We start from the raw sequence: 72089 nt of genomic DNA, 5'->3' as shown, positions 1-72089 counted from the left end.
GATTATCGATTATTATTGGGATGCTTTTAGTGCGCTTCAAAGTGCGTCTTAAAGGAGGAAAGAGAGTTAGAGAGGCAAAATGGTTTAGGGAGGGAATTCCAGCGCTTGGGGCCTAGGCAGCTGAAGGCACAGCCACCGATGGTTGAGCGATTATAATCAGGAATGCTCAAGAGGGCAGAATTAGAGGAGCACAGACATCTCGGGGGTGGGGTGGGGGGCAGGGGCTGGAGGAGATTACAGAGATATGGAGGAGACGAGGCCATGGACGGATTTGAAAACAAGGATGAGAATTTTAAAATCGAGGCGTTGCTTAACCGGGAGCCAATGTAGGTCAGCGAGCACGGGGGTGATGGGTGAGTGGGACTTGGCACGAGTTAGGACATGATATTGCTTCCATCCTCTCTCCAGAAGGTGATAACTTAACGTTATGTTACACAGGCAACAGCTATTCACCAGCTCATATCTGAGCCCAGAAGGCTCATTACATCCGCAAATGAAGGGGCAATTTTTACTCAACTTGCCCATTGGGAAACTGACAACAATGCTGGTTTTACACTCTGCCCAATTTTACTCTCCATTGAAGTCAGTGAGTAATATTGGGCAGGGTGTACTTCACAACTGAGCCATCAGGGAAAATTGCAGCAAGCCTATTCTGATCCTGCCAGTAACAATCAAGAAAGATGGTACCATAATATTAATTCTGTGAGTAATCAATGGCTGCTGAAGGGATGGGAGGTGAGCTAATTTATTGTATTTTCCTATTTATTTCCATCAAAAACAGTACCAATTAGCGTTTGTTTGATTTGATATCTTTCTGGAAAGCCTTCCTCCCCAAGCTGGAATCCAATCCTCAATGTGGGAATGGCCTGAGATGAACCAGTCGGGTGGTCCCATAATGCAGCCCTCGCAATAATAATTAACTGAGTGAAGGATGGAAATGCCCATTATTTAACTCAAAGTAATAAATATTTAGCAATCCCCAGCACAACTAACATTTGGACCCTCAAAGGAACGTAGGAACAGGAATAGGCCATTCAGCCCTTCGAACCTGTTCCGCCATTCAATTAAAGCAGTAAGATTCGATGAAGGACAGCGGGAAAACTGATTTTAAGAAATCTACTCGAGGTAGAAGAATAAACCCAGAATTTAAATGTTATGATTAAATCAGGTTGAGGGTTTGAAGTGTTGATTTATGCATAGCTTTGGGGGCAGAAATGTAAAATTTTACAAATGCACGCACCCAGTACAGAAGAACATAAGAACATAAGAACATAAGAAATAGGAGCAGGAGTAGGCCATATGGCCTCTCGAGCCTGCTCCGCCATTTAATACGATCATGGCTGATCTGATCATGGATTCAGCTCCACTTCCCCGCCCGCTCCCCATAACCCCTTATTCCCTTATCGTTTAAGAAACTGCCTATTTCTGTCTTAAATTTATTCAATGTCCCAGCTTCCACAGCTCTCTGAGGCAGCGAATTCCACAGATTTACAACCCCCTGAGAGAAGAAATTTCTCCTCATCTCAGTTTTAAATGGGCGGCCCCTTATTCTAAGATCATGCCCCCTAGTTCTAGTCTCCCCCATCAGTGGAAACATCCTCTCTGCGTTCACCTTGTCAAGCCCCCTCATAATCTTATACGTTTCAATACGATCACCTCTCATTCTTCTGAATTCCAATGAGTAGAGGCCCAAACTACTCAACCTTTCCTCATAAGTCAATCCCCTCATCCCCGGAATCAACCTAATGAACCTTCTCTGAACTGCCTTCAAAGCAAGTATATCCTTTCGTAAATATGGAAACCAAAACTACACGCAGTATTCCAGGTGTGGCCTCACCAATATCCTGTATAGCTGCTTTTATACTCCATCCTCTTTGCAACAAAGACCAAGATTCCGTTGGCCTTTCTGATCATTTGCTGTACCTGCATACTATCTTTTTGTGTTTCATGCATAAGTACCCCCAAGTCCCGCTGTACTGCAGCACTTTGCAATCTTTCTCCATTTAAATAATAACTTGCTGTTTGATTTTTTTCTGCCAAAGTGCATAACCTCACACTTTCCAACATTTATAATCCATCTGCCAAATTTTTGCCCACTCACTTAGCCTGTCTATGCCCAGAAGCTGGCAGCAGAATATCTTGGGCATTTATGATTTATTATTGGATTGGATTGTCTAATTCTAATGTTTGTTTATATTCTTGATTTGTTTTTTAAAAAGTTGTTATTCTAGAACTATGCTTTGGTATTCCACCAGGTGAGTGAAAACATAATACGTCGAAATAACTGACAATGTGCAGATTATTAAAAGTGGGATGGCCGTTAGCCCGAGGACATGCAAACCCTGCAAGGGACAGATCTTGAACAGGTATAGCTTCCAGATCACAGGAAGCAGAACGCCATTGATATGAAGCCATTGATAGAAAAGATGGTGTTGGGGAAACCACCAATCTTAAGACTGGTTTTGCAATCATCACCTGAGAAGCTTGTAGAAAATTAACACTTAATAAGTAAAAGCAACCTAAATTACAGCCTATTGACGTGCAGAGTTAAAATGTCATCACCATTCCATCATGTTGAGGTTGATTCCGGAGCCTGACTATAGATTATGCATTCAATGAGTTAAGAACATAAGAACATAACAAATTGGAGCAGGAGTAGGCCATTCGGTCCCTCGAGCCTGCTCCTCCATTCAATAAGATGATGGCTGATCTTCTACCTGAACTGCACTTTCCTGCACTGTCCCCATATCTCTTGATTCCATTAATATCCAAAAATCTATGGATCTCTGCCTTGAGTATACTCAACGACTAAGCTTCCACAGCCCTCTGGGGTAGAGAATTCCAAAGATTCACCACCCTCTGAGTGAAGAAACTTTTCCTCATCTCAGTCCTAAATGGCCGACCCCTTATTCTGAGACTGTGACCCCTGGTTCTAGACTCCCCAGCCAGAGGAAACCAGCATCTACCCTGTCAAGCCCTGTAAAAATTTTGCATGTTTCAATAAGATCACCTCTCGTTCTTCTAAACTCTAGAGAATATAGGCCTAGTCTACTCAGTCTCTCCTCATAGAACAATCCCCGCATCCCAGGAATCAAGCTAGTGAACCTTTATTGCACTCCCTCTATGGCAAGTATATCCTTCCTTAGGTAAGGAGAACAATACTGTACACAATACAATCTATCGAGCATCTGTTCCAAATAAACGGAATGACAGGAGATAAAAGAAATTGGGGGTTTTCGCCACCCTACTTGGCAGGAAATGTCCCACATTGAAAGTAGCAGAAGGTGGATGCGTCCCATGAGTGTGACTTCAATGCTGCACCATGTCTGGTGTGCAACGGCCACCACACGTTAAAAAAATCCACAGACATCTTCCACCCTTCGGGATGTAGTTCAGGACCTGGAATATTAGGTCCTTCATTGAAATATCTGCAAACTCATCCTTTTTTGGCGTGGAAGCCAGTCATCCTCGTTTCGAGGGACTGCCTATGATGATGATGACCACCTCAAAAACACATAACCAGCTCGCCACAGAAGAGTTCCGCACAGAGAACGGCAATCGACTACTGTAACATTAAAGTATCATTACACATCATCCCATTCTCTTTAAGGAACAGGTTAACTACACAAATTGAGGCACTTTTGTGTGATTTGGGGTCACTGGTGTCGCTTGATGGCACAGCCCATAAGTACAACCAATTAGATCAATGGGTGGATACAGAAGAAGATAATGGTGGGGCTTAAAATCCTATCCTGCAATTGACACAATTTAGGGCATAATTAGGAAGATTTTTTTTGTATCTCCCACAGGTATATAACTCAACTCCAAACAGCAGCTCCAACACAGAACAACTCAGTCTCAAGTGACTTGGTTGGTCGTGCAAGCAAGATCTTCACAAGGTGAGTTCGATGTTGTTTTTCTTCATTGGAACCAAGCAGAAGCCTGTTGTGTGGTCTGATATTAACATAGAAATAATCATCTAAAATTACTTCTCTCAAATGCGAGCACATCAGTAACAACTTTTAATGGCAATGTTAACCCATATATGGGAATGCTTCCATTTAAGTAACGGACAAAGAAACTTGAAATGAACTCAGTAAGGGCTTGTATCACACTGTGGTATGGTAAAGTCGGACTGAAAACAACAATATTGACAGTGTTGTCAGTGCAAATTCAGTGGGAGTCGTAGTTTGCTTCTGATTTCTGTGGGCAGTATAGTACTGATTTGGGAACTGAGCTCTGAATAACTCAGATCTGAAGTTACAGACAGGTCTACAGCATTCTGAGACCGCCCTCAGGTTTCACACGGCCAGCGAACTCTGCAGTCCCTGAAAATGTAACAGCAAAACAATCGTTCCAGATTTCGAATACTCTTTAAAACAATGAAAGGATTAGAGTCAGTCGATGTGGCTACGTTATTGGAGTTAGATGGGCTAGGGAGGATCAGGGGACATGGGTATGAGTTAGGTAAGCACAGTACAGCTTGAACCTCTCTTATCCGGCACCTTCGGGACCTGCCCTGTGCTGGTTAAGGGATTTTGCCGGACGAGGGGAGGTCACGGTACTGAGCAAGGGGATATTGGTGGTGGCTGGCTTGGGGCTAGGAGTGTGGCAGAGAGATCGGGGGGGTTAGATCGCGGGGTTAGGCCAGCAGATTGCAGGAGGCGACAGCGAGGAAGGACTTCAATTTGTTCATGTCGGAGTTCTGTGCATGCGCCACCCAGTGGCCGGGAATGGTGCCGGACGAGGGGTGGTGCCAGATAAGGGGGGAGTTCTGGATAAGGGAGGTTCAACCTGTACTAGGTTAGATGTCAGGGAGGTAATTTTATTCACAGAGAGTTGTTGATCTATGGAACAAATTGCATGTGGTGAATGCGGATTCCTCACTGTAAGCAGTCAAAAGGCAGCTGGTCGAGGTCCTGCGTTTGGCCAACATAACTACGCACAGAAGATAGGTGGGTGTTGGAGGATGTGCAACCCAGTCACCATGTTCTCCTGGAACCTCAGTGGTTAGAGAGGAATTTCTCAGAATCTTTCCTAATTATTTTTTTCCTTTGTTCTTCTGCCTCTCCTCGGAGACTGCGTGGCTGGTGGTGGGGCCATGGTGTGCTTGAGTTACACCACGACAGTATGGGACAGACTCAATGGACCAACTGGCCTCTCCCTGCCCTTTGCTTTCATTTGTTGGGAAGCCTTTCGGAGTTATTACAACGATTGCATATTAAGGAAAAGCCCATTTTACATCACTTTTGATTTTTATTTTAATTTATGTCTTAATTATCTTTTCCTTTGCAATTATTTGCAGCCCAACTATGATCAGCTAGCTCAGCATAGGTTGAAAATTCAACCTCGGGCCTACTAGTTTTTATTGTCGCTGCTATTTCAGGCCCATAATTTGTTTTACGGTAATTTCCTTGTTCTTTTCCCTGTTATTATATTATTTCCCTGCTGAGCGGCAGGTCGTCTTTTTACTCTGTGACTGCCATTAGGAGATGTACAAGGACGGCTGTGTCCACTCACACTGCCATTCTCCCCTGTCCCTAAGCAGAGAAGCAGCCCACTGCTGTACAGCTCCTCCTCGATGGGACAGCAGGGATTGGGATCCTGCCCAGTGGGAACTGTCATGTAACAATGTGTAGAGCCTGCAGAATGGCTGCAATCACGTACTGGAAAAGAATCTGAAAGACAGAGGAAGCAGTGACATGGTGACACCATCTGTTGGAGTTTAGGTTTTTAAAGAATATGGGTTTGTTAACAGAGTATCTGAATAACGAGGGTAGGAAAATGTGAGATTATGGACTTGTATCATCTCTCCATAGTCATCTTATTTTACTGCCCACAGCTTTTCAAGTTTGATCCGTTAGACACTTCACCATGGAGCTTTCTCTCTTTGTGACGTGCATCATGACAGTTGTCTCCCTGGCCTCGGCTGACCCGACAAGACAGGGTGATCAGGAAACCTGGCAGAAAACTTATGGGAAGGGCCACTCTCGTATGGTAAGAAATCCAGCTCCAGAAAAGAAACGTACAGAAGGAAATTTCTCATTCTGCTCCACATGACAGCGGTTCCAGAGCTTGATACCTAAGTGTGTTTTAGATCTGCTCCAGTCATGGAGTAATGTTGAGCAGAGCCTGTACCTATGCTGCGTCATGGTGCGTCTCTAAATTTAGAATGTTCTCTGAAACAGAATCAGTGGTAACTTAGGAGAATTTCTTTTGCACAGCGACTTCTTGTAATCTGGAATACACAACCTGAAAAGGTGGTGGAAGCAGAATTAATTGTAAATTTCAAAATGGAATTGGATATATACTTGAAAAGGAAAATTTGCAGGACCATGGGGCAAGAGTAGGGGGTTGGGACTAATTGGATAGCTCTTTCAAAGAGCTGGCACAGGCACGATGGGCTGAATGGCCTCCTTCTGTGCTGTAAGATTCTAAGGGCCCGATATTGGTGGCCTTACCGCCCACTGCCACCTGCTGCCGCCAACTGCCGCCGAGTTTTGCCTCCGGTTTCCTCTCTCTCCCAGTTTCCACTTGGGCTGGAGCGGGCGGGAGGGGAGTACTGCAGGGAACCGCCCGCTGACATCCTCTGGCTGCCAAGTAGTGCAAGTGGCCTCCCGCCCGCTGAGATGCCAGATTGGTGTGGGCGGGGGAGTCGGTGGGAGTCGGTGGGAGTCGGTGGGAGTCGGCGCCAGCAGGGGGAAGGACCGTTGTGTGGAGGCTGTTCTAACCCCGACGATAGGTACAAATAAGGGAAAAAGAGGTTAGTGAAAATATTTAAAATGTTTTTTTTACAGAGACTTACCTGAAGGTGTTCCAGTGTTTTTTTTTTGTTTCCTATGATTTTTATTTGCAGGTCTTCCACCCTCCCTGGGCCCGACTCCATCCTCGGTGACACTTGGGCGGCAAGAGCCTTTGCCGCCGAGATTGAGAGCTCCCGCCCACTGCCGCCCAGATTGATGGAGTAAGCCGTTGTTTGGCTGCCGGGCGGAATCTTCCTGGCAAAGTATCGCCTGGTTTCTCGGCGGCCATCAGCAGTCCCTTGGGCAGCACTTGGGCGGGCCTCGGCCTTCATCAATTTCGGCCTCTATATCAGCAACATTTTAAAATGTCCTTTCCAATTTTAAGGGGCAAAAGAGCCCATGTGCATCTCCACCTCCCCAAAATGTGCAAATTGGTCTCAATTTTAATCTGTAGAATACATTCTATTTATATAAATATGAGTGGAAAACAAGAGATTAATTGCTGCCCAGGACAAAGAATGAAAATGTACATTTAAACTGGCCGGCGATGAATTTGCAGAGCAGGTGAGAGAGAGAATTGGATGTTTATGACTGGACATAATAGATATTAATTCTTGACTGGCTAAGTACCCAGTGTGTGGCTCCTGGGACAGTGCAGGTCATTGGTGTGTTCATGGGCTCAAATTGTGAACCTCAACTAGTTTAATCTGAGCAACTAATTCCTCTGAATAATGAGACCAGTTTAATAGAATGGATGTTGGTTCTCTGAAGAGGTTTGTTTTAACTTTATAGAAATATACATTGTTGATTGTGCATCACTTTCCCCTCAGATATTCCAGGAGCTCGGGCAATTGTTGAGTAAGGAGATTTCAAATGAAATGCCCAAATATGTGGACCAGATTCTGTCAGATGCTGGTCTGGAGGAGCTGACTTCTATTCCAGATGAGAAGGATTGGCGTGTCAATGGTTATGTTAGCGACGTAAAGAACCAGGTGACCATCACTTTTCTCAATTTCATTCACAACTTCAATATGTCAGTTTAACGTCTTACACCTATAACTGATTGAAAAACCCATCAAAAATAGTCAGTGTTAGGCTGCTGGCACAATCCCGTTGGATGTGATTTCCATTGTTAAGAGAAACAAGAAGTACACACTATGTGCAAGACTGTTAATATAGTATAGATATCTAGGTAAGGGGAGTAGGCCAGAATTAAGTATTTTGAGGAACAGACTGTGTGCAATGAATGTGTCTACTGGATTGGTTCTTGTCATTCAGATATATGAATAATTAAATTCACATATAGGTAATCAATATTCTATATTTTCAAACTATTTGTTTTCAGTTAAAGAGATAAAGGTTCTGACTTTCAGATGAGATGTTAAACCGAGGCCCCATCTGCCTTCTCAGGTGGATGTAAAAGATCCCATGACACTACTTCAAAGAAGAGCAGGGGAGTTATATCCGGTACCCTGGCCAATATTTATCTCTCAGTCAACATCACGAAAAACAGATTGTCTAGTCATTATCATATTGCTGTTTGTGGGAGCTTGCTGTGTGCAAAATGGCTGCCACCTTTCCTACATTACAACAGTGACTACACTTTAAAAGTACTTAATTGGCTGCAAAGCCCTTTGGGGCGCCCTGTGGTTATGAAAGGCACTATATAAATGCAAGTCTTTCTTTCTTAAGATTCCAGAGAAAGAGTTTTGATATGTTGGTATTTTCAATGTATCTGCTTTGTTATCAGGGTCACTGCGCCTCCTGCTGGGCGTTTACTGCAGCTGCGACATTGGAAGGACAACTGTTCAATAACACGAATAATCTCATCACACTCAGCGAGCAAAACCTTGTGGACTGTGCTCACAGCTATAAAAATAAAGGGTGCAATGCAGGGTGGGTGCACCACGCATATAAATATATACGGGACAATGGCATTGAAGCTAGCAGCATGTACCCCTACACGGCAAAGGTATACTTACTGTCTGACTGTTCCCATTTCACATGGTGGGTCGTGACTATCCGTTGTCAGTTCTGAAAGATATTCTGGTTTAAGACACAGCCTTCATTTAACTATAACAAACCGTGTTTACAGGAGCTGAATATCCTCATGTATAGTGCCAAATAAATTACATTCTGAAATAAGCAGTAGGGATATATCTTAGTTAATATAGTGTATCGGTACAGTGAATTTCCCATGTCCTTCCCCAACAGAACCGCTCCCTCAGTGATCAATTCTGAATTATAATCATATTTCATTAATACCCACTCAGTGATTGTGGCAGTTTCTATTTCTTGGTACTCTTCCCTTGGCGAATAGTGGAACGATTCACAGGCTGGTTAACAGTCTGATAGTCCTCGACATGATCAATCCTTCTATGACCGTAACCATCTTTATACCAGCCGATAGGGTGGTTAGTGCTATATGGCGAGAGGGTTTTACAGGCTCCCACAACCCATGCAATAACCGGGGTGGGGTGGAGGGGAAGGCGGTGTGCCACCCACACTCACCAGATGCAAACATCCCACTGGATATCATCCCAGAATCCAGAGCCGGAGCTCTGATCTCCACACACTGGGATTGTCTCACCAAGTGGGGTTCAAATCCTGCACCTTCTCACTCAGAGGCAGGAATACTACCTCAGTAAGCCTCAATGGAAAGTCCTTACTTGCTCAAGTGACCATTCACCATGTTTAAAGCCTTGACTCTGAGTGTGGGTAGGCCCTTTGATTTTGGAGATCTTCATAGCCACGCTCAATAGTGATCAGGAGTGGGAACCTGGACTTATTGCTCCCCGCCCTAAACCAGAGGTGCTGAGGCCAACTGTAGTGTTCCTACTGCTGCTCCTACCTTGATGGCAGATCAAGGAGCGTGTTTGGGGCATCCCTGGGCTGCATGGCTCAGCTCCTCATTGAATAAATGGTCTTGAAATGATGTCTTCACACTGAGGTCCTTTACAGGTAAGATTATTATCCTGCTAATTTGATTTTTTTTAAACGCTTCTCTTCCCCTCCAATCTGCAGAAGGGCGATTGCTCATTCACTTTGGCAGACTCTGTTGGCTCGCTCATTGGTTACGGAGAACTTAAACGGACGACCGAGGCAGAAATAATGAAGATAGTGGCAAAACATGGACCAATTTCCGTCTCTGTTTTCATGTCAGAAGCGTTCTTGCAGTTTACAGGCACAGGTAAAGTCATTTCTACTCTGCTCTTTATTCTCTGCAGTTCAGATCGTATCTTGCAATCTACTGCACTGAGATCCGTTTATCAGTCTCCACTCGGACGGAGCAAATCATTTGATATAAATTGTGATAAAGGTAACCACACTGTTAGCACATTAGTCAATGCATTTGCAAGAAGCAGAGTAAAACTCCCCCTACACTGTCCCATCAGACACAACCAGGTATGGAAAAAGATTAAATATTGTTACTATGTAAATGTGATTTTTTTTTTTAAATGGAAAGTTAAGTTCTAAATTTGAAAAAATAATTTTACAATTGGATGAATTTAAAATTGAATGAACGCACCTTTTAGAAGCACTTCAGCGTAAAATGTATGTTAGTTAACAATGTTACTTGTCTGATTTTTCTTAATCATCCCTTTAAACTCTGAAATTTGGGCTTGAAATGATGCCCTCACACTGAGATCCTTTACAGATATCTTTGATGATCCTTATTGCAACCAGAAACCTAACCATGTTGCGACATTAGTGGGATATGTGAATAAGGCTACAGAAAAATATTGGATCATTAAAAACAGGTAAGTGATACAGACTGCAGCAGAATAGTCAAACAAGTGGGAACACCTAAGATTTTAGCAATTGAACTGGTGAAAGGCACCCATCTGGATTGGAAAACCGCAAATGTAACGCCCCTATTTAAAAAAGGAGGCAGACAAAAAGCAGGAAACTATAGACCGGTTAGCCTAACACCTGTCGTGGGGAAAATGCTGGAATGCGTTATTAAGGAAGCAGTAGCAGGACATTTGGAAAAGCATAATTCAATCAAGCAGAGCCAGCATGGTTTTATGAAAGGGAAATCATGTTTGACAAATTTGCTGGAGTCTTTGAGGATGTAACGAGCAGGGTGGAACCAGTGGATGTGGTGTATTTGGATTTTCAGAAGGCATTCGATAAGGTGCCACATAAAAGGTTACTGCACAAGATAAAAGGGGTTGGGGGTAATATATTAGCATGGCTAACTAACAGAAAACAGAGAGTCGGGAAAAATGGGTCATTGGTAAACAGTAACTAGTGGGGTGCCATAGGGATCAGTGCTGGGGCCTCAACTATTTACAATTTATATTAATGACTTGGATGAAGGGACCGAGTATAATGTTGCCAAGTTTTCTGATGATACAAAGATGGGTGGGAAAGCAAATTGTGAGGAGGACACAAAAAATCTACAAAAGGATATAGACAGGCTAAGTGAGTGGGAAAAAATTTGGCAGATGGAGTACAATGTGGCAAAATGTGAGGTTATCCACTTTGGCAGAAAAAATAGAAAAGCAAATTATAATTTAAATGGAGAAAAATTGCAAAGTGCTGCAGTACAGAGAGACCTGGGGGTCCTTGTGCATGAAATAATAAAAGTTATTATGCAGGTACAGCAAGTAATCAGGAAGGCAAATGGAATGTTGGCCTTTATTGCAAGGGGGATTAAAGTATAAAAGCAAAGAAGTCCTGCTACAACTGTACAGGGTATTGGTGAGGCCACACTAGAGTACTACGTACAGTTTTAGGCTCCGTATTTAAGGAAGGATATACTTGCATTGGAGGCTGTTCAGAGAAGGTTCACTAGGCTGATTCCGGAGATGAGGGGGTTGACTTATGAAGATAGGTTGAGTAGGTTGGTCCTATACACATTGGAATTCAGAAGAATGAGAGGTGATCTTATTGAAACATATAAGATAATGAGCGGTCTTGACAAGGTGGATGCAGAGAGGATGTTTCCACTCATAGGGGAAACTAAAACTAGAGGACATAATCTCAGAATAAGGGGCTGCCCATTTAAAGCTGAGATGAGGAAGAATTTCTTCTCTCAGAGGTTTGTAAATCTATGGAATTCTCTCCTCCAGAGAGCTGTGGAGGCTGGGTCATTGAATATATTTAAGGCGGAGATAGACAGATTTTTGAACGATAAGGGAGTAAAGGGTTATGGGGAGTGGGCAGGGAAGTGGAACTGAGTCCATGATCAGATCAGTCATGATCTTATTGAATGGCGGAGCAGGCTCGAGGGGCCAAATGGCCTACTCCTGCTCCTATTTCTTCTGTTCTTATGTTCTTCTGTCACCACGAAAAGTGAAGGAAGTTGGGCTTGTTTCCATTTGGAAAGAGGAAACTTGCACTTACATGGAGCCTTTAATATAGAAAATACTCCCAAATGCTTCAGGGAAATTGGATGCCAAGCTGGCGTGGAAGGGTTAGAGAAGGTGACTGAAAGTGTGGTTGAAGAAAGAAGTACTGAAAGTGGGAAAGGGAAAATCAAAACAGTGAGGTTATGGAACAGATTCCCAAAGGTCAGACAAGAGAGCTGATAGTGTCACTTAATAGATTGGAGGCTGTGATGCGAAGGAGGTGAGAGGCAGATGAGCCGAGAGTGTGAAGTAGGACATGGAGTGGAGACAGGTGTAGAGGTGGCTCAAGTCCATGGGGAGGGATTTGAATTCCACCACTTTTCGGATATGCAGGTCTCAATTTTATAACAAAGCAATCATGCATGACTCTTCACATCTTTACTTTCGATGTGACAGGACCTATTTTGGGTATTGACAAATATTCTTGGGTTTTTTTTCTGTAGCTGGGGAAAAAGCTGGGGTAATGATGGTTTCATGAAGATGATTATGGGCAAGAACATGTGTGGCATTACCCACCTTTGCCACTACCCAATAGTCGCGTGAATTCAAAAGACAAGACCAACACTCTGGAGAACCAGATTCTGGAGAACTCCAACATTTAACTGCCTAGAATGCATTGCTTGACTGGGGCTGTGGGCTAAATCTTTTCTGTAGCTGAGTGTGAACGCCTGGTGACTGCACCTCATGAATATTACATTTCATTCGGATTCTTGAGTGAAGTGATGACATGATGTATTTACTGTGTTGCCAGTCACCGTTGGGAAATGGCCTCTTGCACTTTGAATGTTTGCATGTCAAAATCTTTTACTTTTGATGTCTTTCCATTGTATTATATAACATGCATAAGAAAAAGCAATAAAAATGACTTAATGAAGCTTTACGACTTGCTATGTTAGGGTACAGTTGTTTCGTTTGCATGGAACACAATATAGGTACAATGGAACGCTTCTTAGAACCACAAGTCTATAGCCTTTTATTGAATTTTACAATTCACCTGTGCTGACTCTCTGAAAATGCTATCCTTTTAAAATTATTACGTACTTTGCTTCCACCACTGGTTCTGGCAGAGCATTTCATGTCCTAACAATTCACTGCGTAGAAATAATAATTAAATAAATAAACAAACAAATAAATATTAATTATCCTTGCCTCTGCCTTTGTTCTATTGGAGACGATCTTAAATTTATGCCCTCTAGTCACTGACTCACTAGAAAGTTTTCTAGAATCACCTGGTCAAAACCACTCACATTTTCACCAAAAAGCAATGTGCTAATGACCAAATAATCTGATTTTGTGATGTTGGTTGAGCAATAAATATTGGCCAGGACATTGGGGAGAACTCCCCTGCATTTTCATCCAATAGTGCCATGGGATCTATTACCACTACTGGAGAGAGCAGACGATGCCTCGGTTTAACATCTCATCCATAAGGCGGCATTCCTTCAGTACTGCACTGGAGAGTCAGTCTAGACTCTGTGTTCAAGTTGCTGGGGTAGGATTGAACTCATGACCTTTGGACTCAGAGGCGAGAATACAGTGCTCATACCAACTCTCACCTGGTGCAAGACCCAAGTGGGAGTAAAGGGAGGAATTTCGCAGGGTTCTTGGGATCTCCCACTGACATGCCGCTTGACGTAGGCAGGAGATGGCGGAGATTGATCTGCGACCAATCCCCTCCCCCACCCACCAGAAAATGACTTCAAGCCAATAACCAGGCACCTGGGTTCTGTCCCAAATTCTGGCCGCTGTTGAACAATCCGCTCTCTGGATCCAAACTGGAATTTCAGTGCCTTTAACTGCAAGCTACAGAGTCCTGTCACTGTTGGCAAGTCAACTGCTGTCGGCTACAAAGATAACTGAGTCTGACTGCATCTTAGATACAGCATTGTCCAGTGAGGATCAAGGTCAGCACTGCCCTCAGCTGTCAAACAGAAGACTGATGCAGTGGTCAGCATTGCCAGCATTTGTAATACATATTGCACAGAATAGCCACAAGAGAATGATATCATTGCCCAATTTCATCACACTGTTTCATTTAACATCACTAGTTAAGAGGGTTATGGATTTGAGCTGCTTCTAGGCCATGAGTTGCAAGAAGGATGCTATGAGGCTGCAGAGTGATTTGGATAGGTTAGGTGAGTGGGCAAATGCATAGCAGATGAAGTATAATGTGGATAAGTGTGAGGTTATCCACTTTGGTGGTAAAAACGGAGAGACAGACTATTATCTGAATGGTGACAGATTAGGAAAAGGGGAGGGGCAATGAGACCTGGGTGTCATGGTACATCAGTCATTGAAGGTTGGCATGCAGGTGCAGCAGGCAGTTAGGAAAGCAAATGGCATGTTGGCCTTCATTGCGAGGGGATTTGAGTACAGGGACAGGGAGGTGTTACTACAGTTGTACAGGGCCTTGGTGAGGCCACACCTGGAGTATTGTGTACAGTTTTGGTCTCCTAACTTGAGGAAGGAAATTCTTGCTATTGAGGGAGTGCAGCAAAGGTTCACCAGACTGATTCCCGGGATGGCAGGACTGACATATCAAGAATGACTGGATCAACTGGGCTGGTATTCACTGGAGTTCAGAAGAATGAGAGGGGATTTCATAGAAACATTTAAAATTCTGACGGGTTTAGACAGGTTAGATGCAGGAAGAATATTCCCAATGTTGGGGAAGTCCAGAACCAAGGGTCATAGTCTAAGGATAAGGGGTAAGCCATTTAGGACTGAGATGAGGAGAAACCTCTTCACCCAGAGAGTGGCGAACCTGTGGAATTCTCTACCACAGAAAGTTGTTGAGGCCAATTCACTAAATATATTCAAAAATGAGTTAGATGTAGTCCTTACTACTAGGGGGATCAAGGGATATGGCAAGAAAGCAGGAATGGGGTACTGAAGTTGCCTATTTAGCCATGAACTCATTGAATGGCGGTGCAGGCTTGAAGGGCCGAATGGCCTACTCCTGCACCTATTTTCTATGTTTCTATGCGTGTACAATCCATGCTGATACTCCAGTGCAGCATACCTCTCTTTCCTCCTTTAAGATGCTCCTTTAAACCTACCACTTTGACCAAGCTTTTGGTCATCTGTTCAATTATCTCCTTATGTGGCTCGTTGTCAAATTTTGTTTTAGAACGCTCCTGTGAAGCGCCTTAGGATGTTTTACTACGTTAAAAGTGCTTTTTAACTATGTTGTTGTTGTTTTCGGAGGTGCCACCCTTTAGAGAAAATGTTAAACCCAATCGATATCTCGCTGTTCAAGTGGACGATAGAGATCCCACAGCTTTAGAGGAATACGATGTTTTCCCACTATCCCAAACAACATTCATCCCTAAACTAACATCACCAAAAAGAGATTATCCAATCATTCATCGCATTGCTGTCAGTGCGGGATTTTGCTGTGTGCAAAATGGCTGAAGTGCTTGCCTACATAACAATAGTGTCATGTATCTTACATTATTATATATAACTGTATCCTAACATGCTATACAAGACTGTAATAAGTAAGATATGACCTGTAACCACCAGCATACCTTACCACCAGGGGTGCACTTGCAAGAGACAGGTATATAAGGGCAGGTCTCAGGCAAGTGCAGCATTCCAGAGCTGTGAAATAAAGGTGCAGGTCCAGAGTGACCTTGACTTCACTACATGCCTCGTGTGAATCTGTACTGAGGGGACAGGACTTTACAAATAGTAACTACGATTCAAAGTATATGAAGAGAATTGAGATGTTATAAGGCATGATGAAGTTGTAAGTCATTTCTTCTTTGTCGGAAACATAAATCTGTCTTTTGTCATATGCTAAACATATGTTCTTGCAACATTTTATGTTTTAAGTAAATGATTAGTTAAATCGTTGTTGCGCTGAAACGTATTCTTTTCAATGAATGTGTATGTAGTTAAAGTAGGAAGCCTGGTTCAAATGGCTCCCCTCTTGATCCTTTAAACTCTCTCCACAATCTGCAAGGCTCAAGTCATGAGTGTGATGGAACACTCATCATTCATTTTGATGCGTGCTGCCATAACAGCACTCAAGAAACATAATATAATTCACAACAGACCAGTCACTTGTTCGGCACTCCTACTACACAACATCCCGCAGTGCACTATGGCAATAATTAACTTCCAGATGCACGGCAGCAACTCACCAAGCTGTCTTCAATAGCACGTTGCAGCCCCACAACTGCTACCACTAAGGAGGACACGAGCAGCAGTATAATGGAAAGACCATCACCTCCGAGCCACACACCATCCTGACATGAAAATATACCGTGCCTTCACCATTGCTGCATTGGTTCAAAATACTGCAGCTTACCACCAAACACCAGCATGGGAGCATCATCACCATAAAGACTATAGTGTTTCACAAAGAACCACCAGTACCATCTCACAGGCAATTAGAGATAGGCAATTATTGTGGCCTTTCCAGCACTGTCCTCATCCTGGGAACAGATGTATAAAGGTAAGCTGGAGCAAAGTGTCTCCTGAGATTTTGCAAGCTGTTTTAAAATCATCAAATTGCAGCCATAAAGTGGGCCATTTGTCCCATCGAGATATGTGCCAGTGGTTTATTCCACTTGAACCGCCTAGTGTCCTACCACTCACATGGTCACATCCTATATTCTTTATAGTTCTCTTATTCAAACAACTTTCGCAATCCCTCACTAGAAGCATTTGGAAAGCGGTGACAGGATCGGATCAAGTCAGCATGGATTTATGAAAGGGAAATCATGCTTGATGAATCTTCTGGAATTTTTGAGGATGTAACTAGCAGAGTGGACAAGGGAGAACCAGTGGATGTGGTGTATTTGGACTTTCAGAAGGCTTTTGACAAGGTACCGCACAAGAGATTGTTGTGCAAAGTCAAAGCACATGGTATTGGGGGTAATATACTGACGTGGATAGGGAACTGGTTGGCAGACAGGAAGCAGAGAGTCGGGATAAACGGGTCCTTTTCAGAATGGCAGTCAGTGACTAGTGGAGTGCCGCAGGGCTCAGTGCTGGGAACCCAGCTCTTTACAATATACATTAACGATTTACATGAAGGAATTGAGTGTAATATCTCCAAGTTTGCAGATGACACTAAACTGGGTGGCGGTGTGAGCTGTGAGGAGGATGCTAAGAGGCTGCAGGGTCATTTGGACAGGTTAGGTGAGTGGGCAAATGCATGGTAGATGCAGTATAATGTGGATAAATGTGAAGTTAGCCATTTTGGGGGCAAAAACACGAAGGCAGAATATTATCTGAATGGCGGCAGATTAGGAAAAGGGGAGGTGCAACGAGACCTGGGTGTCATGGTTCATCAGTCACTGAAAGTGGGCACGCAGGTACAGCAGATGGTGAAGAAGGCAAATGGTATGTTGGCTTTCATAGCTAGGGGATTTAAATATAGAAGCAGGGAGGTCTTACTGCAGTTGTACAGGGCCTTAGTGAGGCCTCACCTGGAATATTGTGTTCAGTTTTGGTCTCCTAGTCTGAGGAAGGACATTCTTGCTATTGAGGGAGTACAGCGAAGGTTCACCAGACTAATTTCAGGGATGGCTGGGCTCTCACATGAGGAGAGACTGGATCAACTGGGCCTTTATTCACTGGAGTTTAGAAAGATGAAAGGGGATCTCATAGAAACATATAAGATTCTGACGGGACTAGACAGGTTAGATGCGGGAAGAATGTTCCCGATGTTGGGGAAGTCCAGAACCAGGGGATATAGTCTTAGGATAAGGGGTAGGCCATTTAGGACTGAGATGAGGAGAAACTTCTTCATTCAGAGAGTTGTTAACCTGGGGAATTCCCTGCCGCAGAGAGTGTTGATGCCAGTTCATTGGATATATTCAAGAGGGATTTAGATACGGCTCTTACGGTTAAGGGGATCAAGGGGTATGGAGAGAAAGCAGGAAAGGGGTACTGAAGTAATGATCGGCCATGATCTTATTGAATGGCGGTGCAGGCTCGAAGGGCCGAATGGCCTACTCCTGCACCTATTTTTCTATGTTTCTAAGTAGACAATGACAGTCAGATTCTTTGAAATTTTCTTTTATTCTTTACGAGAAGCACTATTCAAACAACCCAGCAACACACTTACCAAATACTCTTCACAATGTGAACAAGGTTTTGAACACAGGAGGTTGAAAGCAGTGGGTTCGGTTCCATGCTGGTTCTGGAGACAAATGAGTCTTTATTACAGATTTGGCCAGGAAGCTGGCATCTTAGTTACAATATAATTCACACAAAACTTTTAAGTCATCTAAAATAATTTCATCTGAGTGATTGCTTTTGTTATTGAAGTGGAGAGTATTCAGATTACAGGATACGAAGCACTGTAGTTAATCCCACACATGTTCTTGCCCTTGATCAGCCGCATGTAGCCGTCCTCTCCCCAGTTTGGTCCCCAGCTGGAAAAGCAAGAATATTTGTGAATATCTAAGCCCAGTCTAGTCACATCCCAAGTGAACATGTTAAGGATCCTTGCAAATTTACTTTGTAACATTTGATATTTTTTGAAGTGGCTTGAATGGATTTTGGTTTAATTTAGATGATGTTACCGACAGAATGCTGGGTCAGTTTACAAAGGGTTTACTTCTGTAGAAGTACAAATCCATGTCGAGAGGTGATTAGGATAATTAGGTGGAACAACAGATGAAAGAGCCAATTTAATTGTGTACTCTTGCATACCACATTAGCTGTGAGACAATGAGGATCCTTTGAGCACATCCCGTAGCAGTTTGTATGTACCCTTAATGCAAGGATGGTTATCATTCAATGTACGCAGCAGAGGACTTAGCTAATCAGACAATATAGTGAGCTCCCACATTATGTGAAGGGGGCTGGGTGGGGTTTCACTCAATGTGGAACCATCGATTGGCAGCTGGGCAATATTCAATGCATAGAGTTGAGGAAGGATCAAAGATTAGCTTTTGCCTCTCTCCTCTCTACCTGGGAAGTCAATCTGAGGCAGCCAGAGAGACAAAGAGCTCACACTTTCTACTCAGCCAAAGTGAGGCTGACATACTCCAGGTGAAGGAGCAAACATATACAGCTTGTGAGGGTAAAGATAAGCACCAGTTAGTTAAGGGACTGCTAAGTTGCCAGTGAGTATATACCACACTGCAGCAGGGTTATGTATTCTCATTATATTTACCATACGAGGTGCGACGGGAAATAAAAAATCGTGCTGCCAAAATAGTATTTTGTCCAATCATATATTTTACTGCATTGGTTCACAATTTGTCTCATTTTCATACCCCTGAAAACTTCAGCTAGGTCAACTGAAGTCTCTGTTCCTTAATCCTCCCTCATCAATATATAGCTGATGCCCAGGCATTCTTTGGCATCACCCTCTCTGTATAATCTCTGCGATTCTGAAGCTTTTCAGCAAGGCTGACTGTCCTTTACCTGTAGATATTATTTACCTGTTTTTAATGATCCAGTAGCCTTTTGGATGCAGATCCACATACCCTACCAAGAGCACTACATGGTCAATATGTTTGATGTTGCATTCGTCATTGTCATAGATACCTATAAAATGGAGGATGGAGCTGTAGACATAAACAATTCCAAACTCACATCGGAAATAACATTATGTCAGATTGTGAAGGACAGAGCAACAAGATTTTGCATTCATATAGCATCTCCCACAAAGCAAATTGCCCAGGGACACCAAACAGGAAGTTGTTAGGGAAGGTAACCGAAGGCATGGTCAACGAGGCCAAACTCAATGAAGAATTCCAAAGAAGAGAAGAGAGATAGTAAAGTGCAGATGCTTCGGATGATAATTCCAGAGAGCAGGGGTATAGTGGCTGCAGAGCCTGCCTCTGGAGATGAAGTGGAACTCCATTGTTGCTCTTACATTGATGTCTTGTACAGTGAGTTTGCGAGGTAGGATCTGAACCATGGTGAAAGAATAAAAGATTAGAATATTCTTTACCTGACTTGTAAAACATCCAGGAAGGATGTGATGAATGAATGATTACAGCAATTGGTCCAACACTTGCCACCATTTCAGCTAAATTTTTGTCCTCGTAGTGCTTAATCCTTCTGAATCCTTTAATTGTGGTGACACTCTTAGAGCTACTGAATAAGCACTCTGTGTTTTTCTGTTATTAAAAAAAATAAAATCTGTTTAGCAAATCAACAGATAATCATTTCCATAAACTGTCAAACCCACATCCCGTCACACACAAAATCCCACTCACACATCCCCCCAGCCCTTGCCGTCCTCCACTATCATCGATGTCAAAACCCTCGCCCTCTTCTTGAAGTCTCAGCACAGTCTTGCTCATCCCAAACTCTGCAAACTCCTCTAGGCCTAACATTCCTAATCACACCCTCCAACTCTTGTCTCCTGTGCATTCCCCTGTCCTCTCCACTCTACTATCAGTGGCAGACCCATCTGGACACAATGCCCCCACACGCCTATCCACCCACTCGGGCTCTCTCGATATAAATCCTTCGCCTTGCTACATTCCTCTCCACTTCAAAAGCCTCCTTAACCCCTATATCTTCAACAGTCCATCTGGCCACTTCCTCTAATCTCCAACCTGCTCCTGCTATGATCTAACTCTCAACTGCTCAATGGTTCAGCTGCTTATTCACTGAGCAACTTCGCTGTACACAGCTAAGTGGTCTCTGTTTAATTTCTGCTCTGTGCTGAGTTAATGAACCTCTGCTGGGGTAGTTACTAGGAGCTACTACAATTTGACTTAAGTGCCCCTGGCATAAGGAGAAAAATTTGGTCAGGGTTTCAACTCCTGATCTCTATCCATGACCCCACTGGAAGACGTTGTCCATAGGCATTAAGTAGGGAAGTTTCAAACACAACTGTGATTCCAGCCATGGTTTCGAGGCCAATCGCAATCAAGGTTTCATATTTGAAGAACGGTTCAATTAACAAGTTAATCTTTACAGCCATTTCTACCAGAAGTGGAGAAATGGAGATTATAAATGCAGCAGGAGTGTGTTTTCTGATGACTTTTCCCACCTATGATCAAAGAGTGAGCATTATTGAAAGGTGTTACCATTCAGAAATGACCACTTAGGGAGAGAGTGGGGCTTTTGGGAAAGGACAATGGAAAATTCATTCCACTGATGCACTTTAGGGATAAAAGACCTTCCTACTGCAGAGTTGAAGAATGTAATGTGATTGCCAATATACATGAGGACATTCAGAAACCAGCAGCATCTGTAAACACAGTTCCTTAAAGTCCAATGAGGGCTGTGCCTTAAATCAGAATATCTTTCAGAACTGATAATGGACAGCCACGTTCAACTGTGTGAAATGGGAACAGTCAGGCAGTAAGTGTACCTTTGCTTTGTAGGGGTACGATTTACTAGATTCAATGCCATTGTCACGTATGTATTGGAAGGCACGATATGGAATGCCTCCCTGGCACCCATAATTTTTATATTTATCTGAACAGTCAATAACGTTTTGTACACTCAGTTCCTTGTATTGTTGCGTTCTCTTGGCCAATTGTCCTTCCAGAGCTCCAATTGCACCAAACGCATAGCAGGACAGACATGGGCCCTGTCGGGAAAGCAGATCAGTTGGCAATGGTCAAAAAGTTCAAACATTTTCTTCACAATCATCACCACTTTGATTGAAAGCGAATAGTGCTCAAAGGCAAGATATTGATTTCCCTTTTGTCTCAACCATGAATGCCAAGAACCTCTCCCGTAGGGACAGAAAGTACATGAACTCTGTTCTGCACAATATTGAATTCCAGACAACTGCCCTTACCTGTGTATCCATTCACTTTGAGGAGTCCAAGCTACAGCACATGCTGAGGTGGCACCACACAGCTCCCCAGTCCCTCTCACCATTTGTGGGCAGCAGCATAGCTACACACATCTCCGAGGCTTCAATGAGCTTGAGAAGCAAGAACCGAGTGAGTTACAGTGTGCAGGTGAGGAGGGACACGTGGTGGTGGCCGAGGAGGGTAAATGGCTGCATGGCTTCCATCCATGCCGCCTCTGTGCTTTCTCAAGTGCAGCAGCGTGGTGACATTGGGCAAACCACACCATGCTTCTGTTAAAGGGGAGTCCAGGCTCCCATTGTTGTCCCAAACCCCAAGGCCCAACTTCAGCTGGTCTCCTGGATCCTAGTTTCAATTCACATCAATATCTGGGTACCTTTGCCCCCTGGAACAATTCTCACAAGTAACCAATAGGACAGATGATGTTTGGATCGCATGGACACAATGGGCCTAAATGGCCTCCTTCCATGCTGTAAACTTCTAAGATTCTATGATTCTATAATCTGGACACAGACGGGCGAGATTGTACACTTCACACAAGCTGCTCCTTTTCACTGTTTGTTTCAAGCATGTGATTCCATAATTTAAAAGCACTAAAAGCCCACGTAAATCAGCTATGATTATTCTATTTTGGACCCTTGAGCATTTGCCAGGCACCTAAAGTGTCAGATAAGAACGAACACTTATAACCCAATTGCCTGCTGCTGTCCTCATTATCTACCTACTGTCTCTTGGGGGAACTGCACCCTTGAATCTTTCCTCCTGCTGTCTCGTTCCCACAGCTCAAACTTCTGTCAAACAAAGTGGGGGCCAAACCTGGTGAAGGCCAAGTCCCACCCAAAAGGCCGTCAATGGTTGCTGAGAGACCAGACAGCATTTTGTGCGGGAAATGGCTGAAAAATAATTTAAAAGTTGGGCTGGCAGCAAACGAGCGACATACACCGTCAAACTGGGCGGGAGCGGGCGGGAACTCCCAATCCTGGCGACAAAGTTTCTTGCCGCCGTAGTGCCGCCGAGGATGAAGTTGAAGACGTTCAAATAAACATGATTGGGAAAATAAATTACCCGGAATACCTTCAGGGTCAAGGAAGACCCATTAAGGTAAGTCGCTTGAAAACATTTTTATTAAAAAGTTCACTGACCTTTTTTTCCAGTGTTTTAAACTTACCTTGGGGGTTAGACCAGCCTCCTCGCGGAGGTCCTTCCCCTTGCTGGCGCCGACTCCCGCCGACTCCCACCCGCACCAATCTGGCATCTCGGTGGGCAGGAGGTCAATTGCGCCACTTGGCCATCCGCTGACATCAGCGGGGGTTCCCGGCATTTCTCCCCTCCTGCCCACTCCAGCCCAAGTGCAAACTGGCACTGGGCGCAACCCGGAGAGGAATGTCGGCAGATCTCGGCCGCAGTCGGCGGCAGTGGGCGGTAAGGTCATCAATTTTGGCCCCAAGGTGATTATAAATGTTTAAAGTTAGAGGTCCCCAAGGGTTATTAGTGCCTTGAACAATCCTCAGGGTGAAAATATTCATCAGGAATCATTCTCCAGCCCCAACAAACACAAAAGTTTCAACAGTGCTGCACTGAGGCATTGAAGAGACAGTGTGGAAAGTAGCCGGTACCTGGTTCTGTACTTTTCCAACAAGGTCCGTTTGACTCCAGTCCACACTTCTGGGAAGAGCACCCACTTCCTCCACTTCTTCCAGTTCCTCCACTTCAACATCCAACAAAGCCTCGTCCATGTAATTTGCCATTTCATAGATCCTTGCATCAGTGTACAATTGAACAAACTCCACGGGCGTCTGGGAGAAATGGTTGCATAATACTTACTGCAGAGCTATTTCTACTAAACATGCAAAGCCAAAATCAGTTTCTTTACGCAATTGTAGCTCCATATCATTCCATTGTTTGTAATTTGCAGCCAAGTTTTATGTGAAAGACAATTGGATTATAACAGAGACAGATCTTTCTGGCCGAGGTGTGGGTATGAGATGGAACCCCTGTGAATAGGGACAAGAGACTAGCTCTTGGCATCTGCTGTAGACCAGGTCAAGAGGGGGAATGGGATGAAGAAGTTTGAAGTCAACAAGGGAGGCATCTATAGGAACAGGTGCCAGTGTTGTGGATAACATCACTTTATCAGGAAGAGATTAGTGAATCTTTAAAAGGTGCTGTAGGAGAGAAAGTTTGATCCTGGACTTAAAATTGGATTGTTGCATGGAACAATTGATCAATAAATTCCTGTAGGCAGTGGCATTGTTGGACTGGATATTAAATAATAACTAGGTAGAGCAGGTCAGAGTTAAAAGAATACTGTGGCAAAAGTCACTATAACATGGTATAGTTTAAGGTTCGGCTTAGGATCGAAGGCAGATCGATTCAGTGGAAGCATTTATCCTTAAAAAGGGAGATTTTGAAGGGATGAGGAATGGATCAACTGTACTGGACTGGAGAGCACAATTAAATGGAGAATACATGGAAGTGGATGATGCTTAGAAATAGGAAACAGTGAGGAGATACATACCAGTAGAGATGGAGGGTGACAGAGGGGAAAGACTGATGCAGGAAGTACTGTGGAGAATATGGGCAAAAGATTGTTCTTAAAGTATAAAGCTATGGGCAACACAGTAGACTGAGATACATATAAAAGGAAGGTAAAAGGAGGTTAGGAGACTGGTCAGAATAACTAAAATAGGAAATGCGGTTAGGATAATAGGAAATATTGCAAGAAATGCAACCATTCCTACAAATATAATAGGATATTATATACAAATATAATAGTGAAAGGGGAGTTATGGCAGAAAGGTCTTGCCTATCAGGTTTCCTGGTGTCCTTTGAGGAATCGGACGTCAGAAATTCTGCAGAGGTGATATATTTTGATTTTAAGCAAGGTTTTTGGCGCCGGGCCGCAAAAGAAACTAGTCCACAAGACACGGAGGCATGAAATACGAGGCAGGCTTCGGAGGTGGATTGACAATTGGCTAAACCAGCGAAAGTGAAGTGTGGTTGTGAATGGAGCTGTGTTGATGCATAATTCTGGGTGCAGTATCGCAGCAAGAATAACAAGGTACTGGAAGCAATGCAGAAAAGGGAAAACAAACTGATATCTAGGTTAAGATATTGAAGTTATGAGGTCAGTTAAAAAGCCTGGGATTTTTTACTCTGGAGGGGAGAAGTCTCAGGGGAGATATTATTCAAGTACTTGAGAGCCTTGAGGGAAAACATAAATAAATCCAAATAATATGTTTGAGATAATCACAGATTGCAGAACAAGGAGATCTGGGCACAAGCTGAGAAAAGAGATACACGGGCAGTTGAGATTTAACTACTTTACACAGAGGAGGTGAATGTGTGGATTAGACTGCCCACCAAGACAGTGGAGGCAGGTAGTGCAGAAAAGGTTAACAGAGAATTGGATCGATGTTTGAGGGAGTGAGTGGGTGATTGAGATACATTAGATTTTCAGATCTGCCAGATGGATTACAGAATCTTTTCTGATTCTGTATTCTTTCAGATTTCCATGTTCCTTGTAAAAAATATTTTTTCTCAGGATTTGGGTATCACTGGCAAGGCTACTCATATTGCCCACCCCCAGTTACTCTGAGAATGCGGTGGTGCTGGGTGATTGATGGATCATGGGAATGTTTTGCTCACTTTAAATTAGTTGCATAGTTGGGAATGACAAGTGGACCACAGGCCATAGCAGTGAATCCAGCTGATATATTCTTGTCCTGTGAACCAGAGACAGGTTTGGTTAAATGATCTAATGTTGTTCTCCATCATGTCCAGTACCAATCAGCAATTCTGACCGTGTAACATTTGCATCACTCACCAAGTCTCCAAATTGATTCATGGACATTTCATACGTTGAATTTCCTTGACTATATTGAGCATTGTGAGCTGCAATCTTCACCAGGTTTTCCAGCCATACTGCTCTCCTGGCCTGATCTTCTTCCTGCACAAAGAAGATTGAGTTACTGCACTTTGCTGTTAGCGGCACCCAATGCCCTATATTATTGGTTGGCTACAAGTAAAAGGAAGGTACGGTTGACCAAGTTATGAACAGTGTGTTTACTCCAGGAGTGAAGACAACTGAGTATCCAAGTAGGTGTAATTACATTTGATGTCAGCCACAGCAGTAGAACAGATTGTAGCAAAGGAAGGAGAATGATGACCAGGATCATCAAAATTAGATTTGGAGAAGAAAAGTGAACCAAACGATCAAACTTCTCTCTGGGACAGAGCTGGCCATTGAAACATCAGGAGCAAAGAAAGGAAAGGAGGAATGAAAGGAGCTTCTAGAGATGATTTTGGCAAGAATTAAAAAGAACCGCAGGGGTAGCAAGACAACGGTTCATGCTTCATTTTGATAAAGTATGATTAACTCTAGGATGCAAACTGTGAGCAAAACAACTAAGAGATGAATACAGCTGCATACATCTGAAGCAAGGCTTGAGATTACACAGTATTTCTTTCCCACAGAACATTAGACAGAAGGAATGGATTACTGGCTAAAGCAGATCATGGTATGTCAGGCAGGAGTTGGATAAATCGGACATGCACCCCCAGTGATGTGACTGAAATAAATGGCCAACAGCCACCATGTCCCTGGTTGGCAGTAAATCTCTAAACCACCACGGAAGGACAATTTGAGGGAAACCATGCTCTTCGATTACTGCTGTGGGATCCTTCACATCCAACTGAACAATATTAACAGGCAGATGGGGCCACAGTTTCGATAGACCCCCTCAAACAATGCAATGGTCCCTCAGTGCTCTACCAGAGCATCAGCCTAGATTTCTTACCACGCGAGGATAGCTCTTCGCATAAGACTGCTTCCAGATTTCCCATTCCTCGTCTATGATTGGGTTAGCCGACGCCATGGAGACAACAGTCAGGATGCACATCACAAAGAGGGAAAGCTCCATGCTGAAGCCTCTCACACGTCAAATGTGTCACAGGGTCGATGACTTTGTGAAAAGCTGTGGGCAAAAGATTCAGAAGAATGTGGAGAGATGATGCAAGTCCATAATCTCACGTTCCTACCCTCGTTATTAACATTCTTTGTTAACAAACCCAGATTCTTTGTGTCACCTTGTCACTGCTTCCTCTGCCTTTCAGATTCTTTTCCAGCACGTGATTGCAGCCATTCTGCAGGCTCTACACGTTGTTACATGACAATTCCCACTGGGCAGGATCCCAATCCCTGCTGTCCCATCGAGGAGGAGCTGTACAGCAGTAGCGACAGGGGAGAATGGCAGGGTGAGTGGACACAGCCCTCCTTGTACATCTCCTAATGGCAATCACAGAGTAAACAGGTAGAAGAGCTGAGATCAGACCAGCTACCTACTCCCTCTGCTGGGGATGAATACCAGAGTGGGACAAAGGGGTAGGATTTAGCCTTAAACTGTTTCAACTAATAATTGTACAATGAATATTTGACACCAATTATTATTCATTTGGATACAAAGAATAACAGTTCATGAAACTTTCAAAGTCTCTTCCATTACACATAGGAGTCTTTAATTCCCTATTCCCAATGATTTAAATTGTCCTGGAGATGTCTTTGCAGGGATTGTAAAGTTTCCTGGCTGTGTGAAACCTGAAGATAGATTCAGGGTGGGACAGAGCTGCCTGTAGCTTCAGATTTGACTAGCTCCAAGTTCCCAGTCAGTAATACATTGATCCCACGAATCTGTGGTTCCCACTGAATTTGTCCTCACAATAAATCTGAGTTTAGAAAATACTGTCAGTAATTTTAGTGGAAAACACTGGATGTGTTTGTATGATATTCTTCTGCTTCCCTTGTGTTAAACCATTTATTTTACATTAATGTCTCCATTCCAATGTTTAAAACTTTTCAATCTAGTTTTCTTTCCTACACAACATTTAATTACCGTGTACAATGTTATGATGCAGTCATTCCGCCCAATCAAACAGATTTTCTTTGCTGTGTTAAAGTGCTGAACCACCCAGTGATATTTCAGTCTATTAATTATACATTAATATCAGACCATTCACTAGAGTACAGTCGATGTAAGATGAACGATACTGCACTCACCTCACAAAGACACCTCTGTTTCTTCTGAAGCCACACGAACCACTCGAGACCAAGCTGTGTTGTACTGGAGTTTGGGTTGGGGTTTATATATCCTTAAAAGTTGCAAAATAAACGAATTACCTCCTAAACTCCATCAATTAGTTCACGGGGCCTTAAGGCCCAGCATTATCTTTGTTCTTTTTGATCTAAAATTATCTGCCACCTGTTTGTTCCGAGGCTTCAACCATCATCACCCAAATCACACACAAATACTCCACGTGGTGTTAATGACATAGTCTTAAAAGATAAGGAGGTGATGCAAATGTGATTTTCATGATGCAGGTTGCTGGAAAATCCTATTTGCTTTGAGGATTGTTGGCTATGCATTTTGTCACGGTGCCTTCATCCCCCAGGAGTGTTTCCCTGGCAATTACTCAATTTCCACTGCCTTCGGTAGGTGAGATATTTCAGTTAACAGGTGAGCATGGAGTCGTCCGATCACTGTGGGGCCCATAATGATCGGGCACCCGAAGCACCTCCACACCAGGACTGCATCGTCTGTCCATTCTGTGTAGCAGTACCATAGATAGCTTAACCAAAATCTCTTCATGTCTTGTGATAAACATCTTCTTTTACAACATGTTTCTCATTTCGCTAAAATAAATCTTCGCCAACCCATTTGCAATGTTGTGAGAACCAGTACATTTCTCAGCTCGGAATTGTGTATATTTCAGGGATTCTCTTGTCCTGGAATTTCCTGCACATTTGTGCCAGGAGATATTTGCAATCAGGGCGAAAGGGAGTGCTCGACTATCAGGGCTGCTGTCTGTCTGATGAGACGTTAAACCCAGCTTCCGTCTGTACTCTCAGTTGAACATAAAAGATTCCAGGGCCCTATTTTAAAGAGGAGCAGGAGAGTTCGCTATGGTATCCTGGCCAATTTTTGTTCCTCAACCAATACCTAAAACACATGATCTGGTCATTATCACATTGCTCTTTGTGAGCAAATTGGCTGCCACGTTTCCTACATTACAAGAGTGACTACACTTCAAAAATACTTCATTGGCTGCAAAGCACTTTGGGACATCCTGAGGTCATGAAAACAGTTTATGTAACTGCATGTCTTTCTTTCTTACAGAGTGAGCAGTAACATGAAACTCGAGCTGATTTTTTGCATTCTCCAACCCAGGAACCGATTGTAGCACCTCGACTGATATCAAGTCTGTGCCAGTGTTTCGCTCCACATGAGCCACGATCAGGCTAATCCCACTCTCCTGTGTTCTAGCTGACTCAGACAGCACCAGGGACCTGGAAAGGCATTCCTTTTTAAGAACTCCCTGACCATAGATTTTAATTCCAGCATCTCCCAAAGCCACAACCTCCAGCATCTAAAAGGACCAGTGGAGCAGATTCATGGCAACACCTTCACCTCCATGTTCCCTCCAAGTCACACACCATTCCAACCTGGACATATATCGCCATTCCATCATCATCACTCGGTCAACATCCTGCAAATTCTATCTAACAGCGTTATGGAAGTAACTTCAACAAATGGACTGCAGCGGTTGAAGAAGGCTCACCAACACCTCCTCAAGGGCATCTAGGGATAGACAATAAATTTTGAGGAGGATGCAAAGACGCTGCAAGGCGACTTAGATAGGTTGAGTGAGTGGGCAAACACATGGCAGATGCAGTATAACGTGGATAAATGTGAAGTTATCCACTTTGGTAGGAGAAACATAAGGACAAAGTATTATTTAAATGGTGATGGCTTGGGAAGTGTCGATGTACAGAGAGACCTGGGTGTCCTTGTACACCAGTCATTGAAAGCAAACATGCAGGTGCAGCAAGCAGTTAGGAAGGCAAATGGTATGTTGGCCTTCATTGCAAGAGGATTTGAGTGCAGAAGCAAGGATGTCTTACTACAGTTAGCCAGGTGAGATCGCACCTGGAGTATTGTATGCAGGTTTGGTCTCCTTACCTAAGAAAGGATATACTTGCCATAGAGGGAATGCAGTGAAGGTTCACCAGATTGATTCCTGGGATGGCAGGACTGTTGTATGAGAAGAAATTGGGTTGACTAGGCCTGTATTCACTAGAGTTTAGAAGAATGAGAGTGGATCTCATTGAAACGTATACAATTTTGACTGGGTTGGATAGAGTGGATGCAGGGAGGATGTTTCCCCTGGCTGGGAAGTCTAGAACAAGGGGTCGCAGTCTCAGGATACGGGCAGAAAATTTAGGATCGAGATGAGGAGAAATTTTTTCACTCAGAGGGTGGTGAACCTGTGGAATTCTCGACCACAGAAGGCTGTGGAGGCCAAGTCACTGAATATATTTAAGAGGGAGATAGGTAGATTTCTAGGGCCCAAGTTTCGGCCTCAGTTGCTCCTGATTTTTTGGAGCAACTGGTGTAGAACGGAGTATCTTAGAAATTCAAATTCTCGGCATTTAATTTGCTCCAGTTCTAGTCAGTTAGAACAGTTTCACTTTGGAACAGAATTTTTTTTTCAAAAGGGGGCGTGTCCGGCCACTTACGCCTGTTTTCAAAGTTTCGGAAGTGAAAACATACTCCAAACTAACTTAGAATGGAGTAAGTGAAGATTTTTGTACGCTCGAAAAAACCTTGTCTACACTTTAGAAAATCAGGCGTAGGTTACAAATTAGGCGTAGGGAACGAGGTGGGGGGGGCGGGGGGGGGGGGAGGGGGGAAGGGAAGTCATTAAATTCTACAATCAATCCTTAGTTATACTTATACAAATATTATACAAATAAATCCAACCTGAAGAAAAATTTATAAGCAAAGAAAAGATTAAATAAACCATGTTCCTACCTGTGTGAAACAGCAGCAGCCTTCGAGCTGCTGTGCTTCAGGCAGGCCTTTCATGTTGGAGGCAGGCAGGGGTGTGGCGTCAGTGTCTCGACAGCAGCCCCAACAGCGGCAGCAAGCAGCCTTCGAGCTGAGCTGCGGTGCTGCAGGCAAGCCTTCATTCTGTTAGTGGCTGGCCAGTAGCCGAAGGATCAACACCGGACGCATGCAGCTTTTCAAGGGGGCTGAAGCCATTCGGCCATGGGATAGGAGCAGCGTCAGTGGCTGGCCGGCAGCCGAAGGATCAACACCGGACGCACGCAGCTTTTCAAGGGGGTTGAGGCCATTCGGCCACACTTAAGGGGCGGCGTCAGTGGCTCGACGGCAGCCGAGTCCTTTTAAAAATGGCCGAGTGGCAATGTTTGTTTGACACTGCGCGTGCGCGCACGCTCCAACGCGCATGCGCAGGGTTGCCGGCACCACGTTGGCTCATTTAAATTGGACCCGCCCCCCACTACTTACAGAATCGACGCAAGTGTTTGGCTCCGCCCCCCGCTGTGAAGAGCACGCCGCGCCAAGCTGAGATCGAGCTCCGAGGAGCCGGAGAATATCGAAGTTTTTTTCTAGCACACTTTTAGGCACGAAGAACAGGCGTCCAGCTCGGAGGTGCGCCATTTTTGGCGCGGTCCGAAACTTGGGGCCCTAGAAACAAAAGGCATCAAAGGGTATGGGGAAAAAGCGGGAATATGGTGTTGAGATAGAGGATCAGCCATGATCATATTGAATGGCGGTGCAGACTCGAAGGACCGAATGGCCTACTACTGCTCCTATTTTCTATGTTTCTATGTTTCTAAATGCTGGCATTGCAAGCGACAACCATATCACAAGAATGAAAAAAATGCAAATCCATAAATTAGGATCTCAGTTGGGGGAGAAGACCTTTGCCTTTTATAAGTAGGCTATGTGATATTTGTGTATAAATACCTATCACTAAAATCAGACGGTGTAACTGAAATACTTTGAGACACTGACATCAAGAACCTCTTACTCTTCTCAATGAACAGCAGTGATACAGCTTGCCCCGTTGACATGGAGACTCTCTAGTGCTAAACACAGGTCAGAAAATTGGAGCCATAGATGTTAAAGTTCTATCTCCAACCATGCTCACATCTTGCAGGGGAGCTTTGTAAAATTGCCCATTGCCCCTGAATTTCCTCATTGCTTTCACCACTAACTTGCCGTTATATAGTGCAATTCTCGCCCCTCATGACATCTGCAACTGCTTTACAGCCATTGAAGTACTTTATACATCACTTAATTAAATTCTTAAAAATACCCATAGGTCTTGTGGCAGAATCTGATATCTGAACTCTAACCCCAGTTGGCCATTCATTGAATGCCTTGGATCAATTTCTGAAAACTAGTTGGAATTCATCCTGACATTTTGGGTTAGAAATTGGATAAGGCCTGAAAATGGGTGTGGGTATCAATATGCATAATTAGCCCTCACCCTTTGAGTCTGATACAGGCTGTCTGCTAATTAAAATGAGTGCAGCGGTAAGCAAGAACTAAATGCACTGTTCAGTGAATTAGTGCCTCAGCAGATGGCACAAGTTTGTGCAAGGCTAGCACAAATTAAAGCTAGATTGCACTTCTTAAAGACAGCTTGCACCTCTTAAAGGGGAGGTGCATTTTGGCTACAACAGGTGGTTGAAGGGGCTGGGAAACAGACTGAGGAGCAAGGAAACTGAATGATGACACAACAGGGCAGAGAGAGAGCTCCCAGATTTTCAGACGCAGCACTGGAGGCCTTGGTGCGGGAAGTGGACAGGAGATGAGAAATACTCTATCCACAGTTTCCTAGAACAATATGTAATGGAACCAACCAGGGAACAGGCTAGATTAGAGCTTGTATTGTGTAATGAGAGTTAATTTGTAATCTCATAGTAAAGCATCCTCTGGTGAAGGGTGATCATAATGTGATCAAAATGTGTTGGAATTTCAAATTGAGTTTGAGAGAAACATACTTAAATTCGAAACTAGAACCTTAAACTTAAATAAAGTCAATTACACAGATATGAGGGGCGAGTTGGCTAAGTTAGATTGGGAAATTACATTAAAAGGCATGATGGTACATGAGCAGTGGCAAATATTTAAAGAAATATTCCAAAATTCTCAATGAGGATGCATTCCATTGAGAAATAAAAACTCCACGGGAAAAGTGACCCTCCGGAGCTAACTAAAGAAGTTAAGGATAGTATTAAATTAATATAAGAGGCTTATCAAGTTGCAAAGAATCGTAATAAGCCTGGAAATTGGGAGAACATTTGAAACCAGCAAAGGGTGATCAATACATTGATAAAAAGGGAGAAAATAGAATGAGAGTAAATTAGCAAGACATTTAAAAACAGATTGTTAGAGTTTCTACAAGTATGTAAAAAAAAAGAGTAGCAAAAGTAAGCGTTGGTCCCTTCAAAGCTGAGACAGGAGAAATTATAATGGGGAATAAAGAAATAAAGTAATAAAGTAATATATTAGCATGGATAGAGGATTGGTTAACAGACAGAAAAGTAGGGATAAGCAGATCATTTTCAGGTTGGCAGGCTGTAATGAGTGGGGTGCCGCAAGGATCCATGCTTTGGCCTCAGCTGTTTACAATCTATATTAATGAATTCGAACCGAGTGTAATATATCCAAGTTTGCTGACGATACAAAGCTAGATGGGAAAGTAAGCTGTGAGGAAAATGAGCTATGTTGCAAAGGGACACGGATTGGTTAAGTGAGTGGGCAATAAGGTGGCAGATGGATATAATGTGGAGAAATGTCACTTTATTCACTTTGGTAGGAAGAATAGAAAAACAGAATATTTTTTAAATGGTGAGAAACTATTAAATGTTGGTGTTCAAAGAGATTTAGGTGTCACATACAGGAAACACAGAGATTTAAACAAGCAGGTACAGCAAGCAATAAGGAAGGCAAATGGCATTTATTGCAAGGGGATTGGAGTACTTGGAAGTAAGGAAGTCTTGCGACAGTTGTGCAGGGCCTTGGTGAGACCACACCTGGAGTACTGTACACAGATTTGGTCTCCTTATCTAAGGAAGGATATACTTGTCTTACAGGCAGTGCAACGAAGGCTCACTGGGGCCCAGGTGGCCCGGCAGACAAACTGTGGACATTGGGACCAGATAGCCGTCGTGGTCAATGCAAGCAGTGTAGCCCAAAAAATCTAGATGCAGTGCTGCAAGAAGTTTAATGATCTCATATGAGTGGTCAAGTCAGCAAATTCACCTTCAATGCCATATCCTTACAACTGAACGTGAGGCTCACACACTACTCAATTCACCCCCGTCCCTCCCCCATCACTTGTCCACCAAGAGTCTCTATCAATCATGACTCATATACTGCTGTGTGTGGAGAAAGAGTCAGACTGAACACTGTGAGCTCAAAGTAAAGTGTGACCGTAGTCTTTTATTGCAGGTCTCCAGAGTGCCTCTCCAACCTGTGAAGCCTTCTTAAATACTTGTGCTCCCAAGGGATTATGGGATCCCTTGGGACTCCGGGGAATGAGCTCTCTGGTGGCTGTACAGAGTAAATACAAGTATACATATATAACAATGCTCCCCCCCCCAAAGTCAATAGTGTAACTATTTACAATGTGAGTCGATCTGGGACCCTTCTTGCCCTGGTCTCGGTGTGAAAGCTGGTGTTGTTGAATCATTTGTTGGGCCCTCGCTGGGCTGCTGTGCAGTTGGCCTTGCTGGGCTGCCTGGTGTGTTGGGCCCTGCAGGGCTGCTGTGGATGATGGGTTCTGCTTCGTGGTCAACTGTGGTGTCGGTTTCCACTGGTGTGTGTGTTGGGGGATCAAAAAAGGTAGGGTCCCAGGTGGCTTGCTCAGGGTAGTCCGTGAATCTGAGTTTGATTTGGTCCAAGTGTTTCTGGTGAATGAGTCCATTTGAAAGTTTGACCCGAAACACCCTGCTCCCCTCTTTGGCCATGACAGTGCCGGGAAGCCACTTGGGACCTTGTTCATAATTTAATACAAATACAGGATCATTAACTTCAATCTCGCATGACACATTTGCGCTATCATGGTCTGCACTTTGTTGAAGTCGCCTGCTCTCTATCTGTTCATGTAGATCAGGGCGAACTAACGAGAGCCTTGTCTTAAGTGTTCTTTTCATGAGCAGTTCAGCAGGTGGGATCCCAGTGAGTAAGTGTGGTCTCGTGCAGTAGCTAAGCAGGACTCGGGAAGGCAAGTCTGCAGTGAGCCTTCAGTTACCCTCTTCAAGCCTTGCTTAATGGTTTGCACTGCTTTCTCTGCCTGACCATTGGATGCTGGGTTAAACGGGACAGATGTGACATGTTTGATCCCGTTACGGATCATGAATTCTTTGAACTCAGCACTGGTAAAACATGGCCTGTTGTCGCTCACCAGGACATCGGGTAAGCCGTGTGTGGCAAACATGGCCCACAGGCTTTCAGTGGTGGCAGCAGACGTGCTAGCCGACATTATCTCGCATTCAATCTACTTGGAGTACACGTCTACAACCACAACGAACATTTTACCCAAGATCGGGCCTGCATAGTTGACGTGTACCCTAGACCACAGTTTGGAGGGCCAAGACCCATGAACTTAACAGTGCCTCCCTGGGTACATTGCTTAACTGCGAGCATGTATTACATCTGTAAATGCAGGACTCTAAATCTGCATCGATACCGGGCCACCACACGTGGGATCTGGCTATCGCTTTCATCATTACGACGCCTGGGTGGGTACTGTGGAGGTCATTGATGAAGGTGTCTCTGCCCTTCTTGGGGACCACTATTCGATTGCCCCACAGAAGGCAGTCTGCCTGCATAGACATTTCATCTTTGCGCCGCTGGAACAGTTTTATCTCTTCCTGCATTTCTACTGGGACACTGGATCAGCTCCCGTGAAGCACACAGCTTTTGACTAGAGATAATAAGGGGTCCTGGCTTGTCCAAGTTTTGATCTGCCAGGCAGTGACGGGTGATTGCTCACTCTCAACTGCTTCCATAACCATGGCTAGATCTGCGGGCTGTGCCATTTCCACCCACGTGGAGGGCAATGGCAGCCTACTGAGAGCATTGGCGCAGTTTTCTGTGCTTGGCCTGTGGAGAATGGCATAGTTGCATGCAGACAACGTGAGCGCCCATCTCTGGATGCGGGCCGATGCATTGGTATTTATCCCTTTACTCTCGGAAAATAGGGATATAAGTGGCTTATGGTCACTTTCCAATTCGAATTTTAGCCCAAACAGGTATTGATGCATTTTCTTTGCCCCATAGACACAAGCTAACGCTTTTTTTTCAGTCATGCTGTAGGCTCTCTCAGCCTTAGACAGACTCTTGGAGGCATAAGCAACCGGTTGCAGTTTCCCGAAATCATTAGCTTGTTGCATACACACCCGACGCCATATGACGACGCATCACATGCTAGTACCATATGCTTACATGGATCATCCAACACAAGCAATTTGTTTGAGCATAACAATTTTCTCGCTTTTACAAAGGCATTTACTTGGCTTTTGCCCCAAACCCATTCGCTCCCTTTTCGTAGTAAGACATGCAGTGGTTCTAGCAGGGTGCTGAGACCTGGTAAGAAGTTACCAAAGCAGTTCAAGAGTCCCAGAAATGACCGCAGCTCCGTCACGTTCTGTGGCCTCGGTGCGTTCTTGATTGCTTCCGTCTTCAAGTTGGTGGGCCTGATGCCATCCGCCGCAATCCTCCTTCCCAGGAACTCCACTTCAGGTGCCAGGAAAATGCACTTTGAGTGTTTTAACCTCAGCCCCACACAGTTGAGTCGACTAAGAAACTCCTCCAGGTTCTGCAGGTGCTCGACTGTGTTCCGACCTGTGACCAAGATGTCGTCCTGGAAGACCACGGTGTGCGGGACCGACTTCAATAAACTTTCCATGTTTCTCTGGAATATCGCTGTCGCTGATCGGATTCCAAACGGGCATCTGTTATAAACAAAAAGACCTTTATGCGTGTTGATGCAGGTGAGGGCCTTCGACGATCCCTCCAGTTCCTGTGTCATGTAGGCTGAAGTCAGATCCAGCTTCATGAACGTCTTTCCTCCCGCCAGCGTTGCAAAGAGGTCGTCGGCTTTTGATAGTGGGTATTGGTCCTGCAGGGAGAAACGATTGATAGTTACTTTGTAATCGCCACAGATTCTGACGGTGCCATCTCCCTTCAGGACTGGGACAATAGGACTGGCCCATTCGCTGAACTCGATCGGTGAAATGATGCCCTCTCGTTGCAGCCGGTCTAGCTCGATTTCTACCCTTTCTCTCATCATGTACGGTACTGCTCTCACCTTGTGATGGATGGGTCGCGCCCCCGGAATTAAGTGGATCTGCACTTTTGCTCCTTGGAATTTCCTAAACAGCGAAGGAAATTTGTTTAAGACCTGGGCACATGAAGTGTCGTCAGCGGGCGATAGCGCTCGGACGTCGTCCCAGTTCCAGCGTATCTTTCCCAGCCAGCTCCTGCCGAGCAGCGTGGGGCCATCGCCCAGTACCACCCAGAGTGGTAGCTTGTGCACTGCTCCATCGTAGGAGACCTTTACGGTAGCACTGCCGATTACAGGAATCAGTTCTTTAGTCTAAGTTCTTAGTCTCATGCAAACTGGAGTTAAGACTGGCCTTGAGGCCTTGTTGCACCACAACCTTTCGAAAGTCTTTTTGCCCACGATTGACTGGCCAGCTCCATTGACACCAGGAGTCCATTTAGTTCAACATTCAGCATTATCGAGGGACAATTCGTGGTGAATGTGTGCACCCCATGTAACTCTGCCTCCTCTATCTGAGGCTCTGGTTCATAGTGATCCTCCATGGATGTGTCCTCCTCTGCAACATGGTGGTTTGCAGGTTTAACAGGCTTAGCAGCTCGCCTGCACACTCGTTGGAGGTGTCCCATTGTTCCACAGCCCTTGCAAACGTATCCTTTGAATCGGCATGAATGGAAACGATGATCACCCCCGCAGCGCCAACAAGGTGTTAATGGCCTTGCATTCATCATCCTTGTTGGTGGACTCTGAGACATCTGCGTACATGTAGCTGCAGGTATGTGTGACCTGCCCTGTACGTTACGATTCGAAAACAACATCACTTTGTTCACAGTACTTGTAGCCGAACTTGTGTGCTGAGAGATTTGCTTTGTATTGTCACTGGTGGCAGTGAATGCCTGGGCTATCGCTATGGCCTTACTCAAGGTTGAGGTCTCTACAGTCAAAAGCTTGCGAAGCATGGTTTCGTGGCCAATGCCAAATATGAAAAAGTCTCTGAGCATGTGCTCCAAATGTCCTTCAAATTCACAATGTCCTGCAAGGCGGTGACATAACTCGCCACTTCCTGGCCTTCAGACCTTTTGTAGGTGCAGAACTGGTACCTCACCATCAGAACGCTTTCCTTCAGGTTCAAATGCTCTCGGACCAGTGTGCACAAATCATCGTATGATTTCTCTGTGGGTTTTGCTGGAGTGAGCAGATTTTTCATGAGGCCAGACGTTGGTGCCCCATAGACGGTGAGGAGGATCGCCCTTCGTTTGGCAGCACTTTCTTCCCCATCTGGCCACGAAGTATTGGTCGAGTCGCTCCACAAAAGTTTCCCAATTATCTCCCTCTGAAAATTTCTCCAGGATGCCCACTGTTCTCTACATCTTTGGGCTCGCTATCTGTATCTCGTTCCCAGTTGTTGTGTATGGAGAAAGAGTCAGACTGAACACTGTGAGCTCAAAGTAAAGTGTGACCGTAGTCTTTTATTGCAGGTCTCCAGAGTGCCTCTCCAACCTGCGAAGCCTTCTTAAATACCTATGCTCCCAAGGGATTATGGGATCCCTTGGGATTCCGGGGAATGAGCCCTATGGTGGCTGTACAGAGTAAATACAAGTCCACATATATAACATATATCTAACATTCGGAACTTCACCTCACTCTCACACCCACACACACTTAGCACTGCTGCAAGCTTCATGCCTACATCTCACAACTTGCACACAATGCCAGCTATTCAATCATGACAGCCACATCACCCAAACAGATTACACGACACATTTCCATCTTTCCTGCAGGAGAAGATGGCGCACAACAGGAGGAAGCAGGGACTGCCTGAAGGGACACAGGGACACCTGCATAACCTTACCCCGATAGAGGAGATGGTGCTGACCATTATTGGGGGATATTGCTGAGCTCGTGGCCAGCAGCAGGGCTGAATCAATTGAAGATGACGATATCTTTATACCTAATCCTGCTTCTCACAACCCACTTCCTCTTCATTCCACAATCTCTTCTGATTTCATCATCATCATAGGCAGTCCCTCGGAATCGAGGAAGACTTGCTTCCACTCTTAGCATGAGTTCTTAGGTGGCTGTACAGTCCAATACGAGAACCACAGTCTCTGTCACAGGTGGGACAGACAGTGGTTGAAGGAAAGGGTGGGCGGGGAGCCTGCTTCGCCGCACACTCCTTCCGCTGCCTGCGCTTGATTTCTGCATGCTCTCGGCGACGATTTACAAAGCTGCAAATGGTGTGAGCACGCCCCTCTTGCTTTCCTTCGTTCCCCTCAGCACAACCTTACCCTTGTGCCTTTCTCCTCTCAGATAGCCAAGGACTGCAATCTGGAGGAGCGTGAAATATAAGAGGAAGAACGGAGAGATACAGAATGCACAGCACTATCACTTGATTTCACATTCCGGCTCAGATATAGATACTCCATGTGCTTTAGAGGATAGGTTAGACACAGGATGTGCATGTGGTGAGTCACCAGGCATGTGTGACCTGCAGGCTGGTCAGGGGGAATAGGGTAGCGCAGGTGCCAGCTCGCCGGAAGGTGAGGTCACACACAAGTTCTGCTGCACAGGACTGAGATGAGGACTTTAATGGGGTGGCCTACAGAAGAACAATGATGGATATGTACAATGAAATGCTTGGTGCATTGGCAGGCCTGCTAGAAAGCCTGAATGAAATGTCAAAGAACATGGAGGAGTCCAGCACCAACATTGAACAGGTTTTTGTGCAGAGCAGGGAGCCCATCCTTTCCAGCGTGGAAGAGATGGGCAGATCCATTTACGAACTTGTGGACCCAACCATCATGCAGCGATTGATGGCTGATATCGCAGTTTCTCTTGCAGCACAAGCAACAGCCACCCAATGTCTGAGTGCTACATTGGAAGTTCAGACTGAAGTCATGAAGGCTCAGCTTGCTGCCACACAAACACAGACTGCTGCCATCATGGCTGGATTTACTAATGTTAAAAGAGGCTTGCAGGGTGCTGCACCATTCCAGCAATCTGTCTTCCAGCAGATTACAAGGATTGCCAAGTGTTGTGTATGGAATAACTGTTAGACTGAGTACTGTTTAACTCCAAGAGGTATGACCTTGGCTCTGCTTTATTAAGGCCCAAAGTGCCTAATATACAAAATGGCTGGCCTTTTATACTTGGGCTGCACACACATGCGTGCAACCCAATGGCCTGCAACAGTGACGCCATCTAGTGATCCCAAAAGTACATACATGACAATACCCCCCTCTGAGATATTAATACAGTCTTTTACAAATTGAGACGGTCCGGTGTTTTACACCCCCAGGTTGACCGTCTCAGTTCAACTCCAGCCTTGGGTGAGTGTTCAGAGTCTGTTTTGATTGGTGGCTGGGTGGTTGACCTGGTGGGAGTGGCAATGGCCATGTCAGGCATTGAAAGTCCATTTTCATTGAACATGTCATTGAAAGTCCCGATTCATTGATGACCACTGAGTCCTCTGATGATTGGGGGTAGGTTGGTTGATCATCGATTGTCTCTTCCTCCGACTTCTGGTTCGTCTGTGTGCCGCAGCTTTGTCTGATCCATATGTTTCCTGCATGTTTGCCCATTTTTGAGCTTGACAATAAATAATCTGTTGCCCTCCTTGGCCATGACAGTACCAGTGATCCACTTGGAACCTTGACCATAATTCAGAACACATACAGGATCATTTACAGAAATATCGCGTGATACAGCTGCGTGATCGTGATATCCTTGCTGACTTTGTCTTCTATATTCAACGTGATTATTCAAGTCAGGGTGTACAAGAGATAGCTTGGTTTCTCTTCATCATTAGTTCAGCAAGCGAGACCCCAGTAAGCGTGTGTGGTCTTGTCCTGTAACTAAGCAGTATGCATGACAGGTGGGTCTGCAGTGACCCTTGGGTTACTCGCTTCATACTCTGCTTTATGATTTGGACATCACGTTCTACTTGCCCATTGGATGCAGGTTTGAACGGTGCTGACCTTACATGTTTGATACCATTGAGTTTCATGAACTCATGAAACTCCTGACTGGTGAAGCACGATCCGTTGTCGCTAACAACGATGTCAGGCAGACCATGTGTCGCGAATATGACTGAGATTCTCAATGGTAACTGTGGATGTGCTGGATGATTATACACGCTATCTACTTCGAATATGCATCCACCACAACTAAAAACATTTTCCCCAGGAAGGGACCTGCAAAGTCTATGTGGATCCTGCATCATGGTTTAGACAGCCACGACCACAGACTCAGCAGCGATTCCGCTGTTACTTTGCTGAGCTGCATGTAATTGTTGCACTGATGCACACATGATTCCAGCTCAGAGTCAATTCACGGCCACTATACATGAGACCTCACGATGGCTTTCATCATTACAATGCCGGGATGTGTGCTATGTAGCTCACGTACAAATTTCTCTCTCCCTTTCTTGGGCATAACAACACAATTGCCCCACAGTATACAATCCGACTGAATAGACAGTTCGTCTTTGCAACGAATGTAAGGTTTGGTCTCCTCGCACATTTGCTTGGGTATGGCAGCCCAATCACCTTTGAGGATACAACTCTTCACCACCGATAAAATCAGGTCCTGGTTGGTCCAGTTCTTAACTTGTTCAGCCATGACAGGGGTTCCTTCCTTCTCAAAAGCATCCATAACTAATAATAGGTCCGCCAATTGTGGCGTTTCTACCTCCGGTGTGGGCAACGGCAGACGGCTCAAAGCATCAGCACAAATCTCGGTGTCAGGTCTATGGCGAATGACATAATCGTAAGTGGATAATTTCAGCACCCACCTCTGGATGCGGGATGAAGCATTGGTATTGATACCTTTGTTTTCAGAGAACAGTGAAATGAGCGGCTTGTGATCTGTCTCCAGTTCAAACCAAAGACCAAACAGGTACTGAGGCATCTTTTTGACCCCATACGCACAAGCTAGTGCTTCTTTCTCTACAATACTGTCGACTCTTTCCGCTTTGGACAAACTTTTTGAAGCATACGCGACTGATTGAAGTTTACCCGACTCATTAGTTTGTTGGAATACGCAACTAATTCCATATGACAAAGCATCACAGGCCAATACTCAACGTTTACATGGGTCATAATGTACCAGCAGCTTGTTAGAGCAAAGCAGATTAGTGGCTTTCTCAAAATCTCTGTCTTGAGACACACCTCACACCCAGTTGTCACCTTTTCTTAGCAGCATGTGCAGTGGTTCTTATAAGATGCTCAATTTAGGTAGGAAGTTACCGAAGTGGTTGAGTAGACCCAGGAAAGAATGCAGCTCCATCACATTCTACGGCTTGGGTGCATTCTTGATGGCCTTAGTTTTTGCGTCCGTGGGCCTGATGCCGTCAGCAGCAATTGTCCTCCCCAGGAATTCGACCTCGGGTGCCATGAAGACACATTTCGAGCGTTTCAGTCTGAGTCCCACTTTGTCCAGACAATGTAGAACCTCTTCCAGGTTGTTCAGATGTTCCTCGGAGTCATGACCTGTGATCAGGATGTCATCTTGGAACACGACGGTTCTTCTGAAATATTGCTGCCGCCGAGCGAATTTCAAAAGGGCACCTGTGATAAATAAACAGTCCTTTATGCGTGTTAATGCACATAAGGCTCTTCAATGTCTCAACCAGCTCCTGTATCATGTAGGCTGACGTCAAGTCTAGTTTGGTGAACAACTTCCCCCCGGCTAGTGTTGTAAAGGCTAGTCATCAGCCTTCGGTAACGGGTACTGATCCTGTTTCGAAACCCTGTTGATTGTAGCCATGTAGTTGCCACAGATTCTGACTGTGCCATCACTTTTCAGCACAGGAACAATGGGGCTGGCCCATTCATTAAATTAAGCCGATGATATGATCCCTTCACACTGGAGTCTGTCCAGTTCGATTTCGACCTTCTCCCTCATCATATACGGAACTGCCCGAGCTTTATGATGGATGGGTCTTGCATCCGAGTCCACATGGATCTGCACCTTGGCTCCCGTGAAGTTGCCGATGCCTGGTTCGAACAGTGAGGGGAACTTGCTCAGTACTTGGGCACATGTATCTTTCTCTGACGACAACGCCTTGATGTCATTCCAATTGCATCTGATTTTTTTAAGCCAGTTCCTGCGGAACAGCGTTGGGCCATTGCCTGGAACAATCCATAGCGGTAACTCGTGAACTGCACTGTCATACACCACTTTAATTGTGGCACTGCCAATCACCGTTATGAGTTCTTTGGTGTACGTGCACAACTTGGCATTGACTGGACTCAGCCTGGGCCTCACAGCCTTAGTATCCCACAGCTTGTTGAATGTCGCCTGGCTCATTATCGATTGACTCGTTCCATGTTTTCTTCTGTAATTGCTGTGATTTTTATGCTTTCTCATACAGAACACAGACAGAGCGAAGTACATAATCCAATCATAGGACTAGTGTTTGTCTAGAGTCAACATCTCAATTTTCCTCTTCTTGCCCACTCTGACATACCCTCCCATCTGCTCTGTACCTCCAACACTCATCTTCGATTCACTTTTTCTCCTTAAGATACCTCTCCCTTGTGTCCTCACAATCCATCCTCCTCTCTGGTCCAAGATGATCCTGCTGTTCCGGTGTGTTATCAGATCTCGATGTCTGACCTGTGTCTCCAGGAATCGCTACAATTCCAAGCCTTCACAGACCTTTTAGGTATTTACGGGATTTTGCCATCTCCAGGATCCTTTCTAACTCCTCCATCTCTAGATCTCCCATCACCATCTCAGACATCAACCCCACCTCAACCTACATGGCCATAACACAAGTTACTTCATCTTTTGATTGTGTTCAAGCCTCTGAACCTTGTATAGCAGTATCTAATCTAGCCAGGTAAAATAGAACATGCTGGAAGTACACAGCAGGTCCAATACACTGGGGAAGAAGAAAGGTTAACACTTCATGATGAGACACTTTGCCCATTTATCGATAATCTTCTTAACCTACGTGCTTCCAAAAGCATCAAAAATGGGCACTAGGATGAGATTGATGCCCTGGGTTAAAATGCCTCAGACATCCATAACTAAACCAATTCTAACGTCTAATTACACTGATTATCCATTACTACGGATCACAGGCTTCCTGAATGGACTGAGGGTAACAAAGATGTGTGTTTCATGAATTCTAACTTGCCGTTTGATAGCATCTCATAGTTCTATGGGAACATGGTGCAATAACTTAATGCAGCCCCTTCGATCCTGGGCATGGGAATCATCTAAACCTTTGCACACTAAGCCTGGGGTTGGATTATCCTGTCCTTATCCCCAGGAAGATGTCTGCAATTAAATATCTCTGCCCCGTGAGTTAATTGTTTACAGCTCTTTTGGATAATTACTGCAATTCAGATTTTCATTTCTTTATCCTGCTTCCTGAGCAGGTGAACTGTTTCACTTTTAAAATGTTATTTAATTGTTCTTCATTTATTTTTATTCACCATCAATCAGTCCTGTTTGAAGATATTCACCTGCAGCTTTGAGCTCGGTGTAAATCAAAGTTGTGCTTTTTTAAACTAATGATAGGGCCCCAGGTAGCAAAAGCTCTGTGTGATTCTCCCTGATCTAAATATAAAGGATGGAATAACAAAGGCAATTCTTTGATGACAAATCAATTACCATGTGCCATAATTAAATATAACGGTGATGCTCATTATTAATAATAATGTTGATATCGTTTTTAATTTGCGAATGGAACTCCAGGCTGTAAAACTTATTCAAATGCCCAGGAACCTGAGGTAATTTGTGATGATGAGGCTAACCTAGATTTCACTGACCGATTTCTATTACTGCAATCACATAAAGTGGAAAAACTAAGTTGGCGACCTGCTCTATGCAAATTTTTTATTGCCATCACATGCATCCAGTGCACCTCAATTTTAAAATTCTCATCCTTGTGTTCAAATCCCTCCATGTCCTCACCCATCCCTATTTCTGCAAACTCCTCCAGCCCTACAATCCTCCGAGAACACTGACTTCTTCCAAATCTGGCCTCTTGCACATTCCTGATTTACATCGGCCTAACTTTGGTGGCTGTGCCTTCAGCCATCTCGGCCTTAAGCTATGGAATTCCTACCTAAACCTCTCCGCCATTGCACCTCTCTCATCTCCTTTAAGATGTGCCGGAAAAACTATGTTTTATGACAACAATAACTTGTTTTTATATAGCGCCTTAAATGTATCGAAATATCCCAAGACGATTCATGGAAACATTATCAAACATAATTTGACACCGAGCCAGATAAGGAGATATTTGCACAAGTGACCAAAAGCTTGGTCCAAGAGATGTGTCAAACACTGCTGCACCATTGGAGGTGAATTCACAGGATCGCGAGATAGTTGCACATGAGGAAGGCCATTCAGTCGACCATAAATTACCTATCCAGCAAAATCCCAAAAATCCATCCATTTGTAGCATCCAATTTTTCCTTACACAATTCCAGGGATTCTGCCTCCACTACTCTATCTGGAAGCCCATTGATAATTCTCTGTGTGAAAAACAATTTCCAGATATCAGGCCTAAAATGACCTTTTACCAGTTTGAACCTGTGACCTTTGATCTACTCCCAGAATTTAATTCATGGTAATATTCTCGGTTTACTTTTTCCATTCGCTCAACAATGTTAATTACCTCTCGAAGGTCAACTGTCAGAGGCCTGCTTTCCAGGATATTAAAAACCCTAGTACCTCCAGTCTTTCCTCATAACTCAGGCCCCTAACTTCAGGGAGCTGCCTCTGCTTTGCACGGCTTCCATTATTTGAATGCTTCTCTTTTTTCTTGGCGACCAGAACTGGACAACATTTTCTCGGAGCAGTCCGACTAGAGCACTATAAAGTTTGATCGCTCCCTCCTCTGACTTGTATTCTATTGTCTTGGCAAATTAGTTCAACATCCTATTGGCTTTCTTCATTGCTGCTTGTACAGCTTGGACATGTTTAGGTCCACTAAGACTCCGAGGTCTCATTCAGCTTTACCATTACCCTTAGCTAATTCAATGTCACTCATGGAGTACATGTGTCTTCTGCTTTTCCTTCTGTTTTTCCTTCTGATGCAGCACTTTACACTTGTCTGCATTAAACTTCATCTGACTCTGTTCTGCCCACTTACATATTTTGCCCAACTCAGTTAATGAGATCTGAGCAGCCTCATCCAGTTTTACTGCCTTTCCTAGTTTGGTATCATCTGCAAATGGATCTCAAGAATTGTGAAATGGTCCTGCTATAAAATATATCTGTTTTACAAGGAGTGGCAGGTGGGATATTGTGCAGCTAATTCTGTGCTTCAAATATGAAGAAACACCACATAATCGGACTCCATTTTGTTAGCATGCAAACATTCAGCTCCATTTTATCTTACAAAAGAATGATGTGGAGCCAGCAGTATAATTAGGTGCTGCCAGGTGACACCTTTCACAAGCAGCTTCTATTTGTCAAACAGAAACGTGTTAGAGGGGTGTCAGAAATGAAGGGTCACCCGGGAATATGATGAAGACAAAATTGAGGGTGAATTTCCTCGGGTCTTCTCCAGCTGTGCTGCCAAACTTCCGCCAAAACTAAAGGGGCGCAGAAGCGCCAAAGGAATTCACCCCAATATTGTCTCTTTATGGGATTTTCTAATAAAATCAGAGCTGCTGATCAGTGAATGTTCTATCTGAGAGATGGCCACTGAGTGGCAGCACTGCTCCATGTTAGAGGAAAGCTAATGAGAAATCCTTGCTCCGAAAGCTTTAAGATTTATTGCTTATTTTATTTATTTCTGTCTTCATTCTGTATGTTCAAAGCTGTATTGTGGAACCTCCATTATCCACCATTTTAATTGTGCAGGATTTTTATTGCTGACTATTTTATTTACCCAGCCGATTGTTTGCAGGATAAAGTTTTAAGCGAGGTCTCAAACCAATAAATCTTCCTCTCCGCGACGATAAAATTACTAATCCTTTATTATTTGTATTTTACCTGTCTTCACTCACATACCGAGGGCATTTTTTAATTCATTTTCAGGATGTGGGCGTTGCTGGTCAAGCCGGCATTTATTGCCCATCGTTAGTTGCCCCTCAGAAGAAGGTGGTGGGCGTTCTTCTTCACCCACTGCAGTCCGTGTGGGGAAGATGCCCCCACAGAGCTGTTAGATTATGACCCAGTGACAGTGCAAGCACAGCGATATATATTCCAGGTCAGGATCTTGTGTGACTTGGAGGGGAAATTGGAGCTGATGGTGTTCCCATGTGTCACACATGCAAAACCAATATTTGGGAGTTCTTCATTATCTTCCAATTTCCATTATCAACCAAAAGGATCAGCTTCATTATGGCGGGTAATGTATTGAAACATATGAGGGTAATTTTACCCTAAGCTTGGGGAGTGGTGTAAAATGGAAACATTTAAATTTTTGTTTTAAAATTAATAATTTAAACTAGTTAAATTAATTAGTTTTAACAAAACTAAAAGTAAACCAAGTGACATGAAACTTGAAATCATTCAATATATAAAACAAGGTTAGATAGCAATGGCAGTGCAGGAGGTGTGTCGCATCGGCAGCATGTGGGACTTTGTGGAGAGCAGCGGGATCCCAGGCAACCACGTCTGCAGCACATGTCTGCAACTCGAGGAACTTCAGCTCAGAATTGTTCAGCTGGAGTCCGAGGTGCAGACATTGAGATGCATCAGGGAGGGGGAGAGTTACCGAGACATTGTGACCCAGGAGACAGTCACACCCCTTAGGTTAGGTGGTGGTTTAGACTTAGTTAGTGGTCAGGGACAGGAGGATGTGACTGGAGGTAAGAGGTACTTGCTACCGGTGTGAATGGGAACAAAGACTGCAGAGAGGATGGGCAAAGTGGTCACAGCACCGTGGTACAGGAGGCCATTCAAGTGGGGGCGAGCAAAAAGAAATGTCGTAGGGGTAGGGGAGAGTATAGTCAGGGGAATAGATACTGTTCTGGTTCAGGTAAGGGTGCATTTATAAGTCTGAAGAGACAAGTCAAGTCTGTAGAGCAGAGTAGCGATTTGAGTAAAATCAAGCAGGTTGGGGGAACAGGTTGGTTCGGGTCAAGTGGGAGGTTAAAGTATTAGAAAGGTGAATCTCGACCCCAATCCGCCCCAGCTCTGTGTTTAATGGAGCGGGATTGGGGGTTGGGCCAGCCAACCCACTCCCAGGAAGCAGGTTGTCACTTACAATATTATAATGAAGCCTCTGAGTGATCGTGCTGTGCAGGTGTAACTGTGGCTGGCCGGGGTACCCGGGCACCGGGATTCCCAGAAGCTGCAGTGAAGCGAGGACAGTCTCGGGGAGCAATCCATGTGGGCCGGGAGGAGCTGGGGTGCTTCGTACCGGCCCAGCAAACTACACCACCATCAGAGCCTCCCCCCCACCCCCTGCCCGTACAACACCCCCTACCCCCAGGTCGGGGATAAGCCCAACCCCCACAATCCTCCTGTCCAGCCTTCCCCACCAGACGGGAAGCTAGACTGTCAATCAGGCTAACTTCCAGGCGGGGAACCTGTCCGTGATGTCACACGCTCACTGTGGGGTTAGAAGTCCACAGCGCGCGGGAAAACCGGACTTCCGGGTATTCCGTGCTCTCCTGAGACCCCACCCGCCACTCCTCCCCCAGCTACAGGCGGGACAAGAACTTAAAATTCCAGCCTTTGTGTCAGGAAGGGAAAAGGAGTTTAACAACGGTGTTAGAGCATTAGCGTCTAAGGCAACTTCAGGGAAAAATAGTCGTTAAAATTCAAATACACGGAGCATTCGTAACAGAGTAGATGAATGAGTGGCACAAATAAAGTTAAATTGGTTTGATCTAGTAGCCAGTACTACTAGTGGTTAATGGGTAACCAAGGCTGGGAATTAAATATTCCAGGATACTTTACTTTTAGAAAAGATAGGCAAAATGGAAAAGGAGGTGGGGATGCCCTAATAATAAAGGATGAAATAAAGGCAAAAGTGAGGAAGGATCTTAGCCCAGAAAGTCAGGCTGTAGAACCAGTAGGTGTGAAGCTAAGAAATGACAGGGCAGAAAACACTGGTGGGAGTTGTTTATAGACCCTCTAACTGTACTCATAGTGTTGGGCAGTGTATAAATCATGTACAAGAGTACTGCAATAATTGCGGTGGAATTTAATCTTCACATAGACTGGACAAATCAATTGGCATAAGTAACTTGGAGGATAAGTTAATGGAATACATTTGAGACAGTTTTCTAGAACATAAGTACATAAGAAATAGGAGCAGGAGTAGTTTATACGCCATTCACCTTGCAATAAAGACCAACATTCCATTTGCCTTCCTAATTACTTGCTCTACCTGCATGCTAACTTTTTGTGTTTCATGTACAAGGACCCCCAGATCCTTCGGTGCCACAGCATTTTGTAGTCTCTCTCCATTTAAATAATAATTTGCTTTTTTATTTTTCCTACCAAAGTGGATAATCTCACATTTTTCCACATTATACTCCATCTGCTAAATTTTGCCACCTGCTTCCACAGACAGGATGATATCTATCTCATGATCAACATCGTCTATTCTTACCATTTGTACCTGAGCAACTGCCCTCCACAGATAGACACACTCCGGCCGAAGTAGCACAGGAACCATTGCATCATGTCATGTGGAGTGTTTGATCATCTCAGTCAAAATGTACACTCCTAACTCGCACTTCCTTTCCCAACTAAATACCTACTCATGCGGATTAATCAATGTTACAACAATTGACTTTGAACATAAGAACATAACAAATAGGAGCAGGAGTAGGTCATTTGGCCCCTCGAGCCTGCTCTGCCATTCAATAAGATCATGGCTGATCTGATTATGACTCAGCTCCACTTCCCTGCCTGCTCTCCAGAACCCTTGACTCCCTTATTGCTCAAAATCTGTCTACCTCCGCCTTAAATATATTCAATGACCTAGCCTCCACAGCTCTCTGGGGCAGGGAATTCCATAGATTTACAACCCTAATTTTTCCTCATCTCAGTTTTAAATGGGTGGCCCCTTATTCTAAGACTATGTCCCCTAATGTTAGTTTCCCCTATGAGTGGAAATATCCTTTCTGCATCCATCTTGTCGAGCCCCCTCATTATCTTATATGTTTCAATAAGATCACCTCTCATTCTTCTGAACTCCAATGTGTATAGGCCCAACCTACTCAACCTATCCTCATAAGTTAAACCCCTCATCTCCGGAATCAACCTAGTGAACCTTCTCTGAACAGCCTCCAATGCAAGTATATTCTTCCTTAAATACAGAGACCAAAACTGTACGTAGTACTCCAGGTGTGGCATCACCAATACCCTGTACAGTTGTAGCAGGACTTCTTTGCTATTATAATCTATCCCCCTTGCATTAAAGGCCAAAATTCCATATGCCTAGTTGATTACTTGCTATACCTGCATGCTAACATTTTGTGATTCATGCACAAGGACCCCCAGGTCCCTCTGTACTGAAGCACTTTGCAATTTTTCTCCATTTAAATTATAATCTGCTTTTCTATTTTTTCTGCCAAAGTGGATAACCTCACATTTTCTTACAATATACTCCATCTGCCAAATTTTTGCCCACTCACTTAGCTTTCCCACCCATCTTTGTATCATCAGCAAACTTGGCTACATTACACTCGGTCCCTTCATCCAAGTCATTAATGTAGATTGTAAATAGTTGCGGCCCCTTCACTGATCCCTGCAGCACTCCACTAATTACTGTATGGCAACCGGAAAATTACCTATTTATCCCAACTCTCGATTTTCTGTTGTTAGCCAATTCTCAATCCATGCTAATCATAATCATAATCACCCTTGGAATCGAGGAAGACTTGCTTCCACTCCTGAAGTTAGTTCTTTGATGGCTGAACAGTCCAATACGAGAGCCACAGACTCTGTCACAGGTGGGACAGACATTCGTCGAGGGAAGGGGTGGTTTGCCATATGCTCCTTTCGCTGCCTGCGCTTGATCACTTCACGCTCTCGGTGTTGAGATTCGAAGAGTTCAACGCCCTCCCGGAAGCACTATCTCCACCTAGGGCGGCTATCGGCCAGGGACTCCCAAGTATCAGTGATGATGTCGCACTTTATCAGGGCGGCTTTGAGGGTGTCCTTGTAACGTTTCCGCTACCCACATTTGGCTCGTTTGCCTGAAGGAGCTCTGCATAGAGCATTTGCTTAGGGCGTCTCGTGCCAGGCATACGAACTATGTGGCCTGCCCAGCGAAGCTGTACCCCATGAACTTTTATCTTGTGCAATAACCTTTTATGGGGCACCTTATCGAATGCCTTCTGGAAATCCAAGTACACCACATCCACTGGTTCCCCCTTCCCTCGTTACCTCCTCAAAGAACCCCAGCAAATTTGTCAAACATGATATCCCTTTCATAAAACTATGCTGACTCTGCTTGATTGAATTATGCTTTTCCAAATGTCCTGTTACTGCTTCCTTAATAATGGGCTCCAGCATTTTCGCAAAAACAGATGTTAGGCTAACTGGTCTATAGTTTCCTGCTTTCGGTCTACCTCCTTTTTTAAATAAGGGCGATACATTTGCAGTTTTCCAATCCGCTGGGACCTCCCCAGAATCCAGAGAATTTTGGTAGATGACAAACAATGTATCTACTATCTCTGCAGCCACTTCTTTTTTAAGACCATAGGATACAAGCCATCAGGTCCAGGGGACCTTTCTGCCTTTAGTCCCATTATATTACCGTGTACTACTTCTTTAGTGATAATGATTGTAGTGTTCCTCCCTCCCTACAGACCCTTGATTATCCCTTATTGGGATGTTTTTAATGACTTCTACTGTGAAGACCGATACAAAATATTTGTTCAACATCTCTGTCATTTCCCTGTTCCCCATTATTAATCCCCCAGTCTCATCCTCTTGGGCACCAACATTTACTTTAGACACTCTTTTCCTTTTTATGTACCTGTAGAAAATCTTACTATCTGTTTTTTTATTTTGTGCCAGTTTATTTTCATAATCTATCTTCCCTCTCTTTATTATGTTTTTAATCGTTCTTTGCTGGCTTTTAAAAGGAATGGCGATATATGTCCAAGTCAGAATGGTGGGTGACTTGGAGGGGAACATGGAGGCGATGGTGTTGCCATGCTACTTCTCCCCTGGTCCTTTTAGATGCTGAAGGTTGTGGGTTTGGGAGAAGCTGGAATTAAAATCTATGGTCAGGGCGTTCTTAAAAAGGAATGCCTTTCCAGGTCCCTGGTGCTGTCTGAGTTAGCTAGCATGCAGGAGAGTCGAATTAGCCTGATTGTGGCTCATGTGGAGCAAAACACTGGCACAGACTTGATATCAGTTGAGGTCCTACAATCGGTTCCTGGTTTGGAGAAGTCAAAAATCAGCTCGAGTTTCATGTTACTGCTCACTCTGTAAGAAAGAAAGACATGCAGTTATATAAACCAGTGCAGACGGGAGCTGGGTTTAACATCTCATCAGACAGACAGCAGCCCTGAAGGTGCAGCACTCCCTTTTGCCCCGATAAGTGTGCAGGAAATGTGCAGGAAATTCCAGGACAGAGAGTCCTTGAAATATAAACAACTCCGAGCTGATAAATGTACTGGTTCTCACAACATTGCAAATGGGTTGGCGAAGATCTCTTTTAACGAAATGAGAAACATGTTGTAAAAGAAGATGTTTATCACGAGACATGAAGAGATTTTGGTAAAGCTATTTAAGGTGCTGCTACACAGAATAGGCGGACAATGCAGTCCTGGTGTGGAGGTGCTTCGGGTGCCTGTCATCACATTATGGGCCCCACAGTGATTGGATGATTCCATGCTCACCTGTTAACTGAAATATCTCACCTACGGAAGGCAATGGAAATTGGGTAATTGCCATGGAAACACTCCTGGGGGATGAAGGCACTGTGACAAAATGCATAGCCAACAATCCTCAAAACAAATAGGATTTTCCAGCAACCTGCATCATGAAAATCACATTTGCATCACCTCCTTATCTTTTAAGACTATGTTATTAACACCACGTGGAGTATTTGTGTGTGATTTGGGTGATGATGGTTGAAGCCTCGGAACAAACAGATGGCAGATAATTTTAGATCAAAAGGAACAAAGATAATGCTGTGCCTTAAGGCCCCGTAAACTAATTAATGGAGTTTAGGAGGTAATTCGTTTATTTTGCAACTTTTAAGGATATATAAACCCCAACCCAAACTCCAGTACAACACAGCTTGGTCTCGAGTGGTTCTTGTGGCTTAAGAAGAAACAGAGGTGTCTTTGTGAGGTGAGTGCAGTATCGTTTATTTTACATCGACTGTAATCTAGTGAACGGTCTGATATTAATGTACAATTAATAGACTGCAATATCGCTGGGTGGTTCAGCACTTTAACACAGCAAAGAAAATCTGTTTGATTGGGCGGAATGACTGCACCATAACATTGTACACGGTAATTAAATGTTGTGTAGGAAAGGAAACTAGATTGAAAAGTGTTAAACATTGGAATGGAGAAATTAACGTAAAATAAATGGTTTAACACAAAGGAAACAGAAAAATATCATACAAACACATCCAGTGTTTTCCACTAAAATTACTGACAGTATTTTCTAAACTCAGATTTATTGTGAGGACAAATTCAGTGGGAACCACAGATTCGTGGGAACTTCGAGCTAGTCAAATCTGAAGCTACAGGCAGCTCTGTCCCACCCTGAATCTATCTTCAGGTTTCACACAGCCAGGAAACTTTACAATCCCTGCAAATATATCTCCAGGGCAATTTAAATCATTGGGAATGGGGAATTGAAGACTCCTATGTGTAATGGAAGAGACTTTGGAAGTTTCATGAAATGTTATTCTCTGGATCCGAATGAATAATAATTGGTGACAAACAATTATTAGTTGAAACAGCTTAAGGCTAAATTCTACCCCTTTGTCCCACTCTGGTATTCATCCCCAGCAGAGGGAGTAGGTAGCTGGTCTGATCTCAGCTCTTCTACCTGTTTACTCTGTGATTGCCATTAGGAGATGTACAAGGAGGGCTGTGTCCACTCACCCTGCCATTCTTCCCTGTCCCTACTGCTGTACAGCTCCTCCTCGATGGGACAGCAGGGATTGGGATCCTGCCCAGTGGGAACTGTCATGTAACAACATGTAGAGCCTGCAGAATGGCTGCAATCACGTGCTGGAAAATAATCTGAAAGGCAGAGGAAGCAGTGACAAGGTGATACAAAGAATCTGGGTTTGTTAACAGAGCATCTTAATCACGAGGGTAGGAATGTGAGATTATGGACTTGCATCATCTCTCCACATTCTTCTGAATCTTTTGCCCACAGCTTTTCACAAAGTCATCGACCCTGTGACACGTTTGAAGTGTGAGAGGCTTCAGCATGGAGCTTTCCCTCTTTGTGATGTGCATCCTGACTGTTGTCTCCATGGCGTCGGCTAACCCAATCATAGACGAGGAATGGGAAATCTGGAAGCAGTCTTATGCGAAGAGCTACCCTCGCGTGGTAAGAAATCTAGGCTGATGCTCTGGTAGAGCACTGAGGGACCATTGCATTGTTTGAGGGGGTCTATCGAAACTGTGGCCCCGTCTGCCTGTTAATATTGTTCAGTTGGATGTGAAGGATCCCACAGCAGTAATCGAAGAGCAGGGTTTCCCTCAAACTGTCCTTCCGTGGTGGTTTAGAGATTTACTGCCAACCAGGTACATGGTGGCTGTTGGCCATTTATTTCAGTCAAATTGATAAAACACAAATTATGGTAATAACAGCTAAGCAACCAATCGTGATTCACTGAAATTAGGTGCTTCCACACTACCAAGAATCTAAACTTGCACTTCACTGGGCCTCCTGATGAAAATAGGATTGCAAATCTGCAACAGTTCCTCCATCACTGACCTGCTGAAGTTTACAGCATCACTGGGAGCTCCTCTAATTAGTATGTGAACAGTAGGTTCCCACACCACTGGGGTTGCATGTCTGATTTATCCAACTCCTGCCTGGCATACCATGATCTGCTTTAGCCAGTAATCCATTCCTTCTGCCTAATGTTCTGTGGGAAAGAAATACTGTGTAATCTCAAGCCTTGCTTCAGATTTGTGCAGCTGCATTCATCTCCTACATTCTTTGCTTACATGTTAAACCCCAGGGTTATTCATACTTTATCGAAATGAAGCAGGAACCATTGTCTTGCTACCCCTGTGGTTCTTTCTAATTCTTGCCAAAACCGTTTCTAGAAGCTCCTTTCATTCCTCCTTTTCTTTCTTTGCTCCTGATGTTTCTATGGCCCGCTCTGTCCCAGAGAGAAATTTGATCGTTTTGTTCACTTTTCTCCTCCAAATCTAATTTTGATTATCCTGGTCAACAATCTCCTTTCTTTGCTCCAATCTGTTCTACTGCTGTGGCTGACATCAAATATAATCACACCTACTTGGATACTCAGTTGTCTTCACTCGTGGTTCATAACTTGGCCAACCATACCTACCTTTTACTTGAAGCCAACCAATAAAATAGGGCATTAGGTGCTGCTAACAGCAAAGTGCAGTAACTCAATCTTCTTTGTGCAGGAAGAAGATCAGGCCAGGAGAGCAGTATGGCTGGAAAACCTGGAGAAGATTGCAGCTCACAATGCTCAATATAGTCAAGGAAATTCAACATATGAAATGTCCATGAATCAATTTGGTGACTTGGTGAGTGATGCAAATGTTACACGGTCAAAATTGCTGATTGGTACTGGACATGATGGAGAACAACATTAGATCATTTAACCAAACCTGTCTCTGGTTCACGGGACAAGAATATATCAGCTGGATTCACTGCTATGGCCTGTGGTCCACTTGTCATTCCCAACTATGCAACTAATTTAAAGTGAGCAAAACATTCCCATGATCCATCAATCCCCCAGCACCACCACATTCTCAGAGTAACTGGGGGTGGGCAATATGAGTAGCCTTGCCAGTGATACCCAAATCCTGAGAAAAAATATTTTTTACAAGGAACATGGAAATCTGAAAGAATACAGAATCAGAAAAGATTCTGTAATCCATCTGGCAGATCTGAAAATCTAATGTATCTCAATCACCCACTCACTCCCTCAAACATCAATCCAATTCTCTCTTAAACCTTTCTGCATTACCTGCCTCCACTGCCTTGGTGGACAGTCTAATCCACACATTCACCTCCTCTGTGTAAAGTAGTTAAATCTCAACTGCCCGTGCACCTCTTTTCTCAGCTTGTGCCCAGATCTCCTTGTTCTGCAATCTGTGATTATCTCAAACATATTATTTGGATTTATTTATGTTTTCCCTCAAGGCTCTCAAGTACTTGAATAATATCTCCCCTGAGACTTCTCTCCTCCAGAGTTAAAAAACGCAGCTCTTTAACCGATCCTTGCAGTTTCAATATCTCAACCTAGGTATCAGTTTGTTTTCCCTTTTTGCATTGCTTCCAGTGCCTTGTTATTCTTGCTGCGATACTGCACCCAGAATTATACATCAACACAGCTCCACTCACAACCACACTTCACTTTCGCTGGTTTAGCCAATTGTCAATCCATCTCCGAAGCCTGCCTCGTATTTCATGCCTCCGTGTCTTGTGGACTAGTTTCTTTTGTGGCCCGGCGCCAAAAACCTTGCTTAAAATCAAAATATATCACCTCTGCAGAATTTCTACGTCTGGTTCCTCAAAGGACTTCAGGAAACCTGATAGGCAAGATCATAACTCCCCTTTCACTATTATATTTGCATATAATATCCGATTATATTTGTAGCAATGGTTGCATTTCTTGCAATAGTTTCTATTATCCTAACCGCATTTCCTATTTATTTATTCTGACCAGTCTCCTAACCTCCTTTTACCTTCCTTTTATATAATCTCAGTCTACTGTGTTGCCCATAGCTTTATACTTTCAGAACAACCTTTTGCCCATATTCTTCCTGCATCAGTCTTTCCCTTCTGTCACCCTCCATCTCTACTGGTATGTTTCTCCTCACTGTATTCTATTTCTAAGCATATATTCCATGTATTCTCCATTTAACTGTACTCTCCAGTCCAATCTCATTGACTCACTCCTCATCCCTTCAAAATCTCCCTTTCTAAGGGTAAATGCTTCAACTGAATCAGTCTGCCTTCCATCCTAAGTCTAACCTTAAACTATACCATGTTATAGTCACATCTGCCACGCACTTCTCTAACACTAACCTGCTCTACCTAGTTATTATTTAATATCCAGTCGAAAAATGCCTCTGCCTACAGGAATTTATTGATCAATTGTTCCATGCAACAATCCAATTTTGAGTCCAGGTTCAAACTTTTTCTCCTACAGGACCTTTTAAAGATTCACTAATCTCTTCCTGATAATGAAGATGTTATCCACAAAACTGGCATCTGTTCCTGTAGATGCCTCCTTATTGACTTCAAACCTCTTGGTTCCATTCCCCCACTTGACTTGATGGTCTACAGCAGATGCCAAGAGCTAGTTTCCTTCCCCTCATGTCTCTTGTCCCTATTCACAGGGGTTCCATCTCATACACACCTTAGCCAGAAAGATCTGTCTCTGTTATAATCCAATTGTCTTTCACATAAAACTTGGCTGCAAATTACAAACAATGGAATGATATGGAGCTACAATTGCATAAACAAATGGATTTTGGCTTTGCATGTTTAGTAGAAATAGCCCTGTAGTAAGTATTATGCAACCATTTCTCCCAGACACCCATGGAGTTTGTTCAATTGTACACTGATGCAAGGATCTATGAAATGGCAAATTACATGGACGAGGCTTTGTTGGATGTTGAAGTGGAGGAACTGGAAGAAGTGGAGGAAGTGGGTGCTCTTCCCAGAAGTGTGGACTGGAGTCAAACGGACCTTGTTGGAAAAGTACAGAACCAGGTACCGGCTACTTTCTGCAATGTCTGTTCAAGGCCTCGGTTCAGCACTGTTGAAACTCTTGTGTTTGTTGGGGTTGGCGAATGATTCCTGAGGCGTGATCATTTGTGTAGGCACTAATAACCCTTGGGGGTCACGAACTTTAAACATTTATAATCACCTTGTGTTTGACAGAAGTTAGAGCTGTGACAGATAGATAGCAGGAGGAAAGATATTGCCTGACTGTTCCCATTTCACACAGTTGAACGTGGCTGTCCATTATCAGTCTGAAAGATATTCTGGTTTAAGGTACAGCCCTCATTGGACTTTAAGGAACTGTGTTTACAGAGGCTGCCGGGTTTTGAATGTCCTCATATATATTGGTTGAAACAAAAGGGAAATCAATATCTTGCAATTGAGCACTATTCGCTTTCAATCAAAGTGGTGATGATTGTGAAAAAAATGTTTGAACTTTTTGACCATTGCCAACTGATCTGCTTTCCCGACAGGGCCCATGTCTGTCCTGCTATGTGTTTGGTGCCATTGGGCTCTGGAAGGACAATTGGCCAAGAGAACGCAACAATACAAGGAACTGAGTGTACAAAACGTTATTGACTGTTCAGATAAATATAAAAATTATGGGTGCCAGGGAGGCATTCCATATCGTGCTTTCCAATACATACATGACAAGAGACAATAGGTCGATAATGAGAAGAGGAGCAGGCAATTAGGTTATAAGTATTCATTCTGATCTAACAATTTGGGTTTCTGGCATATGCTTAAGTGACCAGACTAAAAAATTAAATAATCACAGCTGATTTACAAGTGGGCTTTTAATACTTTTAAGTTATGGCATCACATGCTTGAAACAAACAGTGAAAAGGAGCTGCAGTGCTCTTGTGTGAAGTGTACAACCTCGCCCGTCTGTGTCCAGATTATAGAATCATACAATCATAGAAGTTTACAGCAGGAAGGAGGCCATTTTCGCCCATCATGTCCATGCCATGCAAACATCATCTGCCCTATTGTTTACTTGTGAGAATTGTTCCAGAGGGCAAAGGTACCCAGATTTTCATGGCAATTGAATCTTCAATTCAGGAGACAACCTGCAGTTGGGCCTTGGGGTTGAGACAACAATGGGAATGGGAGACCGGTCTCCCCTTTAACAGAAGCATGGTGTGTTTTGCCCAATGTCACCACGCTGCTGCACTTGAGAAAGCACAGGGATGGCATGGATGGAAGCCATGCAGCCATCTATCCTCCTCGGCCACCACCACGTGTCCCTCCTCACCTGCACACTGTAACTCAATCGGTTCTTGCTTCTCAAGCTCATTGAATGCAGCCTCTGAGATGTGTGTAGCTATGCTGCTGCCCACAAATGGTGAGAGGGACTGGGGAGCTGTGTGGTGCCACCTCAGCATGTGCTGTAGCTTGGACTCCTCAAAGTGAATGGATACACAGGTAAGGGCAGTTGTCTGGAATTCAGTATTATGCAGAACAGAGTTCATGTACTTTCTGTCCCGACGGAAGAGGTTCTTGGCATTCATGGTTGAAACAAAAGGGAAATCAATATCTTGCCTTTGAGCACTATTCGCTTTCAATCAAAGTGGTGATGATTGTGAAAAAAATGTTTGAACTTTTTGACCATTGCCAACTGATCTGCTTTCCCGACAGGGCCCATGTCTGTCCTGCTATGCGTTTGGTGCCATTGGGGCTCTGGAAGGACAATTGGCCAAGAGAACGCAACAATACAAGGAACTGAGTGTACAAAACGTTATTGACTGTTCAGATAAATATAAAAATTATGGGTGCCAGGGAGGCATTCCATATCGTGCCTTCCAATACATACGTGACAATGGCATTGAATCTAGTAAATCGTACCCCTACAAAGCAAAGGTACACTTACTGCCTGACTGTTCCCATTTCACACAGTTGAACGTGGCTGTCCATTATCAGTCTGAAAGATATTCTGGTTTAAGGTACAGCCCTCATTGGACTTTAAGGAACTGTGTTTACAGAGGCTGCCGGGTTTTGAATGTCCTCATATATATTGGCAATCACATTACATTCTTCAACTCTGCAGTAGGAAGGTCCTTTATCCCTAAAGTGCTTCAGTGGAGTGAATTTTCCATTGTCCTTTCCCAAAAGCCCTGCTCTCTCCCTAAGTAGTCATTTCTGAATGATAACACCTTTCAATAATGCTCACTCTTTGATCATAGGTGGGGAAAGTCATCAGAAAATACACTCCTGCTGCATTTATATTCTCCATTTCTCCACTTCTGGTAGAAATAGCTGTAAAGATTAACTTGCTAATTGAAACGTTCTTCAAATATGAAACCTTGATTGCGATTGGCCTCGAAACCATGGCTGGAATCACAATTGTGTTTGAAACTTTCCTCACTCAATGCTTATGGACAACGTCTTCCAGTGGGGTCATGGATAGAGATCAGGAGTAGGAACCCCGACCAAATTTCTCTCCTTACGCAGGGGCACTGAAGTCAAATTGTAGTAGCTCCTAGTAACTATCCCAGCAGAGGTTCAGTAACTCAGCACAGAGTAGAAATTAAACAGAGATCACTTAGCTGTGTACAGCGAAGTTGCTCAGTGAATAAGCAGCTGAACCATTGAGCAGTTGAGAGTTAGATCTTAGCAGGAGCAGGTTGGAGATTAGAGGAAGTGGCCAGATGGACTGTTGAAGATATAGGGGTTAAGGAGGCTTTTGAAGTGGAGAGGAATGTAGCAAGGCAGAGGATTTATATCGAGAGAGCCCGAGTGGGTGGATAGGCGTGTGGGGGCATTGTGTCCAGATGGGTCTGCCACTGATAGTAGAGTGGAGAGGACAGGGGAATGCACAGGAGACAAGAGTTGGAGGGTGTGATTAGGAATGTTAGGCCGAGAGGAGTTTGCAGAGTTTGGGATGAGCAAGACTGTGCTGAGACTTCAAGAAGAGGGCGAGGATTTTGACATCGATGCGTTGAAGGAATAAGAGATAATGGAGGACGGCAAGGGCTGGGGGGATGTGTGAGTGGGATTTTGTGTGTGACGGGATGTGGGTTTGACAGTTTATGCAATTGATTATTTGTCGATTTGCTAAACAGATTTTACTTTTTTTAATAATAGAAAAACACAGAGTGCTTATTCAGTAGCTCTAAGAGTGTCACCACAATTAAAGGATTCAGAAGGATTAAGCATTACGAGGACAAAAAATTAGCTGAAATGGTGGCAAGTGTTGGACCAATTGCTGTAATCATTCATTCATCACATCCTTCCTGGATGTTTTACAAGTCAGGTAAAGAATATTCTAATCTTTTATTCTTTCACCATGGTTCAGATCCTACCTCGCAAACTCACTGTACAAGACATCAATGTAAGAGCAACAATGGAGTTCCACTTCATCTCCAGAGGCAGGATCTGCAGCCAATATACCCCTGCTCTCTGGAATTATCATCTGAAGCATCTGCACTTTACTATCTCTCTTCTCTTCTTTGGAATTCTTCATTGAGTTTGGCCTCGTTGACCATGCCTTCGGTTACCTTCCCTAACAACTTCCTGCTTGGGCCAATTTGCTTTGTGGGAAATGCTATATGAACGCAAAATCTTGTTGCTCTGACCTTCACAATCTAACATAATGTTATTTCCAATGTGAGTTTGGAATTGTTTATGTCTACAGCTCCATCCTCCATTTTACAGGTATCTATGACAATGACGAATGCAACATCAAACATATTGACCATGTAGTGCTCTTGGTAGGGTATGTGGATCTGCATCCAAAAGGCTACTGGATCATTAAAAACAGGTAAATAATATCTACAGGTAAAGGACAGTCAGCCTTGCTGAAAAGCTTCAGAATCGCAGAGATTATACAGAAAGGGTGATGCCAAAGAATGCCTGGGCATCAGCTATATATTGATGAGGGAGGATTAAGGAACAGAGACTTCAGTTGGTCTTGCTGTAGTTTTCAGGAGCATGAAAATGAGGCCAATTGTAAACCAATGCAGTAAAATATATGATTGGACAAAATACAATTTTTTCAGCATGGTTTTTTATTTCTTATCGCAGTTCATACGGTAATTTTTTTTTTTTTTAATCCAATTTCGTTCCAGATCAACTCTAATGCCAAAGATCACTTTGCACCAATGTGTTTGATCTTAGGCCAAAAGGCCAAGAGGCGAAGTTGCACCGTTCCTGGAAATATTGCAATACCAGGTCGGTGCATGGAGTGGACAGGGCATGCCTATATACTCACTGGCAACTTAGCAGTCCCTTAACTAACTGGTGCTTATCTTTACCCTCACAGGCTGTATATGTTTGCTCCTTCACCTGTAGTATGTCAGCCTCACTTTGGCTGAGTAGAAAGTGTGAGCTCTTTGTCTCTCTGGCTGCCTCAGATTGACTTCCCAGGTAAAGAGGAGAGAGGCAAAAGCTAATCTTTGATCCTTCCCTCAACTCTATGCATTGAATATTGCCCAGCTGCCAATCGATGGTGCACATTGAGTGAAACCCCACCCAGATCTCTTCACATAATGTGGGAGCTCACTATATTGTCTGATTAGCTAAGTCCTCTGCTGCGTACATTGAATGATAACCATCCTTGCATTAAGGGTAAATACAAACTGCTACGGGATGTGCTCAAAGGATCCTCATTGTCTCACAGCTAATGTGGTATGCAAGAGTACACAATTGAATTGGCTCTTTCATCTGTTGTTCCACCTAATTATCCTAATCACCTCTCGACATGGATTTGTACTTCTCCAGAAGTTAACCCTTTGTAAACTGACCCAGCATTCTGTCGGTAACATCATCTAAATTAAACCAAAATCCATTCAAGCCACTTCAAAAAATATCAAATGTTACAAAGCAAACTTGCAAGGATCCTTACCATGTTCACTTGGGGTGTGACTAGATTGGCTTAGATATTCACAAATATTCTTGCTTTTCCAGCTGGGGACCAAACTGGGGCGAGGACGGCTACATGCGGCTGATCAAGGGCAAGAACATGTGTGGGATTAACTACAGTGCTTCGTATCCTGTAATCTGAATACTCTCCACTTCAATAACAAAAGCAATCACTCAGATGAAATTATTTTAGATGACTTAAAGTTTTTTGTGAATTATATTGTAACTGAGATGCCAGCTTCCTGGCCAAATCTGTAATAAAGACTCATTTGCCTCGAGAACCAGCATGGAACCGAACCCACTGCTTTCAACCTCCTGTGTTCAAAACCTTGTTCACATTGTGAAGAGTATTTGGTTAGTATGTTGCTGGGTTGTTTGAATAGTGCTTCTCGTAATGAATAAAAGAAAGTTTCAAAGCACCTGACTGTCATTGTCTACTTCTAGTGAGGGATTGCGAAAGCTGTTTGAATAAGAGAACTGTAAAGAGTATAGGGTATGACCATGTGAGTGGAGGGACACGAGGTCATTCAAGTGGAATAAACCACTGGCACATATCTCGATGGGATAAATGGCCCACTTTATGGCTGCAATTTGATGATTTTGTAACAGCTTGAAAAATCTTGGGAGACACTTGCTCCAGTGTACCTTCATACATCTGTTTCCAGGATGAGGTATATTGCTGGAAAGACCACATTTATTGCCCAACCATAGTTGCAATGGAAGGTAGTGGTAGAAATACTGTAGTCGTTGCGGTGATAAGAACATAAGAAATAAGAGCAGTAGTAGGCCATTCGGCCCCTCCAATTGCTCTGCCATTCAATAGGATCACGGCTGCACTTCTGCACCAACTCCACTTTGCTGCTCTATTCCCATATCGCTTGATTCCCTTAGTGTCCAAAAATCTATCGATCTCAGCTTTGAATATACTCATCGACTGAGTAACCACAGCTCAATCAGATAGAGAATGCCAAAGAGTTACAACCCTCTGAGTGAAGACATTTCTCCTCATCTCAGTCCACAACTGCCAAGCCCTTATCCTGAGACCATGGCCTAGAAATTCGTGACGGCCACAAAAGCTGCCGATGCCACCGCGGCCACGTGTTAACGGCTGCCAAACATGGCGGTGCCGGCAGGACCGAAATATTGGTGCTAGGCACTAATTAACATTGGCCCAGAACTTAACTTACCATGCAGTGTTACTTAACATACGAACATAAGAAATAGGAGCAGGAGTAGGAGCCTGCTCCGCTATTTAATACAATCATGGCTGATCTGATCATGGACTCAGGTCCACTTCCCTGCCCGCTCCCCATAACCCCTTATTCCCTTATCGTTTAAGAAACTGTCCATCTCTGTCTTAAATTTATTCAATGTTCCAGCTTCCACAGCTCTCTGAGGCAGCGAATTCCATAGATTTACAACCTTCTTAGAGAAGAAATTTCTCCTCATCTCAGTTTTAAATGGGCGGCCCCTTATTCTCAGATTATGCCCTCTAATTCTAGTGTCCGCTATGAGTGGAAACATCCTCTCTGCATCCACCTTGTCAAGCCCCCTCATAATCTTATACGTTTCGATAAGATCACCTCTCATTCTTCTGAATTCCAATGAGTAGAAGCCCAACCTCCTCAACCTTTCCTAATAAGTCAACCCCCTCATCTCCGGAATCAACCTAGTGAACCTTCTCTAAACTGCCTCCAAAGCAAGTGTATCCTTTCGTAAATATAGAAACCAAAACTGCTGCAGTATTCCAGGTGTGGCCTCACCAATACCCTGTATAACTGTAGCAAAACTTCCCTGCTTTTATGCTCCATCCCCTTTGCAATAAAGGCCAAGATTCCATTGACCTTCCTGATCATTTGCATAATAACATTTTGTGTTTCATGCACCTGGAACCCCAGATCCTGCTTTACTGCAGCACTTTGCAATTTTTCTCCATTTAAATAATAACTTGCTCTTTGATTTTTTTCTGCCAAAGTGCATAACATCACACTTTCCAACACTATACTCCATCTGCCAAATATTTGCCCATTCACTTAGCCTGTCTGTGTCTTTTTGCAGGTTTTTTGTGTCCTCCTCACACATTGCTTTTCCTTCCATCTTTGTATCATCAGCAAACTTGGATACGTTATACTCAGTTCCTTCTTCCAAGTCATTAATATTGATTGTAAATAGTTGGGATCCCAGCACTGATCCCTGCGACACCCCACTGGTTACTGATTGCCAACCCGAAAATGAACCATTTACCCCGACTTTCTGTTTTCTGTTCGTTAGCCAATCCACTATCCATGCTAATATATTACCCCCAACTCCGTGAACTTTTATCTTGTGCAGTAACCTTTTATGTGGCACCTTGTCAAATGCCTTCTGGAAGTCCAAATACACCACATCCACTGGTTCCCCTTTATCCACTCTGTTCGTTACATCCTCAAAGAATTCCAGCAAATTTGTCAAACATATCTTTCCCTTCATAAATCCATGCTGATTCTGTTTGACTGAATTATGCTTTTCCAAATATCCTGCTACTGCTTCTTTGATAATGGACTCCAACATTTTCCCAACTACAGATGTTAGGCTAACTGGTCTATAGTTTCCTGCTTTTTGTCTGCCTACTTTTTTAAATAGGGGCATTACATTTGCAATTTTCCAATCTGCTGGAACCTCTCCAGAATCCAGGGAATTTTGGTAAATTACAATCAATGTATCCACAATCCCTGCCACTACTTCTCTTAAGTCCCGAGGATGCAAGGCATCAGGTCCAGGGGATTTATTTGCCTTTAGTCCCATTATCTTATTGAGTACCACCTCTTAATGATTGCGATTGTGTTAAGTTCCTCTGCCCCCCCCCCCTCCCCGTCCCCCCATAGCCCCTTGGCTATCCACTGTTGGGATATTTTTAGTGTCCTCCGCCATAAAGACTGATACAAAATATTTGTTCAGAGTTTCTGCCATCTCCATGTTCCCCATCACTAAGTCCCCAGTCCTCTAAGGGACTAACATTTACTTTAGCCACTCTTTTCCTTTTTATATATCTATAGAAACTCTTGCTATCTGTTTTTATATTTCGTGCTAGTTAACTTTCATAGTCTATTTTGCCTTTCTTAATCATTTTGTTAGTCATTCTTTGCTGGCTTTTAAAAAGTTCCCAATCTTCTGTCCTCCCAGTAGTTTTGGCCACTTTGTATGCCCTTGTTTTTAATTGGATACCATCCTTTATTTCTTTAGTTAGCCACGGATGGCTATCTTTTCCTTTACACCCTTTCCTCCTCACTGGAATATCTTTTTCTTGAGAGTTATGAAATATCTCTTTAAATATGCTGTCCTGGTGGTGTTGGTCCTGTTGGGAGGCCCCAATGTAGCACAGCCAAAATGTCAATGCAGCTTGAACAGCCTCTCTGAAATAGGACCGTCAGTTCAGAAAGCAGAGTCGGTTTCTGAAAGAGGCAATGCCTACTGAAATGAAAAAAAATGACGTAAATATATGCAGATTTTAGCCCTTACAGTTCAACTGCCTTCTGAAAATAATAATTAACATTGAAAAGAATTCCCAAATGGGAGGCTTCAACTCTTAAAGCTGAATTCCCTTCCGCACCTAAAAAAATGGGAGAAGTACCTCAGCACTAACACGAAGAGCTCAGCAAGCCGGGGATGGGGCACTCAGCATCTCGTACTCAGCACTCCTGTAGGAGGTCAATACTGCAACAGAGGTCCTCTACCCAGTGGGGCCAAAGGCCCTCCAGAAAGCAGCATGTGGGACCACATCTCCAAGGCCATCACTGCAAGCAATGTCGCCCCCATAAGCTGGCTCCAGTGCCAAAGAAGATTCATGACCTCAGACCAGTGGTCAAGGTCAGTGAATGCATCAAGAGCCGTCTCCTATCAACGACACCACTAGCCTCACACACTTCTCAATGCCGACTCTGATCTGAAATCAAAGCTGCTTTACCATATGAGCATTTCCAGTACTGTCTGTCTTCTTGGAGATCTTCCTTTACCATCTGAGGCCTTGCAAGTATCCAGCAGCACTCGCTGCACTCCCTACATACTTAAAAAACTTTGGGCTAGAAATTCAATGCATTTGCACCTCCGGTTAGTGCCTCTGGGGGGTGCTAATGGGGCATAAATGCTTGACCGACTAGGCGCGGTGCTGGCAACGACTCCCACCATCTTGGGCAGGAGTTTAGCGGCATGGGACAGCTTTGCACCCCAATCTCCTGCGCCTGGGGATCGTAACTCGCATCGCCGCATTAGTGCTCAACTTGGAGCTCCTCCATGGCAAACGAGCCAAAGGTGGGCAGCGGAAATGCTACAAGGACACCCTCAAAACCTCCCTGATAAAGTGCAACATTCCCACTGACACCTGGGAGTCTCTGGCCCAAGACTGCCCTAAGTGGAGGAAGTGCATCCGAGAGGGCGCTGAGCACCTCGAGTCTCAACCCCAAAAGCATGCAGAAATCAAACGCAGACAGCAGAAAGAGCGTGTGGTAAACCAGTCCCACCCACTCCTTCCTTCAACGACTATCTGTCCCACCTGTGACAGAATCTGTGGCTCTTGTATTGGACTGTTTAGCCACCAAAGAACTCACTTTCGGAGTGGAAGCAAGTCTTCCTCGATTTCGAGGGACTGCCTATGATGATGATGACGATGATGATTATAATTGCAGCAAGACTTAATCTTATCCCCTTGCAATAAAGGCTAACATACCATTTTCCTTCCTAATTACTTGCAGCACCTGCATGTTAACTTTAAGAGTTTCATGTACAAGAACTCCTCGTAGGACTGCTCCTGGGCACGGCCAAGGGTGCCATCAGCCGGTCCAGGCAGCGGGCGGTCGAGGGGGTCGTTCAACCTGACTGCCTGCCTCTCTTCCACTCTTACATCCGGTCCAGGGTGTCCTTGGAGATGGAGCACGCGGTGTCCACCGGTACGCTCGCGGCCTTCCGCGAGAGGTGGGCACCGGAGGGACTGGAGTGCATCATCACGCCCGGCAACCAAATTTTAATTTGATTTTACGTTTTAAAGTTTAATTTGTTTTAATTGCCGGTGTTTTTAGTGTCCCCTTCCCTTTTATAGGGGGCACTGGGGAAAATTGTGAATTTAGTGCCCAAAAAAAAAAAAGAAAAAAAAAAGAAAAAACACAAAAAAAAAAACAAAAAAGGGGGGAAAAAAAAGGGCCTTGTAAATGTCTGGAGTGTCACCCAGGTCGGGTGGCACCGTTTAATGTCTTTATGTTTTGCAGGTAAACTCAAAAGAGTTTCATGTACAAGAACTCCTCGTAGGACTGCTCCTGGGCACGGCCAAGGGTGCCATCAGCCGGTCCAGGCAGCGGGCGGTCGAGGGGGTCGTTCAACCTGACTGCCTGCCTCTCTTCCGCTCTTACATCCGGTCCAGGGTGTCCTTGGAGATGGAGCACGCGGTGTCCACCGGTACGCTCGCGGCCTTCCGCGAGAGGTGGGCACCGGAGGGACTGGAGTGCATCATCACGCCCGGCATCCAAATTTTAATTTGATTTTACGTTTTAAAGTTTAATTTGTTTTAATTGCCGGTGTTTTTAGTGTCCCCTTCCCTTTTATAGGGGGCACTGGGGAAAATTGTGAATTTAGTGCCCAAAAAAAAAAACCAAAAAAAGAAAAACACAAAAAAAAAGGGGGGGAAAAAAAAAAAAAGGGCCTTGTAAATGTCTGGAGTGTCACCCAGGTCGGGTGGCACCGTTTAATGTTTTATGTTTTGCAGGTGAACTCCAAAAAGAGTTTCATGTACAAGAACTCCTCGTAGGACTGCTCCTGGGCACGGCCAAGGGTGCCATCAGCCGGTCCAGGCAGCGGGCGGTCGAGGGGGTCGTTCAACCTGACTGCCTGCCTCTCTTCCGCTCTTACATCCGGTCCAGGGTGTCCTTGGAGATGGAGCACGCGGTGTCCACCGGTACGCTCGCGGCCTTCCGCGAGAGGTGGGCACCGGAGGGACTGGAGTGCATCATCACGCCCGGCAACCAAATTTTAATTTGATTTTACGTTTTAAAGTTAATTTGTTTTAATTGCCGGTGCTTTTAGTGTCCCCTTCCCTTTTATAGGGGGCACTGGGGAAAAATTGTGATTTTAGTGCCCAAAAAAAAAAACCAAAAAAAGAAAAACACAAAAAAAAACAAAAAAAAGGGGGGGAAAAAAAGGGCCTTGTAAATGTCTGGAGTGTCACCCAGGTCGGGTGGCACTCTTTAATGTTTTATGTTTTCGCAGGTAAACTCAAAAGAGTTTCATGTACAAGAACTCCTCGTAGGACTGCTCCTGGGCACGGCCAAGGGTGCCATCAGCCGGTCCAGGCAGCGGGCGGTCGAGGGGGTCGTTCAACCTGACTGCCTGCCTCTCTTCCGCTCTTACATCCGGTCCAGGGTGTCCTTGGAGATGGAGCACGCGGTGTCCACCGGTACGCTCGCGGCCTTCCGCGAGAGGTGGGCACCGGAGGGACTGGAGTGCATCATCACGCCCGGCAACCAAATTTTAATTTGATTTTACGTTTTAAAGTTAATTTGTTTTAATTGCCGGTGCTTTTAGTGTCCCCTTCCCTTTTATAGGGGGCACTGGGGAAAAATTGTGATTTTAGTGCCCAAAAAAAAACCAAAAAAAGAAAAACACAAAAAAAAAACAAAAAAAAGGGGGGAAAAAAAGGGCCTTGTAAATGTCTGGAGTGTCACCCAGGTCGGGTGGCACTCTTTAATGTTTTATGTTTTCGCAGGTAAACTCAAAAGAGTTTCATGTACAAGAACTCCTCGTAGGACTGCTCCTGGGCACGGCCAAGGGTGCCATCAGCCGGTCCAGGCAGCGGGCGGTCGAGGGGGTCGTTCAACCTGACTGCCTGCCTCTCTTCCGCTCTTACATCCGGTCCAGGGTGTCCTTGGAGATGGAGCACGCGGTGTCCACCGGTACGCTCGCGGCCTTCCGCGAGAGGTGGGCACCGGAGGGACTGGAGTGCATCATCACGCCAGGCAACCAAATTTTAATTTGATTTTACGTTTTAAAGTTTAATTTGTTTTCATTGCCGGTGCTTTTAGTGTCCCCCTCCCCTTTTATAGGGGGCACTGGAAAAAGGAAAAATTTGATTTTAGTGCCCAAAAAAAAAAACACAAAAAAAAAACAAAAAAAACAAAAAAGGGCCTTGTAAATGTCTTGTGTGTGTCATCCAGGTCGGGTGGCACGGATACATGTTTTATGTTTTGCAGGTAGACTCTAAAGGAGTTTCATGTACAAGAACTCCTCGTAGGACTGCTCCTGGGCACGGCCAAGGGTGCCATCAGCCGGTCCAGGCAGCGGGCGGTCGAGGGGGTCGTTCAACCTGACTGCCTGCCTCTCTTCCGCTCTTACATCCGGTCCAGGGTGTCCTTGGAGATGGAGCACGCGGTGTCCACCGGTACGCTCGCGGCCTTCCGCGAGAGGTGGGCACCGGAGGGACTGGAGTGCATCATCACGCCCGGCAACCAAATTTTAATTTGATTTTACGTTTTAAAGTTAATTTGTTTTAATTGCCGGTGCTTTTAGTGTCCCCTTCCCTTTTATAGGGGGCACTGGGGAAATTGTGATTTTAGTGCCCAAAAAAAAAAAAAAAAAAAAGAAAAACACAAAAAAAAACCAAAAAAAAGGGGGAAAAAAAAAAAAGGGCCTTGTAAATGTCTGGAGTGTCACCCAGGTCGGGTGGCACCATTTAATGTTTTATGTTTTGCAGGTGAACTCCAAAAAGAGTTTCATGTACAAGAACTCCTCGTAGGACTGCTCCTGGGCACGGCCAAGGGTGCCATCAGCCGGTCCAGGCAGCGGGCGGTCGAGGGGGTCGTTCAACCTGACTGCCTGCCTCTCTTCCGCTCTTACATCCGGTCCAGGGTGTCCTTGGAGATGGAGCACGCGGTGTCCACCGGTACGCTCGCGGCCTTCCGCGAGAGGTGGGCACCGGAGGGACTGGAGTGCATCATCACGCCCGGCAACCAAATTTTAATTTGATTTTACGTTTTTAAGTTTAATTTGTTTTAATTGCCGGTGCTTTTAGTGTCCCCCTTCCCTTTTATAGGGGGCACTGGAAAAAGGAAAAATTTGATTTTAGTGCCCAAAAAAAAAAAAAAAAAAAAAAATGAAAAACACAAAAAAAAAGGAAAAAAGGGCCTTGTAAATGTCTGGTGTGTCACCCAGGTCGGGTGGCATGGTTTAATGTTTTATGTTTTTGCAGGTGAACTCCAAAAAGAGTTTCATGTACAAGAACCGCCAGCAGCGCGACCTCAATTATGACACGCAGCTCCTGTTTGTGAACTTGGGGGGTGTCAGGACCGCCCTCCGGGAGCTGCCTGTCTTTTACAGGGAACTCATCAGGGTCTGGAACAAAGTTTCCACCAAGCGCAGCTCTCCGCCGGCTGGAGTGGTGGCCGTCCTGCAGAAGCCGCTGCTCGGGAATCCGTACCTCCACGACCGAGGTTTTATGTGGCGGTCGGAAGAGAGGGCTGTGGCTGGTGAGGTGACCAGGGTCAGGGACCTGCTCGATGGCGGAGGAGCGGGCTGGATGGCGCCAGAAACGCTGGCGCGGCGCCTAAATTCTGCCAACGTCCGCCACGCGGCCGATGCCATCGAGTCGCTAAAAACAGCTCTGGGCCCTGACTCCGTTAGGTGCATTGAGGAGGCTCAAGCACGTGGGGAGATCCCGTCCGAACTGACCCCCGTCCGGACGGAATTCCTCATCGGCGCCAAACCCCGGAACCTCCCTCGGGGGCCGGCGCCTCACAACTTGAGCCGCCTCGGGGAAATCCCCTCCGTGCCTTTCAGTTCCGCGCGGAGGGGTTTCCTGTACGGGCTGCTCCTGCACACTCTCAACTTTGCCATCCTCGCCGGCCGTCCGGACACGCCATGGCGTACCATCTTGCCGTCCGGAGGAGGCGGGGGTCCCCGATGGAGGGCACTCTACGCAGGGGTCCTCCCACTATTCATCGGGGACTTGGCCTGGAGGGTGGTGCACGGAGCAGTGCCGTGCAATAAATTTTTAAGCCGGTTCACGGACTCCCAGGCCGCCTGCAATTTCTGCGGTCTGGAGGAGTCCGTGTTCCATGTTTTTATTGAGTGCACAAGGTTGCAGCCCCTGTTCCATTATTTGAAGGGGCTGCTCCTGAAATTCTGGCTGCACTTCAGTCCCACTCTCCTGATCTTTGGGCACCCTGTGCGGAGGGGAGCGGGTAGGTCCGAAGGCCTCCTCGTAGGACTGCTCCTGGGCAAGGCCAAGGGTGCCATCAGCCGGTCCAGGCAGCGGGCGGTCGAGGGGGTCGTTCAACCTGACTGCCTGCCTCTCTTCCGCTCTTACATCCGGTCCAGGGTGTCCTTGGAGATGGAGCACGCGG

At 44.5% G+C, this 72089-nt stretch overlaps 3 protein-coding genes across 3 annotated transcripts; 2 read left to right on the top strand and 1 right to left on the bottom strand.

The window, feature by feature from the left end:
• The first annotated feature begins 5874 nt into the window (after window positions 1-5874).
• LOC139229027 (procathepsin L-like) lies at window positions 5875-12643 on the top strand. Its single transcript, XM_070860690.1, has 6 exons — window positions 5875-5997; window positions 7574-7735; window positions 8494-8715; window positions 9768-9933; window positions 10402-10504; window positions 12544-12643. Exons 1-6 carry the CDS (start codon window positions 5875-5877, stop codon window positions 12641-12643), a joined length of 876 nt encoding a protein of 291 aa, XP_070716791.1.
• A 5752-nt stretch (window positions 12644-18395) lies between these two features.
• LOC139229226 (cathepsin K-like) lies at window positions 18396-26774 on the bottom strand. The gene is made up of 7 exons (XM_070860887.1): window positions 26652-26774; window positions 25679-25801; window positions 23469-23648; window positions 21402-21623; window positions 20025-20193; window positions 19510-19615; window positions 18396-18492 (listed from the first exon to the last, which is right to left on the bottom strand). The coding sequence occupies exons 1-7, from the start codon at window positions 26772-26774 to the stop codon at window positions 18396-18398; spliced, it is 1020 nt and encodes a 339-aa protein (XP_070716988.1).
• A 27580-nt stretch (window positions 26775-54354) lies between these two features.
• On the top strand, window positions 54355-62872 carry LOC139229225 (cathepsin K-like). The gene is made up of 7 exons (XM_070860886.1): window positions 54355-54477; window positions 55536-55658; window positions 57679-57858; window positions 59509-59730; window positions 60955-61123; window positions 61525-61630; window positions 62776-62872. The coding sequence occupies exons 1-7, from the start codon at window positions 54355-54357 to the stop codon at window positions 62870-62872; spliced, it is 1020 nt and encodes a 339-aa protein (XP_070716987.1).
• Window positions 62873-72089: the final 9217 nt, after the last annotated feature.

Source organism: Pristiophorus japonicus, chromosome 18 (genome assembly GCF_044704955.1).
Source record: "Pristiophorus japonicus isolate sPriJap1 chromosome 18, sPriJap1.hap1, whole genome shotgun sequence".
NCBI lineage: Eukaryota > Metazoa > Chordata > Chondrichthyes > Pristiophoridae > Pristiophorus > Pristiophorus japonicus.
This window is presented reverse-complemented; position numbering and strand designations above follow the sequence as displayed.

Coding starts and splice junctions, on each gene's coding strand:
- LOC139229225 (XM_070860886.1), top strand. CDS start 54,355: ATGGAGCTTTCCCTCTTTGTGATGTGCATCCTGACTGTTGTCTCCATG. Junction 54,478..55,535: donor CGAAGAGCTACCCTCGCGTG/GTAAGAAATCTA, acceptor TTCTTTGTGCAG/GAAGAAGATCAGGCCAGGAG. Junction 59,731..60,954: donor CGTACCCCTACAAAGCAAAG/GTACACTTACTG, acceptor TTTTAATAATAG/AAAAACACAGAGTGCTTATT.
- LOC139229226 (XM_070860887.1), bottom strand. CDS start 26,774: ATGGAGCTTTCCCTCTTTGTGATGTGCATCCTGACTGTTGTCTCCATG. Junction 25,802..26,651: donor CGAAGAGCTATCCTCGCGTG/GTAAGAAATCTA, acceptor TTCTTTGTGCAG/GAAGAAGATCAGGCCAGGAG. Junction 18,493..19,509: donor TACTGGATCATTAAAAACAG/GTAAATAATATC, acceptor TTGCTTTTCCAG/CTGGGGACCAAACTGGGGAG.
- LOC139229027 (XM_070860690.1), top strand. CDS start 5,875: ATGGAGCTTTCTCTCTTTGTGACGTGCATCATGACAGTTGTCTCCCTG. Junction 9,934..10,401: donor CTTGCAGTTTACAGGCACAG/GTAAAGTCATTT, acceptor GATCCTTTACAG/ATATCTTTGATGATCCTTAT. Junction 10,505..12,543: donor TATTGGATCATTAAAAACAG/GTAAGTGATACA, acceptor TTTTTTCTGTAG/CTGGGGAAAAAGCTGGGGTA.